Source organism: Peromyscus californicus, unplaced genomic scaffold (assembly GCF_007827085.1).
Source record: "Peromyscus californicus insignis strain IS unplaced genomic scaffold, ASM782708v3 Scaffold_23__1_contigs__length_62951481, whole genome shotgun sequence".
NCBI classification, from domain to species: Eukaryota; Metazoa; Chordata; class Mammalia; order Rodentia; family Cricetidae; genus Peromyscus; species Peromyscus californicus.
Window position 1 is genome coordinate 42,124,272 of NW_026294534.1, and position 72,089 is coordinate 42,196,360.

The following is a 72,089-nucleotide window of genomic DNA, read 5'->3' on the forward strand; positions in this document are numbered from 1 at the left end:
TCTCTCAGAAGAGTAGAGTTGCGAACATGGAAGTCATACTTGCCATCATCTGCTTTCTTTCTGGCCTACAGCAAATGGAGGGATGCATGTGTTTGTCATCATCTTCACCCTGATCAATGTAACCATTTCATATATTCTAATTGTGAATGCACAAATTTTATCTTCATAAAGATGCAGTCAAAAGATATATTCATCATTTATGGTGTCTTTGTGTTGGTGAAATGAATTAATTTTACTCTGATAAATTGGTTCAGACAACTTTCTCTATCACTTACTGTATCTGAAAGTGAGAAACAGAATTTCAAAGTCAGGACTTAATTGTTCATTGAAATGTCAACCCAAGGACAAAGACCCATATTGAAGTTTACTTCTCATAGATATTTACAAACATCAATGTTCCTCACCTTGTTTGTGGAGCAAAGAGACATTAACAGAGTGCTGAGCCTAATGTTCATTCTGTTCTGGCTTCAGTCTCGATTATACCCCACCAGAAAACAGAAATAGGAATAAGGATGGAATCTAAGATTTCTCTTAGCACCTGTACTTTGAAATTTCTCTCTTTATCTTTATGTCTTCTATTTTTAAAGCAAACATTTTTCTTTATTTTAATTGAAAACAAGTTTTTCTTTCATACAATATATACCAACAACACTTTCCCCTCCCTCCACTCACCTAGCTGCCCACCCCACCCCCAACACTCCTCTGCCCTCCCAATCCACTTCTCCTGTTTCCTCTTCAGAAAAGATCAGACTTTTCAAAAGAGAAGACTCATGTGTACCCCATGCTTGCCTCTTCAGTCTCTGTGAACCCATATGAGCCCTGCTTAGTTGATTTAGTGGGTCATGTTTTCCTGGTGTGCTCCATTGCCTTTCACACCTACAATCTTTGCAGTCCCTCTTCTTTGGAGTTCTGGTTCTCTGAGAGGGACCAATGGAAACTTCCAATTTAGATTCTCTCTTCACGTAATGCCTGGCTGTGAGTCTCTGCATCTGTTCCCATTTGCTCCTGGAGAAAGCCTCTCAAATGATGACTGGACAAGGCATCAATCTATGAGTATAGCAGAGTATCATTAGGATCATTTTATTTATTTATTTGTTTGTTTGTTTGTTTGTTTTCCAGTGGTGTTTGTTTCTATCATAGGTCTCTAGGATTTCCAGTCCCTGGTTCTTGGTCATCCAGACAGTGCAGGGCATGGGTACCCTCTTGGGACATAGGCCACCAGTTAGAACAAATACTCATTGACCACTTCTGGATTTTCTTGAAAGCTGTATCACATTTTTTTCAAATTTCAAAATGAATAATGCTTTATGTTTTTTTTATAATTAAAAAAGAATCATCTTCAATGTAATTCAGTGGCAAAGAAAAAACATTTAGTCAGAAAGTGGTGGAGATGTCCCAAACCTAAAGATCTTATTTTCGAAGGAACAGGGTATTAAAGTCTGCTTCAGTTCCGTCATTCTGGGGCTTTTCCCACTACTGTCATTATTGCAGATGCACTTGTCTTTATGTGTCAGTTCCCATACATTGATGTGCTTTATGAAGTTCCTTGATATACTTAATGTGATTAAATTTTACACATTCATAACCTAGTGTACAGTAAGCATCCAATCACTTCCAAAAGAATACATGTTCAGGGAGTTCTCAGTCATGCTAAATATCATTTTACAAAGATGTCAGTCTATACTTTAAATGAAAGCACTAGTTCATGTTTTTATAAATATCCAGAAAATAATGCATCTGATCTTGACTCCAAGCCATTTCAAATATTCATTCATGTGTTTTTGCAAGGAATTGTAACTTGTGATATTATCTTTCCAAAATGACTGATTTGTCATAGGCTGAGCAAGCAATTCATACTTATAAAACCAGCTACATTTTTAGATTCAAGTTTATTGTCTTAGAGATTCCTGTTGTTGGGATAAAACCATGACCAGAAGTAGGTTGGGGAGGAAATGGTTTATACTAGCTTGCAGGTTCTACTGGATCATCGAGTAGGAATTTAAGGTACGAAACTTGAAGGCAAGATCTGTAGTGGAAACCATGGAGAGATGATTGCTAGAATGCTCCCTATGGCTTGCTCCACGTGTTTTCTTATACCCAGGACCCTATGTCATTGAGCAGTACCACCCACAGTGGAATGGGCCCTCCAAATGAATCATTAATCAAAACATGCCCAGTAAACGTGTCCACAGGGCAACCTCAAGGGACAATTCTTCAGTTGCATTTTCCTCTTTCCAGGTGAACCTACTTTGTGGCTAGTTGATAAAAAAATTAATGAGGAAAACTGACCCCCTGTACACTTGACATATCAATACCTCAGTATTAAATTATAACTCTTGTTATTCATTGCTAAGATCTCATGTTATTTACTATAACAATATTAAATACTATCCACCTCTTCAGTCTTTGGGCGTTCATGTCAGTACTGTAGCACTATAGATATCTTGCCAGGCTAGATACTGATGTGATTCCTAGGTTTCACAGCTAAGCAGGACTAAATGATTGCTCTTTCTCCTTGGTTGCTGGCCTTGTACCTTCTCAAACTATGAGAGCTAGTCCACAGTGAGAAATGTCCATGTTAGTACCTTCCAGATTCCTTTAAATCCTGCATCTGAAATGAAGATACTTAGCAGTAGGTTCGTAAATTTAAGTCCTGGCTACAAACTAGGTCAAAGGCAGTAGCCCATATTGTTTGTGAAGTCCTTTGGTCAACAGCTCGAAAGGAATTTTTCATGGCACTGGAGGTTTTTTTGGTGGTCTGTGGCTTCTGAGGGCAGAGATATCCCCTTAAATAAAATTATGTGTGTACTTAAAAGATACATAGATATAAAATATCTATAGTCTAAGTACACATATAATGCTGCTTCTTCATCAGTTATTCAGTGTGTTATTTCTCTTTTCTTCCTCTCTCTCTGTATTACCTACACTTTCTGTTGCTCCAGTTAAAGCACACACCACTGTCTCCCCATTTCTCCCTCTGTAGTATCTGAATCTTACTATTCTCTTTTCTAGAGCTCCTTCTCTCCTCTCCTTCTGTGGTCCTTTTCTATTTCCCTGACTTCTGCAGCAAGATCAGGTTATATAATCATATCTAAAGATTCAAATCTATTATCCACAAATAAGAGAGAACACATGTCAGGTGCCTATATTTATGGGTTTGGATTACCTCAGTATACAATTTTCTAATTCCATCTGTCTACATGAAAACTTAATCTTTTTATTTTTATTTACAGATGAATAGAATAACACTGTATGTGCACTACATTTTCATCAGTTGAGAGGTATTCATTTTTCTCATTTCCTAGCTAGTATAAATAAAGTGAGAACTAACAAGACAAAGCAAATATCACTGGAATAGTACATTGAGTCTTATTGTGTGGTGCAAAAATTATACATTCAATGAAATCTCAATCAAAATACCATGATATTTTTCTCAGAAATAGAAGAAACCTTTTTGAAATTCATAGGGAAGCAAAAATTACCCAGGATACTCAAAGCAGTCATGAACAAAAAGAACAATACTAGAGAGATTAAAATACCAGTTATTGAGCTATATTACGGAACTATTTTTACGAAACCAGCATGGTACTGACACAAAAAAATAAATAAACGAACATGTCTTTCAATAGACGAAAAAAATCAATGAGTGCATAAAATTAGTCATCTCATATTTGGCAAAAATGTTAAAAACACACACAATGAGAAAGTCAGCATCTTCAACAAGTGTTGCTGGGAAAAATGGAAGGAAAAAATTCTTCCACATGCAGAAGAATGAATTTAGAGCTGTCTCCTTTGTTGTCCACAAAACTCAGTTCCCAATAGGTCAAAGAGCTCAGCTTAAAACCTGAAATAATAAATCAGGTGAAAGAAAATATATACAGTTCCCTGAAAAGCATATGTGAATTAAAAAAAAAAATTATACAATAGGACTGCATTTGCTTAAGAATTAAAGGCAATAATTAACAATTGGGACTTCATAAAACTGAAAACTTCTGTTCAATGAAGGAAATGATCATCAAGTGAAGAGGCCACAGAGTTGGGATTTTGTCAGGTACACATTGGACACAAGATTAATATTAAGAATATATATATATATATATATATATATATATATATATATATAAATCAAAATACAAAAATTAAGAAAACAAAGGCTCCAACTAAACAGCAGGCTACAAATCTGAGCAGAAAATTTTTCAAAGAAGAAAAAAAAAATCCAAGAGATACCTTAAGAATTCAGAAAATAGGTCAAATCTGAGACTGGAGAAGAGAGTTTAATAACAAGTCCCACCCTTAACCAAGGAGTTTTAGCAGTTGATAGTTGCTAAGAGAGGAGTCAGTTTTACCTAAAACTTGAGCACTTGGCATGTTGACTGTATTTCACTATAAGACCATACATCCAAGTGCAACAATAAAGTGGGTAGGTAGGGAAAATGGCGGTCAATCTGGGAGAATATGGGTTAGCAGAGGTCAAATGAGAGCAACACAAGTTGCATAAAATTCTCAAAAAAATGTGTGTGTGTGTGTGTGTGTGTGTGTGTGTGTGTGTGTGTGTTTAATTATAGTACCGTTCCACATCCTCCCCAATTATGAAAATGCCAATTAAAACTGCTTGGAGATTTCCTTATGTTTCAGTTTGAATGACTAGTATCATTTTTTAAAATGGACAATAAATGCTGTTTAAGATGTGGGAAAAGGGAATCCCTCAATCGCCAATGCTAGAAGTGCAGACTGGTGCAGCCACTTTGGAAATCAGTGTTGAGCGTTTTAAAAAAGCTAAAAGATGTAGCATGCAATATTTTTTGTAAATCACCTTAAAGCCATCTTGCCTAACGCAATAGAGAAGAAACAGAGTAAATCAGATATATGAATTTGAAAATCAATTCTATTATTGTCATCGTTCATAGAGAAAGAAGACTCTTTTAACACTTCTAAAATTTTTGAGACTATAATATAATTACATGATTTATACTCTGCATTATTCCAAATCACAATGCTCCTTAAAATTCACGGCTTCTTCTTTTCTTTGTTGCAACATATACACATGAGCACATGTGCATGCACGCATGCACACATGCACGCATGCACACATGCACGCGCGTGCATGTGCACAGACACACACACACACACACACACACACACACACACACACACACACACACACAGACACTTTCTAATTACATAAATACAGCCTGCTCAGTCTGTATAGTGTCACTTATAAATGTTTTCAGGGTTGACCATTTGGTAATAGATAATCATTTGGTGTGATCTTCTCTGGGAAAGACTATTTCTTATCCTCTCAACATTATTTATTTGCAGTTCAATGTACAGGAATATGGCCTCGTGAGTTTTTTCCACATACGTGTTAGCACGTCTATTAGTGTAGTCATTGTTCAGGTCATATTTAGGCTGACGTGCTGTTGAGATTTTATGGGTGTAATTTCTGACACTTCAGAGGACAGGAGATTTTAAAATTTGTGTCTCCAAGGAACACAGAGTTGTAGAGGAAATTTAAAATGCCCAGTGCCAATGTCGTAACATAGTATGAAACCTTCTCTGATCTCTTAAATAATGGATAAATGCTAGATTTTTCTCTTAGTAGTCGATACAGCTTAGTTTTCCTCATTTTCTTATACTCCTCTTATACAAGCTTTTGGCACAAGCTGAGCAGGTGCAAGCTGAGCAGAGAACAAATGTGGTTAGAGAACACCCGTTCCAACACCGTGGTACTCTAGATTCGGTGGCTAAACACAGAGCATGTATGAGTGCAAGCACAGTGTGGAAAGTTATGGAAGCACTTGGTGAGAAGGGAGAGGGCAATGGTTTTGTCCAAATACTCATTACAAACCTGTGCAAAATTCTCAAAATATTTTACAGTTTCAGAAAAATCACTACTATCATGTGTTATGATTCGTATAGACATATCAATCTCATATAAATTATCTCACTGTGTGTGCAATCAAGCTCAAGTCCCAAGAACTAAAGTGGAGTGTCAAGAACACATGCATCTCTACAGAAAGATGCTAGTAACATCCTGTCACCAGTCAGATGCCACTATCAGAGAGAAAACACCTGCACATGAAAGGACCTTAGGGCCAGCTATGAAACAGACACGTCCTCCTACTGTACTTAATGAATAATTAATTCCTTTCTTTTTCTTACTTAAAAGACAGAGATTTGCAATATGAACATGAAAATTAGCTAAAGAGGAACAGTAACCCCCATATATATATATATATATATATATATATATATATATATATATATATATGCCTTCATAAAAGCTTACCCTGATATTCAGGGCTAGTTCATATTCCTCCTTGCCACAAAGCTTCTTGAAGACTGTCTCTTGTTAATCTTTGTTCTCTATGAAATATGATAGCAGTTTGATCAGCACTGTATGTACCAACAAGAAATTCTATTTTGTCATAGATCATGTGCTACTGTTTCACATTACTCAGCCTTCTGACTTTAATGAAATTTCTAGGACCTAGTTTATTATTATCTATTATGATCCCCCAAACACTTGTAACTATGGAACTACACCAGTTATAGTAAATATTACAATGACTGATTGGCATCTTGAATTAAATGGAAGAAAGTATATACATGTGTAATAAAATATATGACACATTATGTAATTGAAGCATCTTCAGATACATAATCATATGTCTAGGTTTTCTTAATTATCATAGGAGCTATGATTTTTATGTTGATTTATTTTTCTCTGTGCTTAAAGTCATTTACTAGTAGCAAATTAGGTGCTTAGCAAGCCAGAGAACGTCTATTACAGCTAATGAGCTGCCTCATTGAATCAGGGCGGGGGAGGGGGGCAGGTTGCCTATGATTGAAGCTATATAACTGCTTCTCTTACGAGTTTCTGGTGCCTAAACTTTTCTTAAAATTGTATGAAAAGAACCCGTCAAAGTTAATTAAAGCTGAGCTCAGTGCAACTCTTCCTTATAAACCTACAGTCTCTTCTCTATTGTGGCCGTTGCCCATCTACTACCTCTGCTGACTCATCTTTACAGTCTTAATTCCATGAACAGCATCTCAAATTTGTTCAAAGGTACACATGGACTGAATATTCCATATAAAGTTTGAACTAAAGTCACTGTTAATGAATGTATTATTTCGGGTTAATTCACCAGCATGTGTTAAACTTTGAGGAAAAAATGAAAAGTTAAGACACCTGGTTCAAACAATATTCCAGGTTTTTTTTTTAATTTTACATATTGAAACTGAATTTCAATCAATTATGAACTCCAAATGCCCTCAGTATCTGAAGAGTAATATACTATTATTCTAAGCTAGAAAAGCTTTGAAAGCATGGAGATTAGCACATTAGATTTATTTCCTGTCTTTCAATTTCCCGACAAACACTGGAGGATTCTTTGTGTGGGACTAAGAGGGAAGACATACACCAAGTGGACTAGAGATCCTTCATTCCTGATTAAAAAATAAAATAACATTTATGGCTTTAATGCAATAATGTGAAACAAAAAAGCCCTCTGAAGGAAACTGTAATCTTGGTCTCAGAACAGGATTACTTTAAAGTGAATATGAAAAATACCAAGAACAGCTCTCTGTATAGAGGAAGTTATGTTGCCTGTGAAACTGTGTTTCTAATGGAGTGCATAAATAATGGAGTCCACATAGTAGAATGATAATTAAGCCAAGTGCAGTACAGGCCTTTTAGTCATGCTGTTTGGCAGTCATCTCCTGAGTCTTATGAACATGTACAAACATGACATTAACTTTCAAGGGTCTATGTCTCCATTTTTTTTTTGTATGGACTATGTCTTATCTTGCCTTTCTACCCAACTTTAAGAATCCAAGGGAGTCAAGAGATAATTGAATATATTTAATTTTGATGTATTTTATCTTCTTTGTACAAGTCACTGTGTCTCTTTTCACACTTCATTAATATCTCAGATATCCATTTGGAATTGCTTAATTAGAGTTGTTTCATAATGAAGCAATTGAACTAGTGCTTTTGTTTTTCTGCCCAGTTGCTTGCATATACATCATGTAACTCATAATCTAATTAAAAGTATTCTGAAGACCATATCACTGTAGTTAATACAGTTAACTTACCTTCGGCAAATTCTTTACTCTTACATTTTCAGCTCATTCCCCCCTACAGCTGTATTTATGAGTCATTTCTTCACTGGATAATCAATTAGTTTGTTAGAGGACTAGTTTCTATATATCTTTAAATCATTGCTGAATATTTTACATGAAATTTTTTTCTCTCATAATAGGACTGCTTTTTTAACCAAAATATAGTTCAACTTTAATATATACACACCCATTTCTTATAACAAAATCAGAATGTTGCAAGATATTTATGCCAGAAGTATATAATAATTCACTGAAGCTGCATAGTTTGGGAACAACTAGGATATGAAGATTCTGAGGACTGCAGTTTTCTAGTGATACCTTATGATAGTCTATGTATTTAATGCTACCATGCCATCCCTGGCTTTCTGCAATGATTAAAGGTTTATTAAAAAAATAAATAAGAAGGTTCTTAGGAAACCATTGACTGGACATCTATCCCTTGATGAATATGAAAACAATAAAGCCACCATCAAGTGTCATCTGATGGTGGCTTTATTGTTTTCATATTCATCAAGGGATAGATGTCCAGCCAATGGTTTCCTAAGAACCTTCTTATTTATCACGGCCAATGATATTAATAACTGAAATGAAAAAAAAAAAGCCAAATCTTGAAGCCTCTGCTGCCATTTTCCTAGTAAGTGATTTCTTGAGAATTTTAAAATGAACCAAAGCCTTATGGCCATCATAGGGCAAATATGTTGAGCAGAGATACCACAATATATCCAAAATTTTAAATAATAATTTATTGTAACCTAAGCTCATTCTGAAGCGAATGCCCCATTAATTTGAGTTTTCACTGTTCAGCACACATTAATCATGTGTTAATCTGGAACAAGTGATTCTGAATACTACAATCATATAATTTACATTGTTATTGTTCTGGCCCAAGACATAAACCGAACAGGACTCTCCAATTTTGCTGGATCTTTAAGAGGACCCACTGGAAATTTTCAATAGCCACTTAACGTAGCACTGACTTACTTTTTGTTCCATTTTGCCTTTGCCACATTTTGTCTCATTTTCTGTGTCTTGATGTATTAATCATGTGTTTTATTGTTTCCCCTTTGGTGTCCTGAAATAAGATCTCACACTATAGTTGAGGCAAGACTAGATGTAACTATGTAGCCCAGGCTGACCCAAGACACATAAAGTTCCTTTTTAACTAGTCCTAGTCAGTGTTGAGAATGCAGGCATATAAGATTATTAGTGTTAATATTTATTAGTTATATTATTGGACATGGACATAATATTGGTCATAATATTATTTTTAAGGTATGTAAACTAGTATATTCAATAATATGTATATTTGTATACAGTTCCATAAGACCCACAAAAGTTTAACCTTTCAAAGAACCTTGTGAAAGGCTAGAATTAGAAATATCACTAGGATCTCTACCTCACTAAAAATAGCAAATTAAGTATAAATATGAATATTTTATTTTGAAATAAATAAATTATATTATTCTAGAAGAAAATTGATACATTTTGCTTTAATAAAGTAATAATGAGATATATGCTTTTATAAAAGTATGAAGTACAATCAGATCCTCACATTTACCATTAATTAATCAAATGTAATCCCACATATAACTTTGCATTTTCATTTTTGCTGATCTTTAGAAGCATTTGTGGTAACTTTGAGTGAAATACGGGGAAATCTATATGCCTGCTAAGGCTCATTTCTTAGACTTCAAGATGTACCGTGTTCAATCAGCAATGACTGTCAGATGAGAGTCAGATAGCATTTAGTGTGCATGATCACTGGTCTTTACTTTATCCTCTCTGAAATGAGGATTAATTGGGTTCATGACCCAAACAGAGGAAAAATGCTGATAGTTGTGCCCAATGGACATGTAGCTTTCAGATGTTATCTTCCTGTGGCAACAGTGCTTCACTATACACATTAAAAGGAAACTAACAACTGAAGAGTGGTCCAAAATGTATAATTAAAACACTGAATGAAGTGTGCTTTTGAGTTGGTTTAGTTATTTTGGTGTCATTTCCTGCTGACAGTACAATTACGTTGCTGTGTATATAGTTCACAAAGCAAGTTTATTTCACATTATAGTTTTGAAAATGAAGCAGTCACCAGCCTCATAAATTTAATTTCATGTTAAAAATATATTTTAATTTATTATTTTTACTTCTTAGGCAGACAACCATATGCTTGTTACATGGGAAGAAAGGACAATATCCTGCAACTTCCAGAATTTTTAAAGACAAACCTTAGTTGTCTATCTTTGCAAAAATAAGTATGAAGAATTACAAAGCTGTTAAGAAAAAATAAAAAGTACTAAAGTGATAGCAGTAAGACAGGCAATTCACATCAAAAACCTTAGAGTTGAGATTTTTTTTTTATGAAAGCAAAAGAGAAAATAAGATGGATAAAATCCACTCAAAGAGAGTGATTAGAAACAGGAACATTTGGAAACCAGTGGCTGTCATCATGGTAAAGTCAACTGAACAGAAATCTCTGTACAGCAAAACAAAGAAACTGAAATTGACATTTTCAGAAAGTGATTCATCTTAAAAACATCATGACTTTCAGCTTCCGTGAGTGGTAAACCAATGAATCATTATATTTTAATATTCTCTCCTCTTTTTTTTTCTTTTTAAGAATGTTGCATCCTGTCCTTAAAGAACTTTCTTATGTATAGTTTATTGTAAGGTGAAGGGAAAATAAATATAGATTCCTGTAGCGATAAAGTATACACTAGAAGCTCAAAGTTAGAAGAATGAACTTGGAAAGATATGATAAATTTAGTATTATAAAAATCTCATCTTAAGAATGACAGGGAATTGAAACAAAGTATATAGCAAAAGTACTGTCTTTAAAGGCCCACTTATAAATGTCACTGTATCAAGGAAATCTATTTCTAAAGACAGAATTTCAATTCATTTTGGTGTTAGGTGTCAATGACAAGTGACACAGGTCAATCCTTAGTCAATGACAAAAGGCAAAAAATGGCAATATTTATAAATATACTAAACTACTCATAGAAGGTCATATAAACACTAAGTGCTTTTTGACTCAACCCTGAGTGGTATAATTGCTTATTACTCATCCTGACCTTAGCTAGGAACTCATCTTTAATAGGACCTATACAGTGTCCTTTCCTGGGAGCAATTATTGGAGTCCTTTTGTTTAGCTCATAGCAAGAACTACATGGTGTATGCTGCTTATGAGAAATTGAATACAAGTAATTTGCTTTTAAATGCTGTCCTCTCATAGTATCAATTCCATATCATTGATACATATTTCATTAAACATTCTATGGCATACATTTGAACATTTGCATGACACATTTATTTCTGTGGAATAACGTGTCTCTACTAACATATCTCAAGGATGTTTACATACAGAAGAAAGGAATAGTTTCATTTTAATAATTCTAATAGGAATAATAATGTGTTTTCAAAGTAATTATATAATGAAGTGATAAAATATATGAAATATCAGTATGAATAAATTTTACAGTGTGTATGTGTGGGGAGATGATGTTCCTGGCTTGTGTTCAAGATCAATGCTACATAAATTGTTCAGCTATTTGAATTTCTTTCTTCTTAATACTGTACTATAACAGGTTCCTTAAAAGCTCTGAGTCATATAGCTATTGGGCATAATACAGAAACAGACTATGCACTGAGGTACTCAAACACAGCTTGTCCATATTCAAGAGTAGTTGGGCAATACAAAAAGAACTTCATGCTTTGTGGGAGTGAGAGTGCAGCCTTAGGTTTTGTTTTGTTTTGATTAGATGTGATATTTCTTTTCCTTGTTGTATTTTTTGTTTTTCTTTAATTTCAATGTTGTTTTGGTTTGGAGACAGAGAGAGAGAGGGGGAGAGGGAATAAACATGAAGTCAGGTATATAGGAAGATGTGGAACAGCCTTGGGGAGCTTGTGGAGGGAAAGATTTGTGGTTAAAATAAAAAGATTAGATTGGGAACCTCCCCAAAGTTAGGGTTGGGGAAGGGTTTCATTTTTGTCTTTCAGGAGAATAAAGGAATCTGAAGAACACTGGACAAATGAGACATCAAAAGAAAAAGGACAAATCATCCAGAAAAAAAATGTCCTGTGAAAAAGATTTTCTGCAGTGAACAATGACCACACCTAATAGCAACTTTGAAGTCCCCAAAAAGATGATGGGACCTCACAAGGAAGATTCAGTTGGGACTATGATAATGCCACCAAGCTGACAACCACCACCTAAAGATCAATTTTGGACTACAAACTGCTCACAACAATTTCAAGATAGCTAGCTAAGATGATCCAGCCTCACAGACTATTCAAGCAAGGACTTGAGACAAGCCCTGCACTTTTCCATTATGCAGAGACTGGACAAATGACACTGCTACCTCTCCCAGGACTTGACAATTAACCCCAAAGTTTTCTTTTCAGGATTTTCTAAAGATGCCTTCCCCCCAGACAGTAGGAAGTAATTTTAGGAACAGGGTTCCCACATTTTCTAGAGGTGGGATGGGTGGTTTTTGGCCTTTCAGTAGGTTATGGATAATTGTCATTGTTTAGGATGATTGGTTACAAGTTGTTAGTTAATAATGGTCAAGGGGAAAAAGCTAAACAAGAAAATTAGATTTAGGGTTATTGCTTGAAAAAAAAGGATATAGATAAGAGGTAGATTATTGAATCCACTCTAAAAAAAGAGATATAGAAATAATAGGATAAAAGGGTAGATTATTGAGTTTACTCTGAAAAAGAAAAAAGGGAAAGATAAAAATACAATAATATCAAAAGGTAGATTATTGAATCTACTTTTAGAAAGCAACTACTGGTTTTAAATATTTTATATTGGATTGGATTTTTGTATATTGTATACAAATAATGTCCATGGATACAAATTTGAGATTGATTTTGTTAGAAAATACTATGCATATGTATCTAATCCTGTTCAAGATATTGTACCTATATAGTTCATTTCACAATGTAGTGCAAATAGCTACTCCTTGAAAGTTATTATTATCACTAATTATAAAGAAATGCAAGTTAGTAGTCACCTATTACAATTGAATTTGTAGTCATGTTAGATAGGTTTTCAAGGTCAAACAGAAATATATATTAGATAGATAAGTCATCATCAAACACTTTAGAGATCTACATAATATGGCATTTAAGATGTTTTACTAACATATTTTTTTTTCAAATGACAATGAGACATGTCTGGTCCTGGCAACACCAATATACTTCAGAGAAGATGATGGGTATTGAAGAAACTCCATATGGAGTTTGCTTTCTTTGTGGCAAGTTAGTTACTTGTCAAGAAAATGCCCTTACCGCTACTGCTGACAGTGTGCTGTCCAAAATGGACAAGTGGGACAAAAAAGAAATTACTGTCGTTCCTTGCCAAGACAAGGTAGGAGGGCCCTTTAGAAAATCCTGCTTCACAGATGAGTCTGTAAGATATGCTCGGCCTGTAGGTCAAAGATGAATGCCCCAACATTACAGAGAAATCCAGGCAGCCAGCTGTTTCTGTCATTTCCCACATTTTTTTGGGAAATTGCTTGTTTGCACTTCCTGATTACTTAGGTAATATTATTTTCTTCTCGGGTCTCTGAGGGAGTTGGAGTTTAGATAGTTATAGTTTTTCTTGTTAACAAATTCAGAAAAGAAACTCACTGAAAAGGTTTAAAGTGTGTAAGTTTGAAAGATATCAAAAGATAGTTTTCAGTTGGTAATACAAGTTAGGATAGAAAGATACATTTTGAACTCACCAAAATAGGAATCTGTCAAATGTTAATGGACTGGACATTGTTAATATAATTCTTGACTCTATAATTGTATATACTTATTGTACTTATTGTTTACAGTTTTTCTTACATTAGTTATAACCTTCTTTTATTATTTTAGACAAAAAAATGGGAAATGTGGTAATATATTATGCACCCTAATAAACTTGCCTGAGGATCAGAGGACAGAGCCAGCCACTAGATTAGACATAGAGGTCAGGCAGTGGTGGCACATATCCTAAATTCTATCACTTATGAGGCAGAGATCTGTCTGGATCTCTGTGAGTTCAAGGCCACACTAGAAACAGAGCCAGGCAGTGGTGGCACACACCTTTAATCTCAGTACTGGGAAGAACACACACTTTCAATCCCAGGAAGTGATGTCTGGACAGAGAAAGTTATATAAGACGTGAAGAAACAAGAACTCACTCTCTTTAGACTGAGGATTTTGTAGAGGTAAGAACTGGTGGCTAGTTAGAAAGATCTTCTCTAATCTTTCAGCTTTCACCCTGATATCTGGCCCTGGGTATTTTATTAAATATCCTTTTAAGATCTGTGTAACAATGATCAAAATACATTGCATGTAAATTTTTATAGAAAAAAATGTTACTTTTTAAAAATTTATTTTTGCATTGTTCTCTCATGCATTACATCCCAACCACAGTTTCTCCTCCCTTCTCTCTCCCCAGTCTTTCCCTCTTACCTCTCTTCTCTCCCAGCTCCACTCCTTTGCTGCCTCTCCTCAGAAAAGAGCAGAACTCCCAGGGACATCTAATTGCATAGCAAGCTACAATAAGACTAGATACACATCATCATGCTAAGACTGGGCTAGGCAACCCAGTAAGAAAAAAATGGTCCCACAAGTAAGCAAAAGAGTCAGAGACAGCCCCCCACTCCCACTGTTAGGAATCCCACAAGAACACCAAGCTACTTAGCTGTAACATATATGCAGAAGTCCTAGGTCAGACCCTACATTCTTCCTGATCTCTGAGAACCCCCATAGGTCCTGGTCAATTGATTCTGTGGGCCTTGTTCTCATAGTGGTGTCCTGTCCCTTCTGCTTCCTCTAATCTTCCCTCTGCCTCCACTGAAGGATTCCCCAAGCTCTGCCTAATGTTGACATGTGGGACTCTGCATGTGCTCTCATTAGTTGCTGGATGAAGTCTCTGTGGTCTCTTTGATGATGATGTTGCTAGAACACTGCAGGCAGGACAAACTGTAGGTCGAAGGTTTGGTGGCTCGGTTGGTGTCCCATCTCCACCTGAGGCCTTACCTGGTTACAGAAAATACATGCCCCCCCCCCCATTACTAGGAGTCTTTGCTCGAGTTATTCACATGTATTCCATGTATTTTCCATTGCACTAGGTTTCCACCTCATCCCCAAAATTGCCCCCAATTCCAGTCATTTCTCCCAGTATTTTCTCTCCCTTTCCCTAACAATGATCCCTCCTGTTCTCTACCCTACCTGACCCCAGTCCACCCAAGAAAAAATTAATTTTTATGCCTAATTGTAGTACGAATTCTAATTGGTCTTAATAATAAAAACCCTGAGTCAAATATTAGGGTAAATTCTGAAAAATCAGAGAAGTAAAGGAGCCAACCACTAGAAAGACCTTTCACCTCTACAGGATCCTCACACCAAAGTAGAGGCTGTGCTCTTGTCTCCTCCTTCCTTATTTTCCTGTCTCCATTTCCCTAATGCTGACACTAAATATGTGTGCCTCCCAGTTACTGGGATCAAAGGCATGGAATCCCAAGTGCTGGGATCAAAGGTGTGAGCCACCCCTGCCTGGCTGTTTTTCTTTTAGACTGGATTAATCTATAGCCCAGGGTAGCCTTGAACTCCTGATCTTGCTTTCTCCTCCCAATCACTGGGATTAAAGGTGTGTGCCACCAGTGCCTGGCCTCTATGGACAACTAGTGGCTAGCTTGTAGCTAGAGTTTTCCTGCCTGGCCCACAGTCAGGACAAATCTCTGTCACTGGCCAGTCCCACAGCCGCTCAGACCCAACCAAGTAAACACAGAGACTTATATTGCTTACAAACTGTATGACCGTGGCAGGCTTCTTGCTAACTGTTCTTATATCTTAAATTAATCCATTTCTATAAATCTATACCCTTGCCACGTGGCTTGTGGCTTACCAGCGTCTTTACATGCTGCTTGTCATGGCAGTAGTGTCTCCCTCCTGAGCCTTCCACTTCCCAGAATTCTCTCAATTCTCCTCTCTGTTAGTCCCGCCCATACTTCCTGCCTGGCCACTGGCCAATCAGTGTTTTATTTATTGACCAATCAGATCAATTTGACATACAGACCATCCCATAGCACCAGCTCTGTACTCTGATCTTCAGGCAAGCTTTATTTGCGAGAGCACAAACAGAATATCACCACACCTAACATTTCACTACAAAATGCAAAAAAGTATGATATTCAATATATTAATGTTTAAGTTTTGATACTACTTTTCATGAAGACAATTTCTTGTTAATTATAATAATTTTCTCATCATGATGAGAAATGATAGGAAGAAAACAGCAAAAACATGATAAAATTTATTGAAAGAATATTATGTTTATTTGAATGTAGAATCTCTGACCTGTATTTGAAAAATAGTTGTATTTCAATCAGCAGCAGCATGTTGATGTTACAAACAAGCTGTAAGTACTTCCTTAACAGGCAAACCCTCTAAAAACTCAACTTCTGATGAGGCTAATTTAATTAAACTTGCATTAGCTCCCTTCAGTGGAAGTCACCCATTTGATTCTGCCTTCACAATTCTGTCAAAATGGAAAAACTTTTTAGAAACACATTCATACTGGCTTCAGTAGTATGTTGTGACAGTGACTAACATGTTCTTGAATGACTTATTAAACAAGTTAATAAACAATTAATTAGTGTTTAAAAAATTATTTAGTCCTTTAGAAAGTACTTTTGAAAATCACACTTTCTAACGTTTCGCTGACATTGCTGAAATCAAAAAATGGCTGTGATCATAACCAGGAGTACATTCCTTTTAGATGTCTAATGGAGAGGAAATACTTAACATTAGCACTTTAAATGAATTTTTATAAATTGCATATTGTATTAGCAGCCTAGTATTTGTTCCATTCAGCTTCACTGGCTGTAATTTTACCTAGTGCTATAAGCCTTAAATCAACTTTTGTTTTAATACTGTACAATGGAATTTAGGAGCAAATACTAGATACATACAATGAGTATTTCTTTTTTCAATTTTTGCATCACATTCCTGAGAAATTTCAAAAGGAAATATAGCTCTTTAATGAAATACACCTTATCCATTAATGCTTGTTCTGAGAATGTGAGAAGTATAGTTTGATTTTTATTTTTACTATAGAAACAAAGAACACTACATGCAAGCTATTGCCACATGCAAATGAACTGGCTTGAAGTTATCAGGTACTATTTAATATGGCTTGCATCATTTCATTTAAAATTTAAGGTCTGTTTGTCCTTGTTGACAAGTACTGGCAATTAAAGTCAATTAAGAAGAAATAGAATTAAAGAATTGATCAGGCCCCATATGCATCATGAGTTAACTTTCTCAAGGCAAGTCTCAGTTTCAATTTTTTTTTCTTTTGCTCTTCCTAAAGTCATAAACATTCTTATTGTTTTTCTCATTTATAAGGGGGAAATGACAGAATCTATGGTCCCTACATCCCTGGCCTTCATTATTAATTTAATGAGTTAAGCTCCAAATTGATCATTTTTTTCCCTTGCCTAAGCATTTGTGCCCAAAACCACAAGGATCACAACTCTTGTATGGCACTGCTGAAGCATCTACCTCTCTGTGAACATAACTCTTAAGAGAACTGTATGTGATAAGCTAATGATCTACAAAAATAGCAGCTTTGTATTGTGGAGTGTGAGGTGCAGGGAAATCTTAAGAAAACAAGTTTGTTTGTTTTTTTTCTTTCAAGAGCTCATAACCTATATTCACTCATTTTTACAATAAAATTGATAATTCTGAATTCTGCATTTTCCCATGTTCTGAATGAAAATGATAGATGTAACTACTGCATATGATCCAATAAAACACTAAAAGTTAAAATGAATAAATAAATCCACCTCTGTTTTACTGGCTCATCCTCAGACAAAATCACCTTCAACACTACCTTTTTGATTCTTGAAATGGGCTTTTTTTAATCTAAGTACTATGGCTATACAATTTTATTTTTCCAACGGTAGGCACTATTCATTTAAAAGTTAAGAGTAAAACATTTGTATGCAAATCCTTTTTTTCTTCTTCAATTTTATTTTAATATTTCCCCATTATTAAACAAATTTTCTTGCTGTCTATAGTTATCACCTGCTTATTTAAAGTAAAACGTGTTTGTTTTGGTTTCCTCGAGCTACTAGAACAAAATACTATACATATATACCTATACATATATACTATGTATACATGCCTACTGTATTCAAATAATTTCCACCTCTCCATTTCCCTCTTCCATTTCCTCCAATCTGTACCTTTCCTTTCAAATTCATTACCACCTCTACTTTAATAATTGTTACATACACATGTATTTTTTGGGGGGATTTTTTTCGAGACAGAGTTTCTCTGATATACACATGTATTTAAAAATCCAGTCTTCTGAGTCCATTTAATGTTGCTCATATATATATGTGTTAGTTAGGATTGGATGATCTATCAGGGGCTTGTCGTTTGAAAAGACTGATTCTCTGTCTCTTGATAGCCATTAATGACTTATAACTATTTATCTAGGATCTGGGTCCTTGTGAGATTTCTGCAACCACACTGGCCTGTCAAATAGCCATTTGGTTTTGGCCGGGCAGTGGTGGCGCACGCCTTTAATCCCAGCACTCGGGAGGCAGAGCCAGGTGGATCTCTGTGAGTTCGAGGCCAATCTGGGGCTACCAAGTGAGTTCCAGGAGAGGCGCAAAGCTACACAGAGAAACCCTGTCTCGAAAAACAAAAAAACAAAAAAAAAAAAAAAAAAAGTGCAGGTTTTGTTTAGGCAGCCATATTGATGGTATTTTATGAGTGCAGTTTCTCTGTCATATACAGAAGACATATTCTTTGTACCAGATATTGTGGTTCTTACAATCTTTCCTCCTCTTCTTCTGTATTACTCCCTGAGCCTTCAGTGGAGCAGTTGTGTCATAGATGTATCAATCAGTGATGGAAACCCCATGGTCAGTTATTTGTTACATTTGGACCAGCTGATTAAAAATAAAACCTGAATACCACGTAACAAGTTACAAAAAGACTAGGTACAAACCTTCATATCAAGGCTGCATGGGGCAACCCAGTAGGAGCAAAAGGGTCCCAAGAGCAGGTCAAAGAATCAGATACATCCACATTCCAACTGTTAGGAGTCCCACAAAAACCCCAAGCTAAACAATGACAGCATATATGCAAATGACCTATAACAGATTTATGCAGACTCCGTGATTGGTGCTTCAGTCTCTGTGAATTCCTATGAGCCCTGCTTAATTGATTATGTGAACTGTGTTCTCCTGGTGTCCTTGACCTCTCTGTTTCCTACAATCCTCCTTCTCACCTTTTCTGTGGGTTCCCTCAGCTCTGCCTAATGTTTGACTGTGGGTCTCTGTTTCCAGCAGCTGCATTTGTTCCAATCAGCTGCCAGAGGAATATTCTGAGATGGTGATTGGGCTAGGCAAGGCCCTCATCTATGAATATAGCAGAATATCATTACAAATTATTTTATTGACTTTTATTCTTCTTTTCTTTTTTGCCAGTCATGTTTGGTTCTATTCTAGGTCTCAGAACTTGTGGGAGTGGACAAACTATGACTTGTCAAAGTTGAGGCCCATTCCAGGAGAGAGAACCCATGGCTGACACTATCTGGATGACCAGGAACCCAGGGTGGATAGCCCAGAGTTTGGAAGTATTTTTTTTTTTTTTTGAGAATTTCTCTATTGGTGCTCATCAGGGAATTAAGTAAAGAATTTTATTTTTTGTGTTGCAGTTACCTGTATTAGTATCAAGATAATACTTGATTTCTAGTACAAGATTAGTGCTATTTACTTTTCCTAATTTATGGTAGAATAAGGAGAACTTAGGTTATTCTTCAAAGTCTTTGTACAGTTAAGGGATAAGAGTATTTAGCCCTGGGATTTCTTTGTTAGGAGACTATTCATGGCCACAATCTTGTTTTATGCTATGGATCTCCTTAACATGTTCTTATTTTTTTTTAAGTTAGTTTTAGTAAATTGTATATGTCTTGTGATTTAACTACTACTTATAGATTTATTTTCTATATTTTTGGAATATAAATTTTCAAATTAATAAGTTACAATTCCTTGGATTTGTATTGGAGTTTGATGTAATGTTCCCTTTTACAATTCTAATTTTATTTAATTCTGTTGTTTATTGCCCCTTCTCTCTCTCTTCTCTAGTTTGTATAGAAAGTTTGTCAACCTTGTTGTTTTTGTCAAAGCTGTATCTCTGTGTGTCCTTGATTCCCTATAATTATATACTCCCCATGTGATTAATTTTTTCCCTAATCTTTATTGTTTCTGTCATCTATTGATTTGCATTTTGAGTTGTTCTTGTTGACCTTCAGGTGTATTACTAACTGCACATATTTATGTGATAACTCTCATTTTTGGTTTAAACACTGTCATACCAATGAACATAGAAAACAGAAGACCCTCTGCTGAATATTAAAATTTCAGATATATTTTTCTGTCACTTTTCTTCTAATTTACAAATTCTCAGTTTCCAACAGGAGTTCCTCAAGGACACAGAGTCATCTAAGACTCTATTGTTGGGTGTTCTAGTCCTTCTAGAGTTTCTCAGTTTTCTCATGCTGTTGATTTCTTGGTTTGTGACTGGTTGGATTATCAATGGTTATTTTCTTCATCCTATCAATACTTACTTTGTCCGGCAAGATCAAGTCCTTCCCAGCTCTGCCCTGTTAATCGATTTCTGTCACAAACTTTGTTCTTTTCTGTGAGCTCATATTCGGGCCTGTTTTGATTCCTAGTCTGCCTGCTAGTTTGGTAGTCAGAAATTGTTTTAGTTTGTGCTTGTCCTTATTTTCTTTGTATATAGGAAATCAATTAAAAAAAATAGCTTGGTGTTGTGTGGCCATCCTGGTTTCCCATAATCTGCTTCCATCAATTGAGATATATTATCCCAAGCTTTCATGGTTTTTATAATTTCTGATGATAGATTTTGAGATTGTGGCTTATGTATCTTTGGAAGCTGGAAGTTTTCTACTATAACTTTTAATATTCTTTCTCTTTTAAAGATTTCATACTTTGTAATTCAAAATAACTTAGACCAGTAGACAATCTGTGATGCATTAGGTTGTTACCATAAGCATGAGTCAAATCACCTTGACTAGTTCCTCCAATGTATAGCTAAAGGCTTTATTCTGGTAGGCTGAGTGATTGCATTTTTCCACCCAGGATTTCCAATATAGAGGCTCTGAGAGAATTTATTTTCATCGCTGCTGAGCACTCTCTTCAGACCAGGACCCTGTTTGTTTTCCCATAAACAGTGTACCCTACACTTATTGCCTAGATAGATTTGTCTGTGAGTCTGTACCAGTATCTGCTTACTACTATTAATGCAATTGTCAGGCACTTTCCTTGCATAATAACTGTAGCCAGAGTTTTCCTACCTGGTCCACAGTCAGGACAAATCTCTGTCACCCACCAGTCCCACAGCCACTCAGACCTGACCAAGTAAACACAGAGACTTATATTGCTTACAAACTGTATGGCCGTGGCAGGCTTCTTGCTAACTGTTCTTACAGCTTAAATTAATCCATTTCCATTAATCTATACCTTGCCACATGGCTCGTGGCTTACTGGCATCTTCACATGCTGTTTGTCATCATGGCGACTGTCAGTGTTTCCCTGACTCAGCCTTCCACTTCCCAGCTTCATTCTCCTCCTTGTCCCGCCTATACTTCCTGCCTAGCCACTGATCAATCAGTGATTTATTTATTGACCAATCAGCAACACACTTGACATACAGACCATCCCACAGCACTTCCCCCAAGTGCTGTGGATATCGCTCTATATAAATAAAGCACTGATTGGCCAGTGACCAGGCAGGAAGTATAGGCGGGATAAGGAGAGAGGAGAATTGAGGAAGGAGGAAGGAAAGGGAGACTGGCTGGAGCCGCTGCCAGGACAAGGAAGATGTAAAGTACCGGTAAGCCACGAGCCATGTGGCAAAGTAAAGATTAATAGAAATGGGCTAAATATAAGAGTAAGAGCTAGACAATGATAGGCCTGAGCTAATGACCAAGCAGTTTAAATAATGTAAGAGTCTGTGTGTTTATTTTATAAGTGGGCTCTGGGACTGGCAGGACTTGGTGGTGGGAGCTGGAGAAAAATTCTCCAGCTACAGTAACTGTTATGGGGTGTTGGTCCATAGAATCTGAAGACATAATAGTTATGTGAGTGATCTGCTGACAAGGTTGTTTTGGTGGTTTTAAGGAGAATGACCCCCAGAGCAATGCATTTGAATGTATGGTTCCCAGTTGGTGGAAATGTTTGGGAAGGATTGGAATGTGCAGCCTTGTTGGAAGAGGTATGTCTCTAGAAGAATGGTTTGAGGTTTCAGAAGTCCTCATGGTTCTCAGTTAACTCTCTGCCTTTTAGTTACAGATAAGGATGTAAGCTCTTAGCTGGTGCTTCAACACCATGCCTGCCCTGATGTTGCCATGCTCCTTACCATGATGGTCATGGAATGCTCTCTGATATTGCAAATCCTCAATAAGCTGTTTCTTCTATAATTTATCTTGGTCATGGAGTCTCAGGACACCAATAGAAAAGTAACTAAGACAGTCTTGCTCAGTAATAATACACTCCAGTCCTTCTCCAGGCCTAGGAGGAAAGGATTATGTAGCTGTGGCTAGCTCCTCCTAAATATTTGCTTCACCAACCCCATGAACTAAATTTTGTTTTTACAATTTGTTTCCATACAGTCTTGACTCTTTGGTTAGTAGCTGGGGTAGGGGATATATCTCATGCAACTAAGGCATTTAAAACTGTAAGTAGAAGTCTATTGTTTCCTTTACAACGTGAATAGTCAACATTTCTGCATGTTATCTGTCCTACCACTCTATGCCATTCAATGTATCCCTTCCTTGCCTTTTCATGATTCTTACCTTGCTCTTCAGCCAGGAATCGGGTATTTTATTTAAATTCACAAATCTGTAGGAATGTACTACTTTTTCTCAGTTCTGTACTCTTTGCCTCATATAGCTATGTGTTAGATGGACTGCCTGTATTTCCTCTTACTCCTTAGGTTTTAAACACAAAAATTTTCAGTTTTAATATAATCTGTATTCTGATCTCACACAACAGCAAAAATCCACAGTTTCCCTATCAACATTGTTTTAGCATTAGTGTATTTCATATTAACTTCATCAAATGATATTTCTCATCATCTCAGAGAATACCCATTAATATATTTGATATTGAAGGTCTACAGTTGATGAATTATAGTAGCTTTTTTTTTCAATCTTCCTAGGCTGAAATAACAAAATATTAGATGAGTTAATCAACAAATATTGATTCCCACAGTTGTGGAAGCTGGGAATTCAAAGCCCAAGGGACACAGTCAAGTTATCAGATGTGCCTGTCTGTCTGATAGATGGGCATTTTTCATTGTGTCCTCACATGTATTAAAAAGATGGATTTTGAAAGTCCTCCTTCCTTAAGGCAATTAATTCCATCATGAGACTTTTCCTTCTCTTCATTGTATCACAATCTAATTAACTCACAAGCATTCCACTTTCTAAAACCATACTCTTTGATGGTAGAATTTTAAAACAGAAATATTAAAAAAGAATTACAAATAATTAAATTTTATATTTAAAATCATTTTTATTTTATCATTGATCATTATAGACACATTCAGTAGAATTTAAATTTTGTTTTGAGAATTTTTTTCTTTTCCTTCTGGAATACGAAGCATTTACAGTTTCTGATTAGTTCTAATAATGAATTTTTCTAATACTCTGAAATTTATTATTTACTTATTTAATTTTACATTTTGACTATAGTTTCCCCTCCCTCCTCTCCTCCTAGTCATTCTCTCCCAACCCCCCACTCCTCTCCATTCACTCCTCCTCCATTTCTTTTCAGAAAAGGTCAACCCTCCCATGGATATTGACGGAACATGGCATATCAAGTTGTTGTAAGACCAGGCACCTCAACTTGTATTAAGGCTGGGCTAGGCATCCTAGTATGAGGAATGCGGTCCCAAAAGCCCATAAAGGACATTGGGATAGTCCCTGCTTCCAATGTTGGGAATATCACAAGAAGACCAAGCTATACAACTGTCACATATATGCAGAAGGCCTAGGTCCTTCCCATGAAGGCTATCTGGTTGTCAGTTCAGTCTCTGTGAGACCCTATGAACCCAGGTACGTTAATTCTGTCCATTTTCTTGTGATGTTCTTGACCCCTCTGGCTCCTACAATCCTTCTACCCTCTCTTTGGCAGGGATTCCCCAAACTAGGTCTAATGTTTGACTGTGGGTTTCTGCATCTGTTTCCACCAGTTGCTGGATGAATCCTCTCTGATAACTATGGGGATAGGCACCAATTTATGAATATAGCAGAATATCCTTAGGCACCGTTACATTGATATTTTTTCCCCTTCAGTCATGTTTGTTTCTGTTTTAGGTATCTGGGCCATCCAGCCTCTGGGTCCTGGAGCTCCAGGCAGTGTCAAGGGTGGGCTCACTTTCTTGGCATGGTCTCACACTAGAGTAGTCATCAGTTGGCCACTCCTGAAATCTCTATGCCACCCTTACCCCAGCACATCCCACAGGCAGGACAGACTAGGTTGAAGGTTATACTGCTTGGTTGGTGTTCCAATCTCTTCACTAGAAGTCTTGCCTGATCAAAGGAGATGGCCAGTTCAGGCTACATCTCCACAATTGCTAGGAGTCTTAACTGGGGTCATGCTTGTAGATTCCTGGGTGTTAACTTTGCACCAAGTTTCTACCTGACCCTGAAATTCGCCCTTTTCCAGTTGGCTCTTTAAGTAAGCTCCCCACCCCCACCTATTAGCTCATATTTCCATCCCCACCCATGCCCAGTCCACCCACAAAATCTCTTTGATTCCCCCTTCCCAGGGAGATCTTAGGATCCTCTTGTTAAGTAGCCTCTCTGGAGCTGTGGATTGTAGCAGCAATGGTTATCCTTTACTTTACCACTAACATCTACTTAGGGCTGGAGAGATGGTTCAGCTGGTAAAGGCTAGGCTCACAACCAAAAATATTTTGAAATTTTTAATGATTGATTTATGCTTTTTCCAAATTTGATTGTTTTGTATTTTTGAAAAATGTTCTCTGTATCGTAGAGGCAGGTGGATCTCTGTGAGTTCGAGGTCAGCCTGGGCTACCAAGTGAGTTCCAGGAGAGGCGCAAAGCTACACAAAGAAACCCTGTCTCGAAAAAAAAGAATATGTTCTCTGAACTTCTTTAAACTGTCAGTGAAGGTTTCTAATATTATTTATGATTGTGTTATATTTCTCTTGCAAATGTTATATCTCCAACTTTTCTTTCTTTTTCCATTTATGAGATTTTAGTTTTATATTTTTGGCATTCTGATATTGTCTGTCCTGGAACTTGCTCTGTATTCTGGATTCAAGACATAGTAGTGCACTTGTCCCTAAAGTCTCATGACCAATGCGTACATCAAAACACATTCTGTTTATTTTTTTTCTCTTAAGAGTTCCAACAACTCTTAAAATTCCAGATTCCAACAGCTCACTGAGACTCAATGAAAACTGTATGCCATGAGCCCTATAAAGATAAAAATGAAGTTACCTGTTTCAATATTCAATGATATAAGCAAAGTTAGACAATAACCCCGGAGTTTTAACATTAAAAACTTGAGCTCTATGTCTAGCTTCATAATGTAAGCTCTAATGGAATTGGGATCCCCTGTCCCATTGTCACTTCCATTTTTGGCACTTGTGTCCACTCTCTTGTATTGAAAGTTGAAGAAAAGATCCTTGGAAAATACTTCCCCAGGTAGTCCTCTACCAGCAAGTCACTGAAATGCCATAGTAATTTTAACAGACTTCTGTATTAGTTGGGGTTGTCTAGAGGCTGTGGTCTAGCTAAGCCTACAATGGCTGGCTATGAATGGAAAGTCCTAGCTGCTCAGTCCACAAGGCTGGATGCTTCAGCTGGTCTTCAGTCTGCACTGGAATCCTGAAGAAATAGGTTCTAATGCCAGTAAAGGAATGGATTTTGGTAGCAAGGGAAGAGCAAGGAGCACAGAGTACAAACTTCCTTCTTCCATGTAATTATACAGCCTTCCAGAAGAAAGTATGGTCCAGAATAGCTGTACATTTTCCCTGGCTCAAAAGATCTGGATGAAATGTTCCTCTTCCTACTTCAAAGGTCAGTTAAGAGGTAGATCTTTCTACTTCAATTTAAGCAAAAAATCCCTCATAGTGTCTCCTCTGTTTTTGGTTTTTAGTTAATTTTAGATATAGCCAAATTGACAAGCAAGAATAGCCATCAATGTTTCTCTTTCGAGACCTTGGAGCCTTCATGGCTGATGCCTTATTCTCAACACATTTTTCCTATTGTCTCAGTACACAGGATGTTGCTTCTCTTTAAGGGAGCAAATATTTTACTAATCATACTAGATTTACCAATATTAGTGTAGCCACAGCTTTAAAAGAAACCTTAGCTCTAAATTGTTCACTTACCATATTTTCTTACTCTCCCTTTAGCTCTCAGTTCTGCAGTTTTAAACTTTTTCAAATTCCTTCCAGAAACCAGACTGGAAGACGAAAGTTAGCTTGATCACAGCAACTGTCTGATTTCTCTGGTACACATTTTCTTTTTTTTGTGTGTGACTTTTGTATCATTGTGACAGAACAAACCAACTTGTAGGCATACAGGTTGGTTTTGGCTCAGGGTTTTTAGTAATTTCAATGTGAAGAAAAGGAGGCAGAGTAACTTTGTGTGTGGAAAGAAGAACAAGACAAAGTATGGCTGTTTACTTAGGGGATAGAGGCAGAAAAAGAGAAATTCAAGGTCACAGTTGGCTAAATAGCAAGGTTGTACACCAGGCCAGTATATGTTACATGAGACTCCTCTTAAACAAGAAAAAACTAAGAAATAAATGCCCATTTTTCAATATTGCACAATTTATCATATCACAATAAAATAATTATCCTCATAACATTTTAAGCTATAAAACTTTAAAGTATACTTATTTATTAGGAAAATATATTACCTGTTTATAATGTATCACTCAATTAAAAAAAATATTAAATTAGGTTTTATATCTTATATAGTTCGCCTATTATACACAGAAATACAGCAAATAAAATGTTCAGTTTACATAGCTTCATATAGAAGTAGATCAATTTTTCTAAAGAAATGTACATTAAGAATTAAGTTTTAAAATTCATACTTAACCCGAATCTATGCTTCTAAGTCAGTATTCAAAATAAAATTGATGATGTCATTATTAATCGTGATTCTTTATATTTTAATCAAAGGAAAGCTGGATTCATTAACAGATAAAAATTATGTAAAATTACAAATGATAAAAAGGAAAAAATATTATGTAGTTACGGATGGGAGGTGCCGGGTCCTGCCTGACTATCAAACAGTCTTGAATGGAGGAGTGAGGATTAAGAAAATAGAGATGCAGACATAAAAGAAAAAGGCAGAGACACAGGATTAGCATCAGGAGGGGTCTGGGTCAATACCACAGTTGCTCTGAGTTTATTATTCACAGTCTATTTATATACCAGCAAAGGGATAGGTAAAAGACCTCCCCCTCTCAAGGTCAAAGTACAATGTACAAACAAGTGTAAACACCTCCTTAGTACTCAAGAAATCTAGTAACCATGCCTTTGGCCAAAACATTTTGCTATGCAGCCTTGCTGGGGAAAACAAACTCAGACTCTCTGATCTTGCATCAAGATAGAAAAAGACCTCACTATGGAGTCTCTGTGGGCCCACACAATTCCCCTTTTTTTATTATTTTTTTAATGGTCCTCTTGACCCCTCAGATGACAGTGCCTGTCTTTGGTTGCCTTTTTCAACCACCCAGTGACCGAGTACTAGCCTCTGGAGAATTTCAAGGGAGGGTGCAGAGCCTAACTCTATGCAGCTCTGAATCAACTTTCCATTGAGAGTTCACAGTAGCTTGATAATCATAGGAACAAGCTCATATGGCTGCAATACCTCCTTACAGGAGTAAGGGAATGACCAAGATGTGATAGCCTTTTTAAATTGGTCCAGGATGTCTACAGCAGTCTAATTGCATCAAAATCTAACTTCACCTTTTTAAAATCAGTAGTTTCCTGATACAACTCATCAAATCTAGGGATTCGTTAGCATCATACCAAGTTTCTCTTAGATGAACTCTAGCCTTTTTTCATCCAGTAACACTTTCATTGAAAATAAAAGAGGTTACACACACCCAGTTTATTTAGCATGGCATTTCAAATGAGCTCTTATTTTTAACCCTTGAACCTCATCTCCTAACAACCAAAAAACAGATTTCTCCATTCCAATACAAAAAACCTCACTATGGTTTGTGGGTCACCAAAGTTGAATAAAGTAATTATGTGTAGGTGAAATCAAAATACCCAATGCCTTTGACCTGCTCCTGTACTTCCCATTTCTGAGGTCTGAAATGTTCAAAAAGCCAGTTCTGGTACCAGTCTTAACATTACACTGAAATCTCAAGATCAGGGCCTGGTTTTCCACCTGCTCTCAAGTTTTTATATGCTGCTCAAGCCATAATGAATCTGTGACAAAGGCTCTCACCTGCCTTGTGCTGCCTGGGCCCCTAATGCTTAGAAAGAGCTGAACAAATTTACACCCCCAAATCATTTACAGGACAATCTTTCCTATACATTTTGACAGTGTACACAATGTGCTGATTTTACTACATTGGCAACCTCTTTAATGTCTAGAGACTAGAAGCTGAAGATTTCAGACAGATTTGTCCATTATATACAGAATAAACTCAGCAAAACAAAATGCAAATATATAGAAATGGCATCTGAAAAGATCCCATAGAAACATATTAATGCATGACTCCACTGTCTTCCAGCACTTTCTCCAAGCTGCTAAGCAAGTGTGAACGGTACTGCTCACAGAGAGGTTCATAATTTTACTCCCAAAAGATAGCACTTTGTGAATTTAACAAAAGAAAGTTGACATGTGTTGGGAATTTCTACAGTTAAGATGTCCAGACTTAGCCAATGTCTCTCTAAATCATATCACAGCAGTTGACCAGACAGAGTTCTCTACCCACTCCCCTCTCTCCCTTTTTTGTGGAGTTTGGCAAGTATCCCAAATGAAATTCAACTCTAAGTTAAAAGCATCAAACAGAGGCAGAGCTAAGTGTCACTGTGACTCTGGTCTGTTTGGAGAGCTTAGGATTGGAAACTCAGTCGTTTCCCACTGAAGGGCTGCAAACATCTGTTGCTTTATCGTGGTCGGATAACAACTGCAGATGGAGGAATCCAAGAGAAACCGCTGCTGGGAGCATCTTTAAAAGCCAACAACCTTGCCCCCTCTCAACCTCAGACGCGCTGGTGTCATCCACATTGTATCCCACAGCAACGAGAATATCAAGACACCTGACCCGGTTTGTTCGGTGTTTCTGGAGACTCCAGCGCTGTCAAACCTGCTTTCCTTCCTCTGGGGTCATCACCAAGTCACTCTCCTCCAAGCTGCTGGCACTGCCATCCATGAGCTCCTTCTGACCCTCAGTACTGGAAGCTGCTGAAGAGGCCTTGCTGGCTGAATCTGCTGCTGCCCACCATGTTCTTGGTGCTCACCTGTCCTCCTCCTCCTCATAATGGTCCTCACCCTCCTGGCTTGCACTCTCGGGGATTGGCTCAGACATGGTCTCCACCTTGCACTCTCAGGGATTGGCTCAGACATGGTCTCCACCTTACCACCCCTTTCACCATCCACAGGCTCAGTCCAGTGGGCTCTGGGCCGCCGCTGCTTCAGAGCTTCCGGCTCTGCTTTGGAGAGGAACTTGGGCTTAGCTTCAGCTGCTTCCTCAGCCTTTTTTCTTGGCCCGAGACAGTGGCTGGACCTCAGTTTCTCGTCACCATGTTCATCCTCATTACCCTTCTTGGAGTCTCTGTCCTTCTGAGATTTGAAATCTCTTCCCAACCAGGAGACAAGCTGGATTATTTTGTGATCCTTATCCTTCCTGTGTCCAGCCTTGTCTAGGTCCTGCTCCTTCTTATTCTGATCCCCTTCTTTATCTCACTCTCTGTCTCTGTAGACTTGGAAGGGGACCAAGAATGATAACGGCTACCTCCTTGCTGCTTATCCTGTAACCAATTATACTTCCTATCTTTAGATGGGGAGGACTTCTGGTCCCGGTCTCTTTCAGGAGTCTGTGACCCTTCCTTTCCTCCTTGGGTGATGCATCTTGGTCCTTTTTTGTCAGCCCTGTCTCCAGCCATCACCCCAAGCCTGAACAGCCTAACTCGGCCTCAATGTGGCCAAGCAGTCGCCATCTGTTTCTTGAGCTCCGGGTACTCATGCTACATCTGGTTGAACTCCTTCACTCGTGGTTGTCCTGGCTCATCAGTTCAACTATGGCCATTTCCTTTTACATGCAACTGTTCTCCTGTATTTCCTCCAGAAGGTTTCTCTCCAGCTGTCTCTGTTGGCTGTTCCTTGTTTCCTTTAGGCCAGCCACCTGTTTCCCTCCTTGCCTAGTCTCTAACTTCTCTGTTTTCCTTTTCCATTGCTTGTTTTTTTTTTTCCCAGCATTTCGAGGCTTGACAAGTATCAAATTCTTCCTTCCAAGCAAAATTCTTCGGTGTGCAGAAACTCTGCCAGTAAGTGTAGAAAGGGTGTACCACTGTGTCATAATCACTCTGGGTGTCACCAAAGCTTGGAAAATCCTCAACACCTCCCTCTGACAGGCATTCTAGTTCTTCTTTTGCAGTCAGCACAAAGACCTCACCATACACTGCATAGAAACCATTTTCATCGTCTCTATAACCAGAGTAACAGGTAAGCTGTCATCTTGGCATTCTCCATCAAGCTCTCCCTTAAGCAAGACCTCTCTATGATTGTCATACCATGCTCTTTCCTGAGGGTCACTCAACACATTGTATGCAGCTTGAATTAATTTTAAAGGCTAGGCTGCTTCTGCAGGATTGTCCAGATTTTTATCTGGGTACCATCTCAGGGCCAGCTTCTGACAGACCTTTTTGAGCTCCTCTGGCTTTTAAAATATCTTTAAGCAAATTTACAAACAACTGTCTACTATTACCCTGCCCCCATATTTACAATTTTAGTCCTGAGAGTTTCTCACTGCACATCCACTTTTGACATTCCAAGCGCTCACTTCAAATTTCAGTGTTCTTCACTTTTATCTTCCATATTCAAGGTCCCTGTTCAGATTCCATTTGTCAGCTCCTGCCTGATTATCAAACAGTCTTGAATAGAGGAGTGAGAATTATGAATTAATAGATATGAAAAATAGAGTTGCAGATGTAAAAGAAAAAGGCAGAGACTCAAGATAACATTAGGAGGGCTCTGGGTCAATACCACAGGCACCCTGGGTTTATTATTCACAGCCTAATAAAATAATAAATAATTTGGTCTCCCAACAAAGGAAGAGACAAAAGACACCCCCTCCACCAAAATCAAGGTACAACGTACAAACAGGTGTAAACACTTCCTTAGTACTCAAGAGGTCTGGTAGCCATGCCTTTGGTCAAAACATCTTGTATTGCTGCCTTGTTGGGCAAAGCAAGCTCTGACTCTCTGACCTTGAGTCAAGATTGAATAAGGTCTCACTATGGAGTCTCTGTGGGTCACCATAGGTCGGAACAGGAAGAAAAAGGGAGAGGGGGATGGGAGGGTGACAAGAAGAGAATACAGGGAGAAACAGCTAAAATTAAGGGCTATTTGACGGGGGTAGTATGGAAACAATACAGTAGAAGCTTCCTAAGTTATATACATAAATGAAGGCTATCAAAATGAAATTGCAAAATAATGGAGGCATCAGAGACCCTACTGGCCATCTTTTGTTACCAAATGAACCTTCCTGTACCTGGATTGGGTTAAATCTAATGGAGTTGTTAGCCAAAGAGATCCCATGAGAACCTCCAAACAACTGAAGCTGTTTTCTGGACTCTAGTTGCTCTCTTCTCACATACCAATGGTAAGGTCCCATTGAAAGACAACACCTACAAAATTCTTTGAACATAGCAAAGGTGGACTGATGCCTTCACAGAATCTTCAACCCAATATTGATATAGCAAGATATTCTGGAAGCTACCGAGAGAGAAATGTAAATGCAATACTTTCGATCCATAGTGGTGTCTTGGCTGCAAAATATACTAATGCAATGGTGACACAAGGCTTGTGAAAGAAACCAGCTGATACCTGATTTCACATAATGCCTACTTCACAAAATGGCACCCACACCTTACACTGCTTGGGTTACCAAGAACCTGAGACTAGGTAGCACAGGGACCCAGGTGAAAACCAAATACTACTATTTTTCATTGCTCAACCATCAACAGGGAAGCTTCTTCCTGAAGCAGATGGGAATAAATATAGATATCCTCAGTCAGACATTATGCAGAGATAATCTAGAGATCTTGGAGCACTAAGCCCTAAATGATGTATCTCCAGCAATTCCCTCTTTTCTGGGCTCAGATAACTCTGTGTAAGGCAAAGCAGAAAGCATAAAAGAACTAGAGGGCATGAAAGACACCAAGAAAACAATGCCCTCTAAATCAGTAGCACCAATGCACACATGAACTCACAGAAACTGAGTCAGCATTCCCTTCTTCACCAGTTGGAGTCTGTATTATGGTTTCTGTTCCTATGAAGAGGCCATGATCACTGCAACTATTATGAAGGAAGACATTTAATTGAGGTGGATCTCTTACAGTTTCAGAAGTTTAGTCCATTATCATCATGGTGGGACATGGTGGCATGCAGGTAGACGTGCTGGAAAAGGAGCTGAGAGTTCTACATCTTGATCTACAGGCAGCAGAAGGAGTCAGTGTCCATACTGGGCATAGCTTGAGCTTAAGAGACCTCAAAGCCTGTTCCCACAGTAACACATTTCCTCCAACATGGCCACACCTACTCCAAAAATGCCACATCTGCTAGTAGTACCACTCCCTATGAGCTTATGGGGGTCAATTACAGTCGAACTACCACAGGGTCCTACAGTTGAAAGGAAAAGTTGACACATGCACCCATTCCTAAAGCAGAAGCAATCTGCAATTGATAACTACTTACAAATGGATATTTAATTTTCTCCAAGGAAATCTCATGGGGAAACAAATTACTCTTAATGTCAGGCTGAAAGTCCAGTAGTAGATGGCCAAGAAAGAACAAACTCAATGGCATAATTGCATCATTGGAAGTTCCTTGTCACATAATGTCAAGTCAGGGATTTTTTAAAATTTTATTTTAATATATGTACATGTATATTTTTTCTTTTATCTTTTTACGCTACTGTTCCTTTACATCTATATTATGTGTTATAGTTTAGTGTTTCAAAGGGATTCCTGGATTTGTGAAAGAGTGGGTCTTTCTTTCTTGTGTCTTCCTTTGGGATCATTACTTTCTCTTCATTTGTCTTATTCCAACGTGTTAGCTGACGTTTTGTCTTATTATATATCTTTTATTATTTTCTCATAGAATCCTGTTTTCTAATGATAGATAAAGGGTATAGATCTGGATGAGAGCGAAGGTGGGAGGAACATGGCAGGAAGGAGAAGGAGAGCAAACCATAATCAGCACATGCGAAAAAGAAAATCAGTTTCCAATAAAAGGAAAAATAAACCTTAATAAAAAGGAATGACTTAAAGCCTGGTCGCTGAGCTTCATGAAAAACAATGCTTTATGATATTAATGCATTAAAATATCAAAACAAGAAATTTCCATTAACATTATACTTTTTTTTCATGAGGGGCATTGAATAGTGTGGTGGCATAGTGTACCTTTTAAGTAGCACACTTCCCATGTCACCCTAATGGAAGGCGGGGAGAGTCCCTGGCCTTTGCAACTAGGAATCACTGTCTGTCACTGAGTTTCTTGTTTGAGTGTTGTTTTTATTTTTCATTATGTTTGGCATCTTTGAAACAGAACTTTATTAAAAAGTAGTACCCTGTGGCAGAATATCTAGGAAATGAAAGTCCAGTAAGATAGAAACAACAAAGCAGGCCCCTACCAAGATAAATCATGTGGTGCTTTCAGACAAAGGGGAGAAACAAGCTTAACTGACAAGCTGATGTTGAACTTGATGCTTGCCATGATAATTTGAAGCAAAATAACCCAGCCTGCTATGTTTTCATTCTGCAAGGAAAGCTGCTGGTTTATTTTTATCCCATAGATTGTGGAGCTAAAATGAGGTTTAAGAAGAAACTCGTATGCATAATAAATTAATTGTAGCCAGAATATAAAACTAACATTACTGTAGAAGAGTTACTGGGTAGAATATTAAAAAAAACAGTAATAGCATGCCAAATTGTAGCATAATTGCATCACATATAACTAAAAGTTTCAGGTAATATGAACTTGAACAGAAATAGACTCTGAGTGGATAGAGGCAGAAAATAAAGATGGAAGAACAGAAAAGAAAACAAAACAAAAGAAAAAGTATGATGGGTATTTTTGATGTTAGGTAGTTTGAGCTTTTTGTTGTTTGAGTGTGAAAAATATTTTTACCTATGTGTGGTCTGACAGTGGTAAATACATTCTCCAATCTGTTTCTGTTAAGATCCTTCTGGAAAAACAAAGTCACATCCATTGATTTATGTGTTTTTATATAGATTACTTCACTTAGAAAAATGAAAGTATATTTTAGTTACCTGGCCCCTTCTAAGAAAATATTTGCAACATAGGTATTGAATCGATGTTGAGTATTATACTCTGGTCTTTTCAGCGAGAGAATGATTTTAGTGGATTAGAAGCTGAAGGTCAAAATTTTAAATACATTGGCATGGTAACAGCATATAAAATTAAGTTTGGTATTATTAATCTTCTCCAAGTATGCATATAGTACTCACTAGGTTTTGCTATTATGAATAAGCTATTTAAAAAGAAATTACAGCCGGGCGGTGGTGGCGCACGCCTTTAATCCCAGCACTCGGGAGGCAGAGCCAGGCGGATCTCTGTGAGTTCGAGGCCAGCCTGGTCTACAAAGCGAGTTCCAGGAAAGGCGCAAAGCTACACAGAGAAACCCTGTCTCAAAAAACCAAAAAAAAAAAAAAAAAAAAAAAAAAAAAGAAATTACAGAATCTATAGTCAGGTAAATATGCTATATCACTATTATGGAAAACCAAAGAACCACAAATACCATGAAATCAACCTTTAATCAAATGTATACTTATTAGAAATTAACCAAGTGTGTAAACAGGTCTTTTGCTGTGTCTATCTGAAATCCCTTTAAACATCTCCCCCAAAGGAAATATATAAACACAAAGCTTTTAGAAAGGCAGCGGATTTGCCAAAAGTTTTTTGGTTTTCACAACAAATATGTTTCCTTAGATTTGCTTATTTATATGCTTTAATGACAATAACACAGTAAATCTGATGCTTGATAATCCAACTTCCTTTATTATATATTATCACGTTTATTTGTAAGCACACAAAGAATTCAACATAACGTGATATATAAAATGGAAAGGATAGATATACCTTTTGTGGTCTTAATTCTGCATCTAGTGATGACTTTATCAGTCAATGATCACATCCACATTTCCTTAGTTGATTAGTAAGATGCATTTCTTATATTGCTAAGCAGGGCTATAAAACCCCAGTTAAATAAAAATGGCAAAGTTATTATGAGAATATAAAGTTAGATCTTGATATCACTCATGAAAATCCACGTAACATTTCTAAGAATAACCATAAGATGTATGAAAAGGTTGGAGAAAAGTTTCTTATGGCACAATCCTGCAGCTCCAGCTCTTATTCCACTAATGGCATTGTCTAAAACATAACAGTGTCTATAGGCAGAGCTATAATTATGACAGTCAGCTACACTATTACACAGCTCTCATACTATTATTTCACTCAGTTTAGCCATCCTGTCAATGTGTCCTTGGGCTTCTCAAGTCCTCTCTGAAAGACCAAGCTTCAGAAACATTGCTCAGCTTACCTCACACAATACACAACAGGATGTGACCTGGCAAATTGCAGAGATAGGACATCTACGTAAACAGGTGCTTTTCACCTTCACTAGTGAACCACAAGTGGAAACAGAAAAAAAAAAATAGAGAGAGAACAGAAGGAAAGTCTACCGGAGGTGAATGAAACACGTCTTTTAACTTAAAAGCACTAATTCTCTCTGTGTTGTGATTTCCAAGAAGGAGGAAAGAAAGAGAGGAAGTGAGGGAGGCCAAAGAGAGTGGAGGGAGGGCACAAGGTTGCAAAACCAAGTCCTTGTTTGTGTGTGTCCACCTGTTGCAGTATCCAGTGCTCCAGAGAGAAGCTAGGTTTGAAGTCTGAGTGTGAGAGGCTACTCCGTGAGATACACTTTCAATTATCAAGTACATAAAATTGAAAACTGAGTCAAAGTTAAAATTTTCCAATGTCAGGAATATGAAAGATAGGACCACTTAAGTATTTTAAATTGTCCACTGATCTTTAATGGATGTATTATGATGGAATTCATCCTGTTGGTTTGTATAAGAGTTTTTGTTCTCTTGTTTAAGGACATAAAACTGATAAAATTAAGTATATTTGTGGATTAAATTAGATGATCTGTATATCCTAAATCTTATATGTAATTACAATATAATAAATGAAAGAATAAATTGATATGCTTTTCTCTCTTTCTCCGTTCTTCTTTTCTTTCTGTCTTTTTCTTTCTTTGTCTCTTTCTTTCTTCTTTCTTCCTTCTTCCTTTCTTCCTTCCTTCCTTCCTTCCTTTCTTTCTCTTTCTTTCTTTCTTTCTTTCTTTCTTTCTTTCTTTCTTTCTTTCTTTCCTTCTGCCTCATGTAAAGAGATAACCAAAGATTTTTTAAAATGAGCATGTGTATTTACAACTGAGTATCAAGCTGGTAATAAAACATTTTTATATAGTTTGTATTGATTTGATATTTTTCTGCTTTTAAAATGTTTACCTTGCTTCCATTTTGAATATTTACACTATGAAATAAATTTTGGATTATTTCCCAATATGCATTTATTAAAAGGAACCCTATGAAAAGCTGTATGATGTATAAGAATGGTAGCTTAAGCGAGACAAAAAGCACAGAGCAAACCAACATTGATTAACTACATAAGCAGTATCTTATTATTGCTTCAGAATAGAAATTCAGGATGCATGCTTTAACCAAAGCAGCATAGACTATTTCTAAAGAACAACTAGGGACAAAAGTGAGGGAAGTGTCTAATAATTAATTGAATTGTGAGCTAGGCCTGTATCATGTATGTGGGTTAGCAAGGAACAGTTGATTTGATGAGAAAGATGTGGCTCATTCAGACAAATGACACCTCTTCTACCCCTGAATCCAGGAAGACCACGATATGCCTAAAGACTTAACATATGGAGAGTAAGTAGAATAAAATGGGAACATGACAAATAATGAGGGACAGCTGAGGTTTATCAGCTTGGCCATTTGAGTCAAATTACTATTTTGCCTTTTGTTCTCAGAACAAAGATAAATAAAGAACATTAAGTAGAGAAGGAGGATAACAAGAAACACAGAATCTGCTGACAAATGAGACGTTAGTGAACATAGCCTGGAAAAACCAATAATAAGGACTCAGGAGATGGCTTAGCAGTTTCGTTCCTGCTCTGCATCACAGAGGCCTGACTTCAATTCCCAGCACTCATTCAAGGAAGCTCACAACCTTCCGTGACTCTGGCTTCACCGATGTCATGAAATTCTGTTCTGCCCTCCACAGGCACTGCACTCATATGCCCATGGGCACGTATAGACACACACATACACATTACTAAAGTAAACATAACAGTTTTAGAAATAGTAATATTGAGAAAGGGCTGGTATTAGAGTAGATGAAGTAAGAAAAATCTACTCAGGATATGAGCAATGAAAAAGACGCTCATTGAGCTAGGCAAAAGGCGGGAAACATCAGCACTTTCTTTGTATCATCTCGTTTGACCAGAGCACAGGGCAAGTATTTAATGGAAAGGATAGAAAGAGAATTTAGCTGATAGGTCATCTAATTCCAGGCTTTACACCTCTACTTCTTAACACACCCTTTAAAATTATCTATCTAACCCTCTGTGCCATGAGACCTTATTGGCTTAGTCATGTTTATCTCAAGAGTAAGTACTTAGCATCCAGGAAAAAGTCAATAGGTATTTGTGTGATTAGCAAATAACAACTGCTCTTAACACTACTTGTTACAAGTAAATTAACAAAAACAACAGTATGTAAGAAATAGTATTCAGTGTGTTGATTCTGGAGTTAGCTGATAATTTGATTTCTTGACAGTAGCTGTTAATTTTAATGCTGTCTGATTACATTTTGCTGGTATATTCCTGTGAAAATATAGAATAGCTATATTTACTTTTTTCCATTTTGAATATTGATGATGCTTTATATAAAAACACAGTGACAAGTAAAATTTACTTTAAAAGAGAAATATCCTTAAATACCATAACTTTTAAAATGAGAGCTGTATCATCTTATTTTCACAGTTAAAACAAAGATTGTTAAAATGTGCAATTAATAAACAACAAGGATTTACTCCTGGGGATTAGGATGTCCATCATTAGCTTGTTGGAGTTCCTCCTGGCTAATAGTATTGCCACATGTTTGATCCGATAGAAGAAATATGACAAGACTGCTGTTTCGGTCTTCTTTAAGTCTTCTATATTTTAACTGAATCTTGGCATAGCACACATTTGTGGCATAATCACTTCCCCAAAGGCTCCATCTCTCTAGACTTTCATACCAGGTGATGCATAGATAATTATTAGAGAAAGCACATATCCATAAAATAGATACCTGACAAGAATTATAAAGATAATACATATTTCCATCAAAATTAGTCAAGGGTGGACCAAAAACATAGATGTTCTAAAATAGAAGACATACAAGTGAAATGGAAAGTGTTCAGATTATGGTCCTATGACAATGCAGGGGTTAGCGATATTATCAAAATTCTTAAAAAAAAAACATTATAAATGAGCTGAATAAATGGCCCAGTCATTAGGAGCATTTACTCCTCCTTTGTAGGACCCAAGTTTGGTCTTCAGCATACACACGGTGGTCTACAACTAACTATCTATCACTCCAGTTCCAGGAATCTGACACACTCTTCTGAATTCTGCAGGCATTAGTCATTCAGGCATATACATACTTACAGCAAAATACTCATACACATAAAAATAAAATAAATAAATCAGAAAACATAGTTGAGAGATCACTATAAAGAAGATTGATTGGTGGCCAGAAAATAGGATAAATATATTGATATATATTGAACATTTTTATAATATATGGTAAACATTGTTAATAAAGAATTGATTTTGTGAAAATATAAGAATTTAGAATAAAAGACTTTAAAAATGTATGTTTTAAAATTTTGGCAATTCTGTATTAGAGAATAATCTTCAAATGAGAATTTTTTATAATCACAATTACTTTACAGTCATTTTTCTTAATTTGATAGCTTACATTTTCTATATAATTAATCTTTACCTATAAAAATATTTACATTAATTTAAGATAAAACACACCTTAAATCTAATAATAATTAAAATAAATTTATTGTAAAAATGTATTGCTCCCTCAGTGTAACTAGTAAATGGGTTCGAGGATGTGGCACATAGGTAATGTGCAATGTATATATACACCTTTCTTCTTGAGGGTAATTAAGAACTGCTCTGGTGTTCAGTTCAATTCTGTCAGACATATCAGTTTGGACTTCATTATCTGTTCAAATATGGCACAAATTTCTAGTATTAACATGAATGTTTAGATGTTAATGCTTATTCAACGTATATAAAACTAAAAACTAAAAACATCAAATAAAGGAACAATACTTTTATTACATTTGATAAGTACAGCTATTATACAGCATTGATGTAAGAACAAATGTGTCAAGCCCAGAAATAGAAATAGAAAATGACTCTGCATGGAGACTATCATGTTTCAATTATTTTAAAGTCAGCCAATTAGGAAAGGCCAGCTGCTGGCACCTTTAGATAATTGCTTGACATTTTCCCTATAACATATTGGAAAGCAAAGTTTTAAAAAATTGAAACCTGGAAGTTATCAATAAAATGGTTGGTGGGTGCTAATTATAATCTTATTTTTCTGAAACATGCAAAATATGTAGCTTAATATAGCCTTAAATTCTTATTTGCTGAAGATAAATTTGAACTCCTGATTCTCCTGCTTCCCTCTCCCAAGAGTGGAGATTACAGGGTCACATGATTTCATTATGATAATTAAAAAACATTCTAAATGCTAAAGCCCTTAATTAAATTTCAATTAAAATATGAATATAGTCTCAAAGAATCTCCCCAATCGATAAAAATAATAAATAAAAATCAATTAAAAATGTCGAAATTCAAAACAACAAACAATAAAAATTCATCTGTTCATTAAAAACAAATGAGTGTTGGTATAATTACTAAGAAAGTCTTACGTTAATTTGTGGTATTCTTGCAAAAAGTGCATAATATGATAATGAAAAAACAGGATGAAGGTGAAAAGGTCACTCAATATGAAGAATTGCTCTGTTTTTAAGAAGTCAATTTCATGAAAATAGAAATTTGGGAAATTTTCAGGCTAATATAGATTAAATAAATATATAGGCATATGATGTTGTTATATCCTACATTAAATGAAGAAAACAAAACAAATGTGTGCTGTTTGCCATATGACTTATAATGAATATATATGAAGTAATTTGCACAGTTGTAATAAAGAAGACAGGTTTTTTTTGTCTCATTATTTTATAATTGTACTGTGGCTAAATAGAAGGGAAGAATATTTATTTTTAGACAGCACTCACTGAAGTGTTTAATGACAAAATTACATCAGTACATAGTACTTCAGTGTTGCAAATTTGATGTTCCTAAGAGAAAGCCAGGTTGTGTGGAATCTTGTATTGTCCCTCAAATACTGTTTATCAAAATTATTTCATGGGGTCTAGGGATATGGTTCAATGTTATACAATCATGGAGACATGAACTCACATTACCTGCACCTATACAATAAGCTAGGTGACCTGGAACCTAATATTTCATAACTGGTAGACAGAGACAGTAGAATTCTAGAGAATTGACCATGTAGCTTATCTGGCACGATTGCTAAGCTCCAAAGTGAATGAGAGACCATAGTTTAAAAATTATTGTGGCACTCCATAGTGTAAGACACCCCACATTGATCTCTGGTTTCCACTACAGAATTCATGTGTTTATGTACCTTTATAACATACAAACACATAAAGAAACATTCTTTAGAAATACTTCAAAACAAAAACATAAAATCTATTGCTTATTCTCTTATATGTTTTATAAATGTGCAATAAATATAATTAATCTGTATTTTATATCAAATAGCATTTCATTGCCTTTACATATTAGTTCATAAAGAAAACACTAAAATTTTAAAAACCAACAAATGTAATTTAAAGCATATTTTATAAATCTGAAATAATCCCAACTACAAATAAGAGGATTCACAAATTGTAATTCACTAATTTATGAGTTTTTGAAAGATCTCACCTATATCGTTAGGGCTAATTTCTGGCTAGTTAAACGTGCAAATAAAAGTGTCAATGTGTATAAATGTGTATAAATTCTTAGGCTTTTCACATTAACACAATGTGTGGTATATTAAGTGAAGTAACTTTAAAGACTTTAGCATAAATTGGAAAAAAGACATGTAAAATTTAATACAGCTACACAAAATTTATGAACCCTTGCAAGAATTTATGAGCAAAAACAGAGCAAGCAGTGTAGGCTTCCATCTAATGGAGATCCCCATTTTCTTGTGATAGGTTTTAAAATCTTCCCAGGCTTTTTGGATGAAAAGGTAATGGTGTGGTGCATTTGATAGTGGAGAAAAAAAAAGACAAAGAAAGCTAAACCACTCTCTTTTTAGGGTGGACTCACAAATGTGAGTCTTTTCAATAAAGTTCAGGGCTCAAAGAAGTGGGCAATCTGTTTAAGAAATTTTAGTGATTTCCTGGGAAAATGCAAATTAAAATATTCTTAGTCTGGATGACATTGCAAGTTCATACACTTGACCTATTTTTTTTCTGCTTCAAACAAATGGATATTAACAGCACATAAAACTAGCTCTATTGGAAACTGAGAGATGGCTAAGCAAATATGAGTACATACTGCTCTATCAAGACTTCAAAAGTTAATAAGATTGAACATGAGGACATAGACCCACTGAAAAGAAATGGCAAGATTGAGACATTCTGGAAATAACTGAATAAGAAAAACACTTCAATTTTCAAAGTATTTATAAAAAGGGAAGAAAAGCATTCATAAAAGAAAAAATGTTCATTAAAATTAAGCTGGAATGAAGCAAGTGAAAGTTATAAAAAATAATAAGTTATAAATCTTTTAAATAAAAGATGTTTTATAAAACAATCCAAGTGTCCTTGTTAGAGATGATCCATTTTACTTATTGTCAAAGGAAAATAAATGACTGGAGTATGAACCAAGAGTTCATCTAACATAATAGAAGAGTTCTATATTGCCAGTGTAGAGTTGATGGGTTTGTAAGTTAAGTATATTCATCTTTCTTCAAAGCAGAGATAGATGATAAAAAGCTGTGGCAAGTTTCCATATGTTTGCTAAAAAAATGTTAATTATTTGTATTTGGATTTGTGGAAAGTAAATCTAATTGATAATAGAAAGCTGATGTAAACTTAGTCCTGTTCTTGTCCACGAAATATAACAGCAAACTGTCTTAATAATGCTTCTATTGCTGGGGTAAAATACTTTGACCGTGGTCACTTAAAGAGAAAGGGATTATTTGGGGTTCATGGTTTAAGAAAGACTATAATCCACGATGGCGGAGCAGAGGTAGCAGGAAAGTAGGTGGCTCCCTTCTCTGGAAGCAAAGAGAGAACACGGGATATAGTGCATAGCCTTGGAAACCTTCAAGACTACCCCCAGAAACAAAATTCTCCAGTAGGGCCAGATCTACTAACCCATTCAAAGAGTACTGTAAAGTGTGGACCGAACATTCAAGTACCTGAGAATATGGATATATCTCATTTTAAACACCATTCCATAAGCAGGGGTTATTGAATAATCCACCGAGCAGATGAATAAGCCAGACACTTTTAGTCAGTCACAGATACTATTAATTATATAATACTGAACAATAAGATCAGAACAATAATATGTTGTAGACTGATTGGAGTGGATCAGTTTCAACTTATTGTAGCATTTTATTTAAAATTTAAGTGATAGGACTGGAAATATAGATGGGACACTAAAATGTTTGCCTTGCCATCACTGGGGTATAGATCCACCTCCTCAAGGGCCCACACAAGAAAATAAAATGCAGGTGTGGTGATAAATGCTTACAGTCTCAAAGCTGGGAAAGTGGAGGCAGACATATCCTTATGGCTCACTAGCCAGCATAGCCTAGCCTAGCTGGTTTGGGTCATGTTAATGAGAAATGCAGTTTCATCGAAAAATATGAGTATTATCTGTGGATCTACAACCTCTGGCCTTCACATGTACCTGAAGATACACACACACACACACACACACACACACACACACACACACACACACACAGGCTCTCACATGCACATATATTTACACAAAATTAAACTACAGTTACTCGGGGGAATTTGTGGAAAAATGTTGATATCCATGAACCTTGATTACGATTTAAGAAAAAAAAAAAAAAAAAGCAATGTGAGGGATGGAGAACCGTACCAATGGTTAAGAGAACTGGCTGCACTTCCCAGAGAGTCCAGAATCAACTCCCAGGACTTACATTGTGATGTACAAAAATCTTTAACTTCAGTTCCATGGAATCTGGCGCCCTCACACTAACATACATGCCTGCAAAACACCAATGCCTTAGATAAAAAATAGTTTAAAAAATCCAGGCAGTTGTGGCATATGCCTTTCATCCCATAGGCAGAGACAGGCAGATCTCTGAGTTTGAGGCCAGCCTGATCTATAGAATGAGTGCTAGGACAGCCAGAGCTACACAGAGAAATCCTGTCCCAAAACACCAGAATAAAGAAAGAAAAAGAAAAAAGGAAAGAGAGAGAGAGAGAGAGAGAGAGAGAGAGAGAGAGAGAGAGAGAGAGAGAGAGAGGCAATGTTAAATGATTTAAAAAAATCTTCTATTTAGCAATGACTCTTTTGTCTTAAATCCCTGATTCTTTGCAATGTCTGAAGGGTTGTGTGCACACTACTGTACCTCTGTCTTTCTAGTTCTTTACTTTTCTACACTGTGAAAATCCTCATCTTGGTAATAGGTAGAAATGAATCAACTTATATAGAAAGTTTAAACTTGTGTTCCTGGTTTCACTAATGCCTTAATCTAAAGAAAGAGATCAAAGTGAAATTTTCTCTTTATATGCCAAAATTTCAGAATAAAAGTTATGAAAGTAACTCCCCAGATTGTTGTCATATGAAAAATTCATCGGTATCCTAAAATTGCTGTGCTGAATTTGACAGAAAAATAACATGCATTAGTAGAGATCAAAGGCATCCAAACAGGAAAGGTGTTCCAATCTACTTTAAAAGACATGGTAACTTATCTTTCAAAGGAGTGCAGTAAGAATAGTTAATGATTTAGTCTGGGAAGAGCAGCAATGTGGCGATATTACAGGCATCAGAGAAGTAATCTTTGGTGTGTTGTCAACCCGCTTGGGGCAGCCAGGAAAGAAAGGTGTGGTTCAAGGCAGACAGACAGAAAATGCCTTAAAGGCTATTTCAGGTTAGGTAAAAGCTCTCAAGTATTGTTGTACAAAGGTCATTGACTTCTCTCTGAGTGGGAATGACTCCTAATGTTGAGGCTGAAACATAATTTGAAAAAATAAAATAAAGAAATGTGAGTAGAATGCTTCACTTTTTTATGGAGTGCTAGTCCTTTTAAACAAATAGTAAGTATGAAGTGGTTTGACCACCTGAAGCTCCTGGCAACATCAATGAGGACAATTTTGTATTGCAAACCCAGACTTCATGAGCTAGAAGTGATAAATCATACAAGTCTACTGGGGATGTCACTCTCTGTCAACTTGTTTCACTGTTAAAGATAATCTGAAACCATTTTGGTGTAAAATTATGATTAAATTAGTAAGATTTTGAACAAGATTAAAATGAAGAATTTATGTAGTAGATGTCTATATAATTATTAATGACAGACATGTAATGGTAAAGTGCTAGAAGCTATACCTTTTAGCTGAATGAATTATTTCTAATCATACATCAGATAGGCATGCTCTCATTCCATATCCGTTCATGTAAGTCCTTTGCCTGCTTATCTTTATTTTTTTTCTTACCTGCTACACGTTTAATTATCACATCAGTGGTTTAGTACTGCTTCTTGTGAAAGGTTGTACAAACAGGCTGATCATTTATGTTAGTATTTAATTCACAGTTACGTTTGTTAGCTTCTCCAGTATTTCTGTGAACAGTAGAGTTCATATCCTATGTTATCTGCTGAATATCATAGGATTATAAGAGTTATTTTATTATTTTGATAAAGGTTATTTTCAAGGTTATTCTGACATCAATCTATGATTGTTTACCTGTAAGCATTATTTGTATACATATTCCTGTTGGTTGCATAATAGCAGTAGAAATTTTGGTCATAAACTTGATGCTTCATCTCTGCTAGATAACATTTATCCCACTCATTGTAGGTTGTTGTGTTTTGTTCATCTTACCCTCACAAATGCTGTGTTTTAAGAATTCTTATTACCCTTCATATTTCCTTACACTTGCTGAACTGGATATTTCAAAAACTTTTAATCCATGGGTAGACTACTGATAACCAATTTAAGTTTTATTTTATGCCTCTGATTCATCATAATATTAAATAAAACTGTTAACTAGTTCATGGTAGTTCTAACCCTTTCTCCAAATTATTTTTAGTCATACTGCTTATATATATATATATGACCAAGAACAAGATAAACATGCTAGGTACTCATTCACACTATGCTATTTAATGTCAGAACCCTATCTGGCAATAGTCTGTATCAGGGTAGATAGAAGATACACTAAAAAAATCTGGAGATACAGAAATTCACTTGTTACAACATGGGCGAAATTAGATAACATCATGTTTAGGGGATTAGAGTCAGCACAGGAAAACACCTGCTTTTGCTGTCACCTATATTTAAAATTTTAAAGAATCAAGCTTACAGGAGAAGAGAGAAGAGGCTGAGACTTGGGGATAACAGAGAGATGACTCTCTGAGGTAAAAGACTTAGCCAGAAAGAAGTAATCATTTCTTTCTTTTCTTTTCCTTCCTTTTTTTTTTTTTTTTTTTTTTGAGATATAGTTCAGTGTGAAGCAGGGTGTTGTTAATAGCCTGGTGTGCATTTCAGTACTTCTAAGAGCACAAATGACAAGAATCATAACAACAAAAACAAAATGTGTTTGAAGTAATGAGTGTATTAAGTAGCCTGACTTAATTATTATATACTACATTACTATGTTGCAGACTTACTTTTTACCGCCTAAATATATAAAATCATGAACTGTTCACTTAAAATTAAAAGAAGGGGCCAGGCGGTGGTGGTGCACACCTTTAATCTCAGCACTCAGGAGGCAAAGCCAGGCGGATCTCTGTGAGTTCGAGGCCAGCCTGTGCTACCAAGTGAGTCCCAGGAAAGGCGCAAAGCTACACAGAGAAACCCTGTCAAAAAAAAAAAAAACAAAAAACAAAAAACAAAAAAAATTTAAAAAGTGTGCTTAGGAATAAAGACAATAATTTTGAAAATGGAAAACAAAATAAAAGTTGGAAAATATGATTGTTGGTTTGTAATCACATCAATAGTAAATAATCAATTCTTTCTTAAAAATTTTTGTTTAATGACAAGATTTTTTTCCAAAAAACAAAAAACAAAAAAAAAAAACAACTAAGAACTAGTCTGGGGCTATAGTTTAGTTGATAAGAGTATTTGCTGTGTAATTATGAGGACCTGAATTCAAATTCCTAATAACAAGTTTATTAATAATACCAGCCCATTAAGAGGCTAGATATACACACATATGCTAAATCTCATGTGTGGGGTATGATCAGTGGGGATTCCTATATTCTTGTCCAGTGCAAAAAAAAAAGAAAAGAAAAGTAAAGAAAAAACAGGATGCTTCTGGTTCTGTGAAAGGCCCCATATCAAAGAAATAAGGACAGTTGATGGCACATAGTGACCTTAGCATGCACAGAGAGAGAGAGAGAGAGAGAGAGAGAGAGAGAGAGAGAGAGAGAGAGAGAGAGAGCGAGCTGTTTGACTATATCATTAAAGAAAATATTTACATTCATGAAATCATATACACTCCTCAAGGAGTACTAAGTTTTCTTGGACACATATTTATGAGGCATCAAAGATATTGCCAGTCTAGTAGTAACAGTTGCATTGAAGTATCATTGCCCTTAAAGGATAATGTGCTTTAACGGTGTGGTCTTGACCTTACCCTCTAACTAACTGAAGGGAAACAGGATAACTTCATGCACTTAATACCAAAACAGTACCTTCCAAATATAACCAAAATGAGAGCTAATTCTAAAGCTCTTATGGAAAATGTTTATTTTATAAGAAATGTGTAATGTCCTCATGTTCTGTAATACATTTTAAGTAATATAATTAAAACTCATGTAAAAAATTTCTCCCAAAAGCATGTTTTTGCAAATAATATTTTCTTAGGTTTTATAGAAATAGGTTTTATTGTCTCATTTTTCAGACAAAATCTGTTTATTGTTTCTTTAACCCTTTCTTACCAGCTCAACCTCACTATATTGTGTCCTCTCCTCCTCACCAGCTTTCTTCCCACATTCTTGACACAATTGACCTTTGGTTACACTTTCCTTTCGTGAAAACTTTAGAATTATTCATTATCCCATAACTGAGGGATAAATGAAGAACCTTTATGTTATTATATTAAATTCATATATATATATATATATATATATATATATATATATATATGACAAACTATACTGTGTCAACATAAATAGTAAGAATATCTTTCTTTACAATATATAGTCATATGTCCTAAGTATATTCTTTTTTCATATGTTGATTTGAAAACTAAACCATAAAATGTAAGTCTTACAAGAATTCTTTTTGGAAACACGGTCTTTAGCCAAGGCTGGCTTACGTAACCAGTCAGGGATGACACTGAATTTGTGAGTCCCCAGCCTCATGAATTACTACTACATAGCAGGCATGTACCAGGAAGCCAAGTTTATACTATGACTTCTTAAAAACAGAACCTTGTGCATGTTAGATTTTTTAATTTTTAATATGAAATTTTTCTCTCCCATTAAAACTCTAAGAAATTGTACCATAATAAAAATAAAAAGTAATGATTACCTTGAATTTTAATTAAGTTGGATTAAATAAAATCCTATCCTATGTCATTTAAAGAAAAAATTTAATCAATTTTTACATCATCATTTATAAAATAAAATCAAGTTGTAGCTGCTCAGTGCTACATATGAAGTTTAATAAATTACCTAATGAATTTCAAAAGCTAAATATTTATCCATAAATGAATTTTTTCAGTTATTCTAATGCTGAATTCCAGGGAACACAATGCAGATTTTGGAGCTTGGGAAGTGTTTTTGAAAACCAGGAACTGATATGTGAAAAGGAAAAATGATATTAGAATAAGGCATTTATTATCATCCTTTAAATTGAGGGATAGTCAATAACCCATATATATATATGCATATATAAATTTATGCCATATGTACATAATATACATGTACACACACACACACACACACACACACATATATATATGACAAACATAATAACCTCACTAGCAACTGTCCATTTCCTAGCATATAGTGGGACATCAGATATGGTTGTAATCTATTGGGAGATTGGCAGTCATGTTTTGAAAACTATGTGGAGATATTAGGTTCATATTTACCTCTGCCAATGGTAACACAGTGAAACTGAACAAGAGGAATCTTCAAGCTCCTTGAAGCCCTCCTGGATCTTTTATTCTTCAATGATACTGAAGTCGGAGTAGGTTCAAATAAAATAATGATCTTAACTGGAACACACAGAATTCTGGGGCTTTGCCTCTACCCTTTCTGTGATCTAGGGTAACAAATATGATATTTGATAGTATGGTACCTTGGTATGAATTACCTGGGCATCAAATATGTAAAGACTATCTTGATACACTCACTGTCCTTAAGTTCGAGGCCAGCCTGGGCTACCAAGTGAGTCCCAGGAAAGGCGCAAAGCTACACAGAGAAACCCAAAAAAAAAAAGGTTAATTCCAGGGAAAGGAAGTAGGGCTTTTGAAACAGATTCTCAGGTTAAAAAAATATGTCAGATGGAAGTAATCAGGTTTGCCTGCTGCTCAGTGGTCACATGCACAATGTGAAGCTAACTCCAAATTTATTTTTCCCCCTAAATCTGTGGTGGTTAGATAGATGTCTCAGAGGCTACAAATACACTGTGTTCTTGAAAGTGACCAGTGTTTGATTCTCAGCACCCACACTGGCAGTCACAACAACATGTAACTTCAACTCAAGTGTATCTGAGGCCTTCTTCTGGACTCTATGAGCACCTGTACTCAACATGTGCACATACCCCAACATAAACACTTGAATGAATACTTAAAAAAACAAAAGAAAGAAAGAAAAAAATTTAAAAAAAGCAGTGCTACAGGATTTGTATTGCATTGTTTGGAGAATTCATTCTACAAATAAGGCTTAAAAACATCACTGATCCTTTTTCTATGTTCTAATAAAAATGGAAGTCCTGGAAATGATTAATCTTTTCAAGGCAGGTACTGACAGTAGGAGCCAGCCATGACTGTACAGAAGAATGAAATTTTGGAGGATAGCCGCAATGTCATAGGTGGCTATGACATAGCCCCCACGGGGGGCTGATGAATGCCAATCATCAAAGGGACAAAAGGAATATAATTGGAAGGTATTGTAGTGGTGATACTACATTTGGAGAAAGACAGAAAGACACCCAGGGGGATCTTAAACAGCTGAGAAGCTAAGATGAAGATGTACTCAGTGTTGCAAATCTTTCATAAATAACATTTAATATCTAATCAGCATGTAGTTTATTGAGAGAAGTAGAAAGTCAGAGATCTTCTCTCCTAGACTAAACACTATTTCAAGATTTTAAGATCTTATGTGTTAGTGAGAACCAATGAGGTGGTTACTTATAATAGCACACATATTAAAGTACACCTAATATTGAAATTAGCTGTATTATCTCATCATTAGGCATTGTTACTAACTAATGTTTTGGAAAATGAGAGTGTCTGTGTGTAAGAGTTACCTTCACAGGATCCTTTCCATCTTTGGAGTGATACCAGCTCTCTCTTTAAAATTTTATTTTCTGTGGTTTACATAATTGTGGTATGACATGCATTTTGTTAACTTTACCCATTTTTAGACTCTGTGATATTAAGTTGGGTCATCTATTCTTCTTACAGGAACTAATGAATAGGTCTGTTTAAGGAAATAAGCATTGTTTGTGTGTTTGTTTTGTTTTCTGTTAGCTTACACTGTTTCCCAGGCTATAACAGAGAGACTCAAATGTGATAAGGCACAATGCCATAGGCATTTATTTTATGTTCACATCACAGCTTTGGGGAATTATTCATCTTCAGGGGATGGCTCTATTCCAAGTGATCTTTCTGTGACCCAGGCTTCTTCCTTTTATGAATCCATCATCTCTCAGGGCTTTATTATTGAATGTTTTCAAGTGGAAAAGTACTAGTGATGGAAGGGGGAGGCCCTGACAGGCAATCCTCAATCCTAGACCCTACACTAGGGAGAAGCAAACATTTCTATTGCTCCCCTTTCTTTGAAAAAAAACATAAGTCACATGACCACCCCTATACCAAAGGCCTGAGATGCAGAACTCTATGGTGAATAGCCACCCCCCAGCTATTATTCTGATCAATAGAAAAGACAGTAATGGAATATAGAGGTATAAGGAGGGCCATTCTTCTGGACCTTGATATCTGTGTGTAACCTCACTCTCCTCTTCAGATAAAGAACCTCAAATTCCATCCAGTCACTTTATTAATTTTAAAGCAACACTACCTAGATTAGTGTACATGAGAAACAGTAGAAATGAGCCCAAGCTTTGTATTATGTGAAAGATGGTCAGGAGTATTCCTTGGAGACTTCAACCTGAGAGCTCCTTGACTGCAAACAAAGGAGCAATAGGGTTTTCTCTTCCTACTCCTCTACTTCCACTTTTTCCTCTTCTGTTTGTCTTTCCTCTGCTTTTCTATTCTTCTCATTAGAATTCAGTTTCAACCTATTCTTCCCAAAGAATTTTATTGTTTTATCCTCTTTGGAATATACTAAATTTTGCTGATTAATCACTGGTGGCAGGCACTAATTCAGATGTTTCTTTCCTGTGGGTAAGCATCCTGGCTTTGGTGTTTTCAGGATAATAGGAGGTTATTAAAACCAGGAATAACTGAGTTACTCATAGACTAGTATAAATGTCCTGCACTCAGTGTTAGGTTTGGGATTCAGTTTAAAGTTCAGGGACAATATTTTCATAAGCTGCTAGGAAATTAGTAGGGTGGGGTATAAGAATGCATATAACTCAAATGAGCAATTTCTTAGTTAGGATGTCTACTGTTGTGAAAAGACACCATGTGCTTTTTCCATTCTTGGTCTCAACAATTCTCACTCATACAAACCCTCCTCTTCTCACCAATTGGACTTCTGGAGCTCCACCTTGGGCCTGGCCATGTATCTCTGCATCCAGTTCCCTCAGTTATTGGATGAGGTTAATTTTAGCCAAACTAATGGAAACACATGGACTATGAACCAATAGCTGAGGAGCCCCCAATGGATCAGGCCCTCTGGATAAGTGAGACAGTTGATTAGCTTGATCTGTTTGGGAGGCATCAAGGCAGTGAGACCGGGACCTGCCCTCAGTGTATGAGCTGGCTGTTTGGAACCTGGGCTTATAGAGGGACACTTGGCTCAGCCTGGGAGGAGGGGACTGGACCTGCCTGGACTGAATCTACCAGGTTGAACTGAATCCCCAGGGGAGTCTTTGCCCTGGAGGAGATGGGAGTGGGGAGTGGGTTGGGAGGAAGAGGGGGGGACAATGGAATCCATGGCTAATATGTAAAATTAAAAAAAAAAGAAAAGACACCATGATCATGGTGCCAACTCTTATGAAAGAAAACATTTGATTGAGGCGACACCTTACAGTTTCAGAGTCCATTAACATCATGGCAGGGAGCATGGAGGCTGAGAATATCACAGTGTGCAGCCAGACATGGTGCTGGAGATGTAGATGAAAGTTCTACATCTTGAGCAAGCTAGAGGATATGGTCTCTCTCATTGGCATGGCTTGAGCATACATGTGACCTAAAAACTAACCTCTACTGTGACATAATTCCTCCAACAAGACCACTTCTACTACAGAAAGGCCACACCTCCCATTAGTGCCACTCCCTTTGGGGGACCATTTTCTTTCAAACCACCACAAGCAACAAGCCAACTTTAACCCTGTTAGCCCTAGAAATTTAATTTTAAGATGGTAAATATAATTGTATGCTGAGCTGAATGGAATCTTAATTGCACATTAAAATATCAGGAGTGGATATACACGGTATGAAATGAAAGATGGCTTGTTTCTCATTCAACTTTAGCCATCCACTAGAAAGCTGTAAGTGCCAGGAAAGGGGCAGTGTTTTTAGAAAAACTGGCATCTAAGCAAAATACCTAGATAGATTTTATTGTAACTCACACATCACAGGTAACATTTATAGGAAAGAAACTAGGAAACTAATAAAAATTGCCCTGTTTTGTGACACCCAAAGTTAACAATTTTAATTAAAAAGTGAAACACTGATTTAGTTAGGGTTTTCTTGTGTAACAATACACTTTCTTTGAGTTTTGTTGTTATTCATGGAGTCATCCTGAACCCCAGTAATTTTAGATTGCTCTGAATGTATAAGGCTCTTCCTCTTTAAACATCCTGGTGTTATGGCCTATCCTGATGTTTCCTAACAGTCATTAAAACTATACTTCGTATTGGCAACAGGTTAAGTGCACAATATATTTGACCTTTGTTTCTTTGCACTCAACCCTTTCTGTCTCATCTGAATAATGCATGAATTTCTCTATTGAACCAAGAAATGACTCCTCATAGTCAGCCACCTATTAAAGGAAAATACAAGTTATTTGCCAACAAGCAGTTAAGACCAAATGGCACATTGTTTATTAAGGTCATCTCATGCAAGCAGGATAAAGAAGAAACAGTATACATTGAGGTCACACTACACTTTTCATTTTGACATGTATGCAGGGATGCAGTAGAAGCAGACCTTATGTTCTGAGGCACACAGGACAGACTACTTAACTTTTGAGACCTCTTCCTGATAGAGTCAGAACATGGGGTTCATCACTATTATAATATGTCAAAGATAGGACTTTACTTGGAAGAAGATGGTAATATTACGGGATCTATAGGTCACACAACTTACTATAGTACTGGTTGGGGATACTTCTGTGGTTGTGACTTTTGGTGTTCAACATCTTTCTGTGTTGAACTCTGTGGGAAACATGGCAGTCTATGAAGTAACGAGAAACAGGCACTCACCAGACACAAAGTCTAATAGCAATTTATCCTTGTATTTTCAGACTTGGCAAAGTTCTGATTCTGTTGACCCTTAACTTCTCTGGCCATTTAACTTCTTAACTTCTATGAGAGATATATACATTGTGTGTGTGTGTGTTCCCTGAGAACTGCCTATGCCACATACACACATAAATACCCCCATATATATATACTGTTTGACTAAGACAGTGTCTATATTAAAGACGGGACTCCCATCTCTTGGGAAAAGAGTAACACTTTCAAAATATATTACCACAGAAAGGCAAGGTTTAGTGAAGCCATGGAAGTGGGATTACATAAAGCCAAGGCATTAGGACATCCTAGAACCCAGAGCCCCTGATTCTTTTCCGGATATCACAATCTCAACAGACCTAAAGGATGGAGCAGTGAGGGAAATAAGGCACTTCCCTCACCTTAAGGCTGTAGACTCTAGACGGGCTGTTTCTTCTTTACATCCATGTGCCTACTGTTTGTGTTGGGACTTCCATCCTATGCTCGCCTTATCATAAACATGTCTTTACTTACGTATTGGGTTTTGTTAGATGTAGGTCAATTTTTCCATGTAATGAATAAGATAGTCTCACCCACGTCTGAATATGTTTATAGGAAACTTTAGGCATTAAACTTTTGAGTAGATGATGAGATATGTTGTTACATGAACATTAGGGTAGAATAAATGTATGTTTGAAGAATAAAGGATATTAGAGAGCCAGGGTTAGATTGCAATGACTGAACATCTATTATTCTTCATATGCTAATATCGCAAGTCTAGTGTGACAATGTCAGGAGGTGGTAAAAAAATAAGTCAAATGAGTCCTAACGGATGCTTTCCTCATTTGTGAGAGATATTTCACCCTCTCTGTGTGCGGTGGTAAGTGAAAATGTGGCTGCATATGGAGCAAAGGAAACAGATACTTGCTGGATGCCATGTCTTCCTGCATCTTGTTCTTGGAATTTTTTAGCCTTTGAAATTGTGAGAAAGAAATTGCTGTTGTTCATAAGATATCCAGTGTATAGAATTTTATTACAGTTGGCTGGGATGGTCAAAAACAGCATTCTTCATTTATACATGTGTATGTATATATGTGGTATATTTACATATACGGCATGGGAAATTGAATCAATAGGTAAGAAGATTTTCTGTGTGGACCTGATACATGAGTTTGGATTTCCAGCATCCACAAAATGCTCAGGCCAGGTTACATGTGCCTGGATGCAGGGCAAAGGCAGACAGTGCCCAAGAACTAGCTATGCCAATCAGCATAACTGAAATGATGAACTTTATGTTCAGTGAGAGACTCGGTTTCAAAGAATAAGATAGAAAGTGTCCTTTTTGGACTTCTTTATGTCCATATACTCCCAATTCACACCCACTCACAGACACCCATGAAGAAATACAATTTTCCTTAACATAAAATAAACAACTCATATGCACTTTGAAGCTAGAGAATTTTCTGCCAAGTTTTACTATAGATTTGACTAAAATGTTAATTTGATAGAGGGACTGCCAAAATTTAAACTCTTTCAGCATAACTAAAAATATTGTCTGACTAATTTTAGAGCAAGTCAATAGAATTTAAGGTTTTAATTAGTATACCAATTGATATTTGGTAGTACACTATTAATTAGAATCAAGTAGATAAAAAGATTTCATGCAACTCTAACATTATCCAAGGCTGTTGTTAAATGAATAGTACCATTTTTATACTTTACTAATTTTCTTGATTCAGTATGTTTTCCTGTATCCCACAGGTTATGAAAATAAACACAAAATGCTGTAGGTGCCTGAGGGATGCAACTCAGAGTTGGAGATCGGAGAGCTCTTGGCCTTTAATTTTTATGAGATTGCTTCTGTTCTAGGGTTAAGTCTGTCAGATCAGGTACTGCGTAAAACTGCTAAGATATTAAACATAGAAGACCTCACAAGGGAAGAAAAGTTTAGCTTTAGCTGTGCAAATATTTAAAATATAGTTTATCTCCTAGAAATTTAATAAGCATACTTTCTATGAATTTTGATTCTATTATAAAATAGCTTTATGCTAATTCATATTGCATCAAAGTCCAAATAACAAAAGCATCAGAAAATTGCTTACAGTTTTTTAAATGTATCATGAAGTTTTGGCTTTTAAACTAGGAATATTCTTTAAAAAATATGAGTCTGGTCACAATTTTATTACCATAGATAGCTTTAAAGTAAATTTGAAGCTGTCTTAATTAGTTTTGATATATCACTGGCTCTCAACAGAAATATACAGTATTCCTCAATTGTTTATTGTGTATTATTTACATATTGGAATTTTAAGACACACAAATAAAAATACTCAATTAAGAACTCGTCCAAACTGACCCGAGGCACACAATGGAGCTGTCAATAAAACTGAATGAAAGTAAATGATGCAGGATCATGTAATTCATGGAGGAGAGTAGAAAACAAAAGCAACAAACCAAGAAAAAAGAAAGTAGAAGATCTGATTCCTAGTTAGAAGTAAACCCTCATTTTTGATGCTCCACGGTAGAACTGATGCTTACAAATAAAAAAATTAGAGAAGAAACAGAACACGAGGACCATACTGGTCCAGATGCAGATGTTTATAAATTCAACGGGGATAGTGACACAGGTCATGTGAACTAGAGTATTGCTGGAGGAGGAGTTTGATTCTCAGCTACACATTTATGTATATCAATTCATCAATTTATTCAATCAATCAATCAATCATCACCAATCATTCTTTCACTCATACAATATACAAGGGGTGGTCAAGGTGTCTCAGTTACTATTCTAGGTTTTAAAAATCTATTGGTAATAGAAATAGGAGGATACTTGCCTATAGGAGTATTGTTTTCTATAACGAGTAAAAGGAGGAATGAACCTCAAAGAAAACTAAATTCAATTACAATAAGATAAAAGATGGTACTGTTGGCAAGAGAAAGCAAAGCTTGAGAAGAGTGGGGGTCATGGGAAAGAAACTAAATTCTCTGCCCCTGTCACTCTCTGTCTCTATTTGCATCTCTCTGCATGAGTGTTTGTGTCTGTGAAAAATCTTAAAAGAGTAGTCTGAAGGACTTCAAACAACTGAATGATTTGATGCAAAGGAAGGAAGGGAATGTCACTGGTATCCTGAAGGAAGCAACTATGCATGCCACTGTAGCTAAAGTTTTCCGTGTTCAGCTCAGCTCCCGAGGCGCTGTGGCCAGCTGCTTGGACTCAAGTAAACACACAGAGACTTATATTACTTGTAAACTGTATGGCCGTGGCAGGCTTCTTGCTATCTAGTTTTTATATCTGAAATTAACCCATTTATATTCATCTATATGTCACCACGTATTACGTGGCTTTACCTGATGCCTTTACATGTTGCTCCCTGGACGGCGGGCTGGTGTCTCCTGCCTCAGCCTTCCACTCCCCAGACTTCTCTTCTCTCTTTGTCCTGCCTATCCCATACTTCCTGCCTGGCTACTGGCTAATCAGCGTTTTGTTTATCAATCAATCAGAGCAACACATTCACAGCATAGAGAACATCCACAGCATGCCACGGAGGTAAAAGCAACTGCATTTTTTTTTAGGAATTAAAAAGAAGCCAATACATCTAAAACAGAATAAACAAAGAGAGGACTGCACAAAATGAGGCAGCAGAGGGAGGTAGACCAGGAGGGTGACAGGCTTTATGGATATCAAAACTCGGAGAAGACTCATATTCCAGACCTGGAGAGTCATTCATTCTAAGGCCTGAGTATTAAAGCACTTGTTTTCTAGTTTTATTTTCCTTACATGGTGGAAAGTAAAATGATGCCAGGAGAGACAGAAGTAGGATGATGAGTTCAACATAACTGCAAGAACCAGCGCGGAGATAAGACTCAGTTCTTTCAGAGTGGTGCCAATGGACATAACAGGAATTCATCAAATATATATTAAGGATGGACTCAGATTTGGGAGTAAAAATGGAAGAAAAAAGTGATATAAGCAAATCTGAAGAAAGTGAATGTAGGAGGAAGATTAGAAATTCTTTGCCTGTTCCTGGTTGCAGTGCAAGGGAGGTCTAGCTTAAGGCCATTTCCATTGTGTATTTGACACAGCAACCTATGACTTCTGTATTCACCTTGTTTAGGTTCCCAGTAGGGTTCTTTTTTATTTTTTTTTTTTTGGGTTTTTCGAGACAGGGTTTCTCTGTGTAGTTTTGCGCCTTTCCTGGAACTCACTCTGTAGCCCAGGCTGGCCTCGAACTCGCAGAGATCCGCCTGGCTCTGCCTCCCGAGTGCTGGGATTAAAGGCGTGCGCCACCACCGCCCGGCCCCAGTAGGCTTCAATAAACACTTAAAAGAAATGTAATTTATTTTTGTTGGCTCCAGGAAGAATGATTGGTTGATGACAAATAAAAAGATTGGTCTTGTCACATTTGAAGCTGTATTTAACAGTATGAAAATCACAGCATAAATAATTGCAGTAGGTTCCTAGTTGAATAATGTACAGTTAGCAAGAACATGAATGAGATGATGCAAGATCTTCTTTGTGCTGATTTTGTTTTTAAAGGCCAAATTCTGTATGTGGTTGTGATTAAACATTATCCTCTAAGACAGTTCCTCATTGTCTAGGTGATCAGGGGTATTTACCAGGATATGAAGCTCAGTAAAACCGTCCTGTTAGATGTTATTTAGAAAAAGATATCAGAGTAATAAAGAACATAAAAAGAAATTGTCCAATTTTTTTCTGTACCTGCAAAATGTTTATACTTTCAATTACAAATGCAAACAAATTATGGCCTCTCTTAAGGATATAATGACATTTTCATAAATAGAAGAAGTTCAGATAAGCTAGACATATAAAAAACAGATATTTTCCTCAGAAAAAAGGGGCTTAGTTGAAGATTAAAAAGTCAAGTCTTTCAAGCTTATTTTTTAAAGGAAATTAATATATATAATTAATATGTTTCTGTAATACATGTATGTATATGTGCATACGTAATTAGTATATTTTATGGATATATACAAACACACAATTTGCACAAACTAAGTTGCTAATTTTGCCCTGCTAAGATCTTAGAGTTACAATTTTCTTCAATGTGGAACTTCTTCAAAAGCACTTTTTCAGATCCTTTGGATAAAAGAAAAATATTTACACATCATTGTCACTGTAGTCATGTGTGAAACTTGTCTAATTGGGAGAATAATGATTCCAGGGTCAAGTCCAGGATAATGGCAATTTCACAGTCCAACTCTTTAAAAGTCGCCCTTTTCTCTCAGGCCATCTTGTAAAAGACAATAATTATAATTTTATACACATGCAGAAGAAATTACTTCAGATGAGAAACTTTGAAAAGAAGACTGTAAAAATAATCTATGGCATGCTAATATGGTCACAAATTGCCCAGTTCTTGCTGAGGGGTATGTAGCTTGTGCTATTGATAGGCCTTCTGGGAAATTCTGAGATTCATTTTATTAGATGACCTCATTATTCACTGTAGATAAACATTCTAAACAAAATATATTTGATCTAAAAAATACATATTTACACTATTAAGGATACATAATAAATAGTTACACATTAATAATGTATTAATAAATGACATTTAATAATTTTCTGCTATATGCTAGACTCTGGGAAGCACATTTTATATGGATTTAGTTCTCATCTTTTATTGCATATTTTCTTCAATACTACCTACACTTAATAATTACGAAAACTCCTTTGTTAGTGCATTATTTTCTCTTTTAGAAAGTAATTAAAACAGGGCTGTTTAAGTTATTGACCTGAGATCACATCTTTTGAACAGGATGGAACCAAGATATTGTACCTCATGGTAGTAAGTAATATTTCTTGAGTCATGCACGTCCGTTAAAGCTCCCTTTCTTATTTATATAAGTTCAGCAAGTAATTTTGTAACCCATGACACTCAGTTTCCTTATCTATAACAGTAGGAAATTCTGCTGGCACTCTCTCATAGGGATGCTCAGAGATGCAATGAGATAATATATGTGAAACGCTTGTCCTGTTCCTTTAGCTAAAAAATATTCAATAGATCCATGTTTTTTTTTTTTAAGTTGATGTTTTTCATCTTCCAATGGTTCTTAAAGAGTTCTGCAATAGAGAATCTCAGTCAAGGCCATTAATAATTCCAGAAGGAAAAAAGTGAGAACAGATTCAATTTAGCCTTGCTTGATGTGGGAGAAACAGTAACATTCACCAAATATTTCAAATATTCTTCCCTGAATGTCATCAGCTTTGGTTTTAAGAATAACTGGCTGGCAAATTCTGCACAAGAGGCTGTGATTAGAATTTAATATAAGTCACATCCGGAACCAAACGTGCAAGAACGAGTCTCAGTTTTCCTTGTCATTTATATTGCTGCTTCATTTTGTCACACAGGAAGGTATCTCTTGATATTAGCCGGAGTTCTCAATCCATCCTTGAAGGAGGGATGCTACAGTAAAGCACCTTCATTTGGGCCTTTCTCCTGTCACTGTCAGGAAAAGTTGACAGAAATAATCTAAAGGAGTAAAGGATTATTTTGGCTCATGGTTTCAAATGATTCAACCTATCACAGAGGGAAAGACTTGGTAGAGAAGAACCATTCCCATTATGGCAGTTAGGAAGCAGAGATTGTAGACAAGAAGGCAGAAGATTTATATATATATGTATGTATGTATAGAAGATTATATATATACATATATATGATGGCAGGAGGATTTATATATATATATATATATGTTACTTAGGGCATACTACTTGTTATATAAATATACACACACACACACACACACACACACACACACACACATACATACAGTCCCACAAACATATAAATGTGTGTGAGTGTGTGTGTGTGTGTGTGTGTGTGTGTGTGTGTGTGTGTGTATGTGTTAATGGGTTCATGCCACAGCAGGTCCATACAAATCTGGGTGGCCTGTGCTGCCACCCCAAGTCATGGTACATTGATATAAATATATATATAAATATATATATGTATGTATATATATATTTATATATATGTGTATATATATATATATTGATCTAACAAATAAAGCTTGCATGAAGATCGGAGGGCGGAGCTAACCTACTAGTTAGTCATAGAGGCCAGGCAGTGGCGGCGCACACTTATAATCCCAGCACTCAGGAGGCAGAGGTAGATGGATCTCTGAATTCAAGGCCACCCTGCCCTACAAAAGATTGACCCAGTCTAAAAGAGAAACAGAGCCAGATAGTGGTGGCTCACACCTTTGATCCCAGGACTAGGAAGGTGGAGACAGGAAGGGGTATGGATGGGTGGAGAGAGGAATATAAGTCAGGAGTATGGTGGGCCACAAGAATATATTATAGAGATTCAGCTGTGTATTAAAGCTATGCTTTGGCCAAGGTTCTGTCAAAAGGTAAGCCATTTATTATGAATATTTGATGTCATCCAATCTTTACTATTTCAGCTGTCTTTTGCTATGAAATTCTTGCACGCCCAAATATTCCCAGACCAATTGGCAAACAGCTCAGCTCCTCAGACCTGCTGAACTTCGAGGTAACTAACTTCCCTACTGGAGCCAGTACTTGGATAAGGTCTTGTAGGCAAAGACAAGCTGGTAGGAGACACATAGCTTTGTTTCTTGTGCTAATGAAACTCATACCATCCTCTTGCCTTGAGGCCTAGTGGCTCTCAAGCAACTGACTGAGAACAAAAGAGGTTTTTACACATCAAGGTGGAAGGTAGAGCAACAGTTCTGCAGAGGCGGAGACCTGCTGGCCAGGGAAAGAAAGACAGGCATTTTTCTGTAGAGCAGACAGAATGGCATGACCAGGGAGAAGTTAAGCACACAGAGGTAATGTAGATGGTAAGGCAGAGCTCTTGAACCAGGAGTAGAGAGCAAGTAGGATGGAGAGAGAAGAAACAGAGGACAAAGATGAGGTGGGAAGCATAAGAGCTTAGTCATTAGAAGGACTATGAGAGGGAACTGGATGGAACTGAAGCTATGTAGACAGGATTTCATCATAGAGAAAAAAATAGATGGACAAAGAGCTTGGTATATCTAGACTTATTCCTGCCCTGAATGCCTGACGGAGCTGTAGCTGAATTGATAGAATTTTGTCTTAGAGGAATAATGTTAACTGACATAAGAACATAGTGTACATAGATTATTTTTTTCCCTCAGATATTCCATGTGAAATCCCTGGCCCCTGAGTAATCAATACAGGAAGAGAAAGGAGCTCATGGCATTTTAGTCTGAGGATTTGGTAGAGACTAGTGGCTGTGACTGTTCTGCTTCTCTGATCTTTCAGCTTTCACCCTGATTTCTGATTCTGGGTTTTTATTAATAAGACCAATTAGGATTTGTGGTACACCATGGTGCCATCCTGGCCCAGGCTGCTGCACAGGGTCCATATCTGGGTCCATGACCCTATTGTGGGCAGGGTTTGGACTGGTGTATGTGACTCCTGTTGCCACTAAGGGCCATGAGGTTGCCCAGAGTCAGGTCAGCCACCTGAGTCCAGGTTAGTGTCTGAGGGTCATGATGCATGCGGATCTGAGTCGACTGTGCTTGCTACCTAATGCCATAGTGACGTCTGGGCCAGAGCTGAAGATGAGTGTAGCTAATGTTTTTCTGCCTGGCCCACAGTCAGGACAAATCTCTCTCACCCGCCAGTCCCAAGCCGCTCAAACCCATTCAAGTAAACACAGAGACTTATATCGGTTACAAACTGTATGGGCGTGGCAGGCTTCTTGTTAACTGTTCTTACAGCTTAAATTAATCCATTTCTATTAATCTATACCTTGCCACGTGGCTTGTGGCTTACCGGTACTTTACATCTTCCTTGTCCTGATGGCGGCTGGCAGTGCCTCCCCTGACTCAGCCTTCCACTTTCCAGCTCTATTCTCCTCCTTCTCCTGCCTATACTTCCTGCCTGGCTACGGGCCAATCAGTGATTTATTCATTGACCAATCAGCAACACATTTGACATACAGACCATCCCACAGCACTTTTTTTTTTTTTTTAAGATTTATTTATTTATTATGTATACAGCATCATGACTGCAGGCCAGAAGAGGGCACCAGATCTCATTACAGATGGTTGTGAGCCACCATGTGGTTGCTGGGAATTGAACTCAGGACCTCTGGAAGAACAGTCAGTGCTCTTAACCTCTGAGCCATCTCTCCAGCCCTGGCGCAGAGACTTATATTGGTTACAAACTGATTGGCCCGTGGCCAGGCAGGAAGTATAGGCAGGAGAAGGAGGAGAATAGAGCTGGGAAGTGGAAGGCTGAGTCAGGGGAGGCACTGCCAGCCGCCATCAGGACAAGGAAGATGTAAAGTACTGGTAAGCCACAAGCCACGTGGCAAGGTATAGATTAATAGAAATGGATTAATTTAAGCTGTAAGAACAGTTAACAAGAAGCCTGCCATGGCCATACAGTTTAAAACCAATATAAGTGTCTGTGTTTACTTGATCGGGTTTGAGCGGCTTGGGACTGGCGGGTGAGAGAGATTTGTCCTGACTGTGGGCCAGGCAGGAAAACTTTAGCTACAAATGGTGCCCAACGTGTTGGCAAGAGTTTCCACCTAAAACCTGAGAAAAAAGATTCTAAAACAGAGCTAAAAACAGCTTCCTAATTGTCTCTCTCAAATGAGTGGCAGCTGCCGGTTTGAGCTACTGGCGGGTTCCTAGCGTGCGCGCTCGACCTGCAGTATGGCGGGAATGAGGCCTCTGCAAGTGGCACATTAAGCTGCATTGTGGATTTAGCCTTTGCTAGTACAAAACAAAAAAAAAGAGGTTTCTGGGCTACATGCTGCTTGGATAAAAGCATAGACCCACGATGGCTCCCAGAGCTGGCGGTAAGCATACCACCGCCATGTTGGAAAGCTGAGGTGGGCAGAGCCAGCAGCCACAGCTGCTGCAGTTTAAGGCAATATATTCACAATAAGACAGATTCAGATGTAATAGTTTAAAATGTGTGTAAAATATACGTAGGCTTGAAAGAGATTAAAAAGATGATATATACAGTTACAGAAACAAATACATAGTTTTAAAAAATAAAGTCTGTAAAGAGACAGTAAAATTAATATAAAAAATAAGCCCCGTAAAGATGGATATCACACAGAGAATCTGGATTGTGTTGTCTTTGAGATTCTTAACTACAGAGAGATATTTGATTGTAAAGGAAGCTGAGTTAAACAAATATGCATATTTTAAAGGTACCTTGACTTCAAAATTTGGATATAAGGATATGTTACTTTGGAAAGGAGACTCTGCTTTTGTTTCCACAGAAAGCCAGAGGCTATGGATTTGTTCCAGATTAAGATACATCAGGTTTGACCAGCCAAGACCACCTGAAAGGTCTCCGATGACACCATGGCCCAGATGATCCAACATCTAGAACCGTTTCAAGGCAACTAGCTCAGATGATACAGCCTCACGGACTACTCCATGAAACAAAGAAAATCCTAAAATTTTCTTTGTTTCCCCAGAAGATACAGCGCCCCCCTCCAGCAGGAAGTAGTAAGAGAAGCTACGCCCAAATTCCCAAATATACCAAGCTGACTTTGGAGATGTGTAAAGGTTAAAACCTTCCTTTTTAAGAAAAGAAAAGGGGAAGTGCTGTGGGATGGTCTGTATGTCAAATGTGTTGCTGATTGGTCAATGAATAAATCACTGATTGGCCCGTGGCCAGGCAGGAAGTATAGGCAGGAGAAGGAGGAGAATAGAGCTGGGAAGTGGAAGGCTGAGTCAGGGGAGGCACTGCCAGCCGCCATCAGGACAAGGAAGATGTAAAGTACCGGTAAGCCACAAGCCACGTGGCAAGGTATAGATTAATAGAAATGGATTAATTTAAGCTGTAAGAATAGTTAACAAGAAGCCTGCCACGCCCATACAGTTTAAAACCGATATAAGTCTCTGTGTTTACTTGAATGGGTTTGAGCGGCTTGGGACTGGCGGGTGAGAGAGATTTGTCCTGACTGTGGGCCAGGCAGGAAAACTTTAGCTACAGATGAGGGCCATGTGTGGGTCTGTGGCCCTACTGCAGCCAGTGTCTCTGATGAAGTTTGATGTTCCTGCTACTATCTAAAGCTGTGCAGATGTCCAAGAACTGGGGTCATATTGGTTTCTGAGGGCCACATTGCCACTGGGACCTATTGTTAGCATTCGGGCATCTGTACTGGCCTGCCCTTAGGGTCCTGACTAGATATAACCTCAGCTGCAGTCACTAGGAGCACCCCCTGTGCACCTTTGCTACTTTTCCTTATAAAAGGAGGGCCTTGCCCACCTCCTGTCTCTTTCTCTTTCTCTTCCTCGCTCTTGTCCCCAGGGACCAGTCTCTGCCCCTTCTCTGCCCCTTCTCCCTTCCCCTCAATAAACCTCCCATGTGGGCCCTGTTGTATGGTGTGACTCCTTCCCGCCCTTTTTAATATTACAACATTTGGTGTTGTGACTCAGATAGGCTCTCCTGGCAGTCTGAGACACGCTGAGACGCTGGAACCTGGTCTGCCTCTCTCAAGTCCCCACTCCAAAACTCTTTCACTTTTCCCCCAATAAACCCCCTCACAATAAACCTCTTGCACTAACTCCACGGCATGTTTGTTTAGTGGCATACCTTGGCAGGACCTGCCAAAGGTACCTACTTCATGCTAGGACCTTATGGGGCTGCTCATCTTTGACTATTCCCCTGGATGTGAGACTGGCCTCAGTATTCCTTGGACCAGGGAGTCAGGGGAAACAGAGAAAGAATTCTCCACTTTCTTTTTCTTTGCTCCAAGACCTGCTTATGTCTGTCCACAGTCTCTCTAAATGTCCTGTCTGTTTGCTGCAATGTGCGAGGCGACATAGAGATGGAGAAGCCAACTTCATTTGGCTCAGCACACACTGGTTTTCTCTTTCTTTCAATTTATTCAACTCCTATTTTACATGTGTGTGTGTGTGTGTGTGTGTGTGTGTGTGTGTGTGTAATTTGGATTAAACCCTGTATGTGTAAATGTAAGCTGGGTTTAATTCTATGTGTATGTGTATGTAACTTGGATTCAACTCTGTGTATATGTGTATATAACTACTGTTTAGACAAACATGTCTTAAACAGCAACCACATGGCTCTCCTCCATCTCAGCTAATGACCTCATTAAGATTTCTTGTGAGCTCCAGAGAGCCGACTTGGATCCACCTCAGACAACACCTTGCCAAGTCTAAGCGGTACTGGACAGTTCCACAGAGCCTGGACAATGAAGTGAAACAGCAACCTACCCCAGGACGTGGCCAGCACCCTAGTTTTCTCAGGTCCCCCAAACATAATCAATGACCCCAGGTCAACAGGAAGCAGTCTCGAGAACATGGCACCCTCATCCCCACCTCACCTGCTACCCCTTTCTAACTCCTTATGTTTTTATAACCAACAAAAGGGAGGAATATTAACATTTAGGCATCTGTACTGGCCCCTCCTTAGGTCTTGACAAGATATATCCTCAGCTGCAGGCACTAAGAGCACCACCTGTGTGCATTTGTTATGTTCCCTTATAAAAGGCAAGCCTGGCTCACCTTTCATCTCTTTCTCTTTCTCTTCCTTCTCTCTTGTTCCCATGGAGCAGATTCTGCCCACTTTTCTGCCTCTTCTCTCCCCTCCCCTCAATAAACCTCCCACATTGGCCCTGTTATATGGTGTGACTCCTCACCATTTTTGAAATACAACACCCACACCTCTCTGAGTGGCCTGTATTGCAACCTGGAGCAATTGTGACATCTGTACCTGACTGCTGATGAAGACCACAATCTGGTTTCATGGTCCTATAGCTGCTGGGGACTTGCAAAGGTCCCATAAAAGCCCAAGGTTGGGGCCTCCACCTGAGGCTTCCATGGTGTCCAGGGATCATGCTGCTGCCAGATCCATCAGAACCTGTGTGTCAGTGCTTCCCACCCAGATCCAGAATGTCATCCAAGCCTAAGCTACTGCTGAGGTCCATGTCTGATTCTGTTGTCCAGCTGCAGCTGGGATCTGTAGATGTAACCATCTCTTTTAAATAAGAAACACAGAGCCAAATGCAGAGTTAAAAGCCCAAGAGGTCAGAGTAGTAGCTAAGAGCTGATACTAAAAACCCTTTCTTACCCTTCACTGCCACTGTCATCCTTCCCCTCAGAAAGAGACCTACTTTCTATGTATCTGTCTTTTTATTGACTTTCTGTTCTGCCTTCTCACTGGTTGCAAACCCAACCACATGACCTCCTTGTCACTGCCTGTCTATACAGACCTCCAGGTCTTCTGTGGTTGGTATTGAGATTAAAGGCATGTGTCTCCATGCTGAGTGTATCCTTGAACACACAGAGATCTGCTTGTCATGTGATCGGGATTAAAGGTGTGTGCTACCACTGTCTGGCTTCTGCTATGGCTTGCTATTAGCTCTGACCCTCAGGCAACTTTATTTATTAACATACAAACAAAATCACATTTCAGTACAAATAAAATATCACCATAGGGATCTATATTGATGTCTGTGGCCCATGTCGCCTCAGGCCGTAGGACCCATGGGAGATGAAATCAGAGGGCCATGCTGAGCCAACCCCACCCTTTGATGGCCCAGGGAAAGCTGGCTTTGCCTCTCACTGGACACTGCAGCAAGAGAACTGGGCCCAACTCTCTCACTGGAGAGCTGTCCCCATCCTTCACCACAGCTGAGAGTGAAGCCTCCTTGAGGACATGGGTTTAGGGGAGCTGACTAGGCTCCCTCATTGAGATGGGTAGCCCCAGTGGCCAGGACTGACTAGCTCAGCTTCCTTCCATCTAGGACCGGCTGGAGCTCCTGAAGGGACTGGTCCTGTGGAATAATACCCTGAGGCTATCCAAGATTTGGAGCAGAGACTGGATATCACAGAGGATTTACCAGAATCCAGAGGCCTTAAACCAGACCAGTGACTCTTTATGATGAACATTTGCTAGTAAAGATATTAGGACAAAAGGGTATATACTATATGACACACCGAGACCCCCAATTCCACCAGAACAAATGAAGAGGTGTTGGAAAGGCGGGAAAGAAGGTGAAGCAAAGAGGTTTCTTTCTGTTTGTTTGTTGGTTGCTTTGTTTTGTTCTTGTTTTTGTTTGCTTGCTTTGTTTTGTTTTCTTTTGTGAGGGGGCACTACAGGGGTGAGAGGAGGTTGTGGGGGACAGGGAGGGGAGCAGAGTTGGGGGTACACGGCATGAAAGGAAGAAAGAATCAATAAAGAAGTTTAATTTATATATATATATAATATATATATATATATGTTTTATATATAATATATAATTCTTGGGAGCATACCCTAAGTAACCTATCCCTTTACAGTAGGCTTCCATTCCTAAAGTTTCTAGAACATCACAAAGTAGTGCTTCCATGGTGTCACCTAGGTTTTCAAACTTGAGTATGCGAGGAACATTTGAATACTTTTTTAGCTCTATTACCATTACCATTTCTAATTTAATTCACACATCAATTTGAAGCAGATTTTATAACAAAGCATGTGTTTTATCTGTTGTTTGTCAGGATCAAGCCTCACATCTGCCTGTAATTTGCAAAAATATTTATGTTATAAATATTGGTCAATCCAGGTTTGATAGTCTACCCACAGCACATCACTAGAAGTCAAGATTCCAAGGACCGTTTTATTGGTTCAAGCTCATTTACCTCTACTCTTCTTGAAAAGAATGTAAGCATTTTTTTTTTGTATTCTAGATTAACTGGAAAACTTCTATATGTGCTATGGTTATAATTCCACTCTTGTCTCATTTACAGTGACACTTTCTAATGGCTGACTAAAGTCAACCCATCCATTAGTTATTTTTTATTGTTGTGATGAAACATTGCTGTCACCAAAATTAACTTATGAAAGACTATATCTTGGCTTAAAAATGACCTAATCGACTTCCAAAAAATTTGTGAGTTGACAGAAACAGCCAGCTGCCTGGACAGTCACCTGAGGTTTCTCCGCAATGCTGGGGCATCATCTTCAGCCTATAGGCTTAGCATATCTGACAGACTCATTTGTGAAGTAGGATGTACACAAGGTCAACAGTTCAACCTCACATTGGGTGAGAGCAGTCCATGTACCAGAAACACCTGAATTCCACTAGTGTCATGTCATAATTCAGGATTTTAAATTCTGGAAATTGTTGATGATTACTTGTATATATTGTATATAGTCATTGTACTTTTGTATATAGTTTTTCTTTTGTTAGTTATAACCTTTTTCTTTTTTTTTCCTTTTTATTAAAATAGAAAGGGGGAAATGTGGTGGTATTTTACTTGTACTGAAATGTGATCTTAATTGTATGTTAATAAATAAAGTTGTCTGGGGTCAGAGCTAAAAAAAAAAAAAAATGACCTAATCGGAGTCCACAATAGCAGGGGAGGCTCAGCAGAAAAGCAAGAAACTGAGAGATCACATTTTCAAACACATGAAGAAGCAGAGAGAGAACCAGAAATGTGGTGAGGCTGTAAATCCCCAAGCCCTGCCTGAGTGAGAGATTTCCTTCAGGAAGGCTACACCCCACACAGATTTTTTTTTAAAAACATTTCCAAACAGCACCACCAAGTAGGGACTAAGTGTCCAAATGGGTAAGCCTGTCTGGAACATGGCTCAAACATCACAAACCAACTGCAATTCCTTGTTAGAAAATTTGACTTTTCTATTTATCTAATAGTTTTGACATGTTGATGCTTCCCATAGTAAACTTACATATGAATTTGTTCTTGATGGTACAGTTGCTTTTTTTGTGAATATTGACCAATTAATATTGTCACTATTCTAACTTTAATATTATTTTTTGAGAATGATGCAGATAATCCTTTAATAGTCCTATTTAACTCTTTTCAAGTCCTTCAGAAGTTTCTAGGTTTCACTTGGGCCTCATGCTTCCTCAGTAGCACTTAATCCAAGTGATATCCACAGATCACCTTCTGCTCACTGATGCTCTAAAGTATCCACCACATTCTCATTCCTCTGTAGAAAATCTCACATTTTGTAGTCTTCTCCCTTAAGAAAGAATAGATTGGGTGAGGACATTTTGTGTTCCTTCATTAATGAGAACTGGAACGAGGCCACACTCTTCCCAGTGGAAATACTCTAACCTGCACCCTCATACCTAAATCCAATAGTGATATGAGATGGTGCACACCTCCATGCACAGTGAAATATCTGATTTATACTTTCAAATGTTTCGCTCTTTAATATTTCATATGTAGTTAACTGCTTCTATAATTTTGGCTGCAGATAAAAAAGAATAGGTCTTTTACTCATATGACTTTAAGATAACTTTTTTTAGGATCTACAATTATATTGGAAAGTTTTACTTGTACATTTTTTATGGTGAGTATATTTTCTTTTTTGAATTATTTTTATTGGAAATAGATTCTTCTCTCACACAACACATCTCTACCACAGTTTCTGCTCCCTCTGCTCCTCCCAGGTTCCCCCCACCTCCCCTTTCCTTCAGATCCATTCTCCTTCCTGCTTCCTCTTCAGAAAAGTGAAGACCTCCAAGAGACAACACCCAAAACAGACAAAAACAAGATACAATAAGACAAGGCAAAAGCGGTCATCTCGAGGCTGGACAAGGTAATTCAATAGGAGGAAAAGAGTCCCAAGAGCTGGCGCAAGAGTCAGAGATGCACCCATTCCTACTGTTATGAGACCCACAAAAACACCAAGCTGACAATACAAATACACAGAGGACCTGGAGGAGACTCAAGTATGTCCTGTGATTGCTGCTTCAGTCTCTGTGAGGCCATGTGTGCCCCGGTTAGTTGATTTGGTGGGCCATGTTATCCTGGTATCCTCCATCCTCTCTGTGATTATGTTTTCATGATTCATAAAATGTTACCTATAAATGCATAAGAGAATTCATGAATATGCATATTTAACATTTACATATAACAGCTATTTAAGTTGGAAAAAATTCAAACTGTGAAAAGACTTGTAGCTAATTAGGCAATTTTCAATGGTGGTGAGTTCTAAATATTATTTCCAATTTTCTTTGTCTTCTTAACTTTAAAATTCCCATATGTATCTAATTGAATTACCATGCTTAGTACAAAAAAGAGGAAACTTCATTACCTGAGATGTGTTTACCCAACTCAGTCCAAGTAACTAATATGAGTATCTAGATCATAAAAGTCTCAGAATTTATTTTGGTTACCAATCTGAGGACTACATTAAAACAAACGCTAATGGCAAATTCGGAGATTTTTGAACAGTAATTATTTTATCAAATCTTGTTTTGTGGATCAAGACTACGAGCAATTACTCTGTTCCATGTGGCTCCCTGTGGGTTATCTGGGGATATTAACCTGTTCACTGCACCATTCTGGCTAGTCCAAGATTACTTATGTTCTTTGTTTAACAAGGAGATCTGGAAGAATGGGGTCCTGGCAGTTTTGTGACACAAACAAGACTTATCTATAGGATCAGGATGCATGCCTTATGCTTGAGCTGGCTTTTTGGGGCCCATTACCTACCACAGCCTTGATTCAGGGGGAGGGGCTTGGACTTCCCTCAACTGAATGTACCAGGTTCTGCTGACTCCCATGGGAGATTTTACCTTTTCAGAGGAGGGAATTGGGAATGGGTTGGGGTGGTGGTGGTGGCAGGGCAGGAGAAGGGAAGAGAGGGAGATATGTGTTTGTTATGAAAAATGAATAAAAATAGAAATCTCAATTGATAAAATGTTTCCTTCAGATTGAGTGCAGCCAAGTCTCAAAGCATTCTCCTAATTATTGGTTGATGTGAGCAGGGACCAGTTCACTGGGAACATGCCAACTTGGGCTTGTGGTCCTCGGTGGTATAAGAAAAGAGGTTGATCAAGGGAGTAAGCACATTCATCTATTGTTTCTGTTTTAGTTTGCATCTCCAAGTTCCTGTCCTGTTGGAGTTCCTGCTCTGACTTCCCTTTATGATAGATTGTGAGATTGAATATACACTTTCCTTCCCAAATCATTTTTGGTCATGGTCTTTACCACAGCAATAGGAGACAGACTAACACAAATGGGTTTATTCTGGTTATTTTCTCTCTTAAGGTCAACTTGGACCTGTTTTTGTGATATCAGAAGAAAATAGCTTCTGTCCTCACAACCCAGTGGACTCTGAGAGAAGAAAGGTTCCCATTAATATTAAGAAAGATCCAGAACTGCCATACTGTCACATTATCAATCATAACTTATTGGGGAAAGTTAATACAAACCAGACCACATTCTCCTGGGAAGCAATTTGACTTCATCCTTTCAATGGTAGGATATAAAAAATGTAACACCCACTGATTGTATACCAGTATTCCCTGTGACCATACACCCCAAATCTCTGTCCATCTATAATCTGGCATGTCTGGATAAAATTGATTTCCTAAAGCACAAGGCATTTTAATAAAAAGTCTAATTATAAGTAAGTTAAAATAATACATTTAACAATTACATTAGTAAAATCTTCATTATTCTGAACTTCTACTAATTAAACACCTACTATTCTACCT